A 70700-nucleotide genomic window follows, 5' to 3' on the forward strand; every position below is an offset into this window, starting at 1 on the left:
ATTAATCACACTGAGAAGTTTAATTGGACATGAGAGCAGAGAGAAACAGACTTCTAGCTGGCTGAGAATGTATGCCGAGGAAATACGTGTGCTTGTTAAGAAGGAAAACTCTAACGTATTCTTGAATGCTGAAAGCACTGATCAGGTGAAAAATGGAAAACCATAAAGATGCAGGAAATAAAAGAAAAATGTCAACTATGATTTGAGAAGGCTGGAGGAGATGAAATTATTCAAGGTCAGGACAAAGGTACATAGAACGTTTATGAGGCCAACATTGAAGTGGAGGAAGGACCTTGGTAGAGAGTCAGTGGTGAGTAGGACTAGCTCTCCCCCCTTTCCGGAAGATGGTCCTCTTGATGGCCTTGATGAGTTCCTTGTTACGAAGACTGTAGATGATTGGGTTGACCAGTGGTGTTAGTACAGAGTAGATGACGGCAAGTGTCCGGTCAAGGGTCAGAGAATAGCTTTTCCTTAGGCGCACATACATGAAAATAATGCTGCCAAAAAAGGTGAGAACCACAGTGAGATGTGAGGCACATGTGGAGAAGGCCTTCGTTCTCCCAGCTGCTGTGTTTATCTTCAGTACAGCACTAATGATTCTTCCATAAGAAACCATAATAAAGAGGAAGGTGACAAGGATGATGAACGCATTGATGGCAAAGTCCACGAGGACATTAGTGGATGTGTCCTTGCAGGCCAGGCTCAGGAGAGGTGGAAAGTCACAGAAGATGTGCTGAATTTCATTATAGCCACAGAAGGGGAGCTGGGAGACCAGGATGACTTCCGAAATGGGACACAGGAAGCCACAAGTCCAACAGGCGGCAGCCATCTTGCCACAGACTGTTGGGGTCATAACTGAAGGGTAGTGGAGGGGCCGGCAAATGGCCAGGTATCGGTCATAGGCCATGGCTGTAAGAAGGTAGCATTCAGAGGCCCCTAGGGAGTGGAAGAAGTAGGTCTGAAGCAGGCATCCTGCAAAAGAAATGGTCTTCTTCTCGCTGAGAAGATTGGCCAGCATCTTGGGGATGGTGGTGGCCGTGTACCAGAGCTCCAGGAAGGACAGTGCGCTGACCAGGCGGTACATGGGGGTGTGTAGGGCTGCGTCCAGTTGTATGACTAGGAAGATGAGCATGTTACCGCAGATAGTGAACAGATACGCCAGCAGCAGCAGGGCAAAGAGCCAGCCCTTGATGTGGCCCATTTTGGGGAAACCGAGGAGCACGAACTCAGCCAGGCTCGAGCGGTTGTGTGGTTCCATGGGGGGCCGAGGTGGGGGAGGGAGGGAGACAAAACTGGCTGGAGGCACCTGCCAAACCCAGCTCAAAACTTCATTTCTCTTTATTGTTTTTTTTTTTGTTTTTTTTTTTTTTACTTTCAGGACAGCATTTTATTACTATGACTGCTGCTACTGAGGATGTTGCTGTAAAGATAACAGCCAACGCTCACGACTCATCGAGCGTTTTTACAAGTATTTGGTATTTTAATTTTCATGCAAGTGCTGAGCACCATTGTTATACCCATTTTACAGATGAGAAATTTCAAGAACAGAGAGAAGGGTGAGATTATGGAACTCTTCTATTTCTAATAGACACCATGTCACAGAAACAGGATTTGAACCCCTCCCTCCATGTTGTCTACACTATGTGCCCTTCCCCAAACAGTCTACCCCCTTCCCCAGGTCATAGCATTTCCTTCGGTCAAATTCAAAAGGTGAGTTTTGTATATGAGATGAATGCAGTGGCCAGTCTAATCATTCCATTCACCGACACAAACACTTCGCGAATACCCATGGGTCAGGCATAAGGAATCCGACTTCAGCAGGGCACAGTCCCGCCCCAGGGGGATGACAGCCCCGAAGGGAACGCGGCACACCAGTCAGTCATCCTGGTTTCGCCTGAGAAGTGCGACGGGGTGCTGAGGAAGGGGCTCGTGCCTCCGACCAGGGTGACTGAGAGGCTTCTCAGAGGAAGAAGCTCCTGAACTGAGTTTTCCAGGAACAGTAGCAGTTAATTAGCTAAAAGAAGAAAATAAACATTTCAGACCAAAAGCACACATGTGGGCGCAGAGCAGGAAGCAGCTGGATTTAAGAAAATGCATGTTCTCCTCTGTCGTGACGCAACTGAAAGGTTGGCCCAGGGATGTGGGACTGTGGATTTTTTAAAACATCACTGATATTTAACTACTCTGACCTGCAGCTCAGAGACAAAGGTGTGAATTTGCCTTGTGGGTGTGGCTGCTGGAAAGACAAGCAGGGGGTTCACGACTCAGAAAGATCCGATCAAGTGGCAAGAAGCACACGTCCTGCGTGTTCAGAAAATCTATTGGTACAGCGACTCTGGAAAACAGTGTGGAGGTCCCTTAAAAAGTTAAAAATTGAGCTACCCTATGACCCAGCCACTGCACTACTGGGTATTTACCCCAAAGATACAGACGTAGTGAAGAGAAGGGCCATATGCACCCCAATGTTCACAGCAGCATTGTCCACAATAGCTAAATCGTGGAAGGAGCCGAGATGCCCTTCAGCAGATGACTGGATTAAGAAGCTGTGGTCCATATATACAATGGAATATTACTCAGCTATCAAAAAGAACGATTTCTCAACGTTTGCTGCAACATGGACGGCACTGGAGGAGATAATGCTAAGTGAAATAAGTCAAGCAGAGAAAGACAATTATATGGTTTCTCTCATCTATGGAACATAAGAAGTAGGAAGATCGGTAGGAGAAGAAAGGGATAAAGAAGTGGGGGTAATCAGAAGGAGGAATGAAACATGAGAGACTATGGACTCTGAGAAACAAACTGAGGGCCTCAGAGGGGAGGGGGGTGGGGGAATGGGATAGGCTGGTGATGGGTAGTAAGGAGGGCACGTATTGCATGGTGCACTGGGTGTTATATGCAACTAATGAATCATCGAACTTTAAGTCAAAAACCAGGGACATACTATACGGTGACTAACATAATATAATAAAAAATATTATTATAAAAAAAGAAAAGAAAATCGATTGTTGTCGATAGAGGTGGGGGATGTCTAGCTGGTTGGTGAAATTTCATTCCAAAAAAAGTGTTGCACATTCTAATTGTTTTCAAGCAGAGTGTGAAGCAGAAGCAGAGAGAGAGAGGGAGAGAGAAACTACCAACACAAAACATCGCAGTGTGACTCTAAATGCATAACAATGGGAGCCAGGGACAGCTGCACCACACCCTGTTTATGTCTCCGTGCATCTGGAGACGGCTGTCAGAATTCTAGTTTCCAGGCTGACAATCTGCTGTGTCCTGTTTATTTCATAATCCTAATACTTGGTACAATGGCTTTCACACTCAAAGTATTCAATGAAGCCAATTTTTCAATCAAACTAGTTAATTTAATAATTAATACAGCCCCCACACTTTCCCCGCAGCTCATACCACTCACCCAAACCCCAACATTGCCCCCAAACCCAAGTACCCTGCTGTGCAAATAAACTTCTGAGCTTGATATTTTAAAATGCTCGATTGATTCAAAGCAATTAGTGTGTAAGGCGCTCTTCCTGAACCTCTTGTACGTACAGGGACTGTGCATTCACCTCTCTAATTATTGGAGACAAATGACCTTAAAACAGAAATCGTTGCTTCATTGCAATTGGGCATCTGTGCCCCTCTTAACCCTTTGCTTCTGGTTTTCCCGTCTTTCTTTTTTTCCCTTCTGGCAACTGCTTCTCATCCTTCAAAATTAAGTCAAATATCATCTCTTCAGTGAAGCCTGTCCTGACTCCACTGGAAAAGTGACTGACCCCTTCTTCCAGGTTCACCGTGCCCACTCAGCACACTGCACTACCTTCGGCACAAGTCTGTCTCCCCGGAAACTGGCAAGATCCTTGAGAGTAAATGGAGTACTGGGTTACCTATCGCACATGCCCACCGACGCCCAGAACGGCCAATACCTGCGAGCTCAATGCAAGCTTTGTGAATGTCCTCGAACTTTTCGGTAGCCTGAATTTAAGTTCTATTTTTTGGTTGCACCTGAACACATCCTTCTTGTCGTCCCCTTGGCAATCAAGCTCAATATATCTAAAGGAACTTAGCATGGTAAATTTTGTCTTGCCTCCCTTCCCCTAATCCTNAGAACCCATGACTCTTGCCCACCCAGAAAAATCAAATTCAACAAGTATTTTTGATCATCTTTGGTGTGTAGTAACTGTTACGATCACGTTTTGTCTTTCCACCAGGTAGCTTTTCTGAAGCCAACTGTAGGTGGAGGTCCAGGCAAACACGGACTAATTCCACAAGCACCCACCCTCTGGATCTAAGATGTTAATGTCAGCAAGCGTCTTTAACCCCCAGGTGGAGAGCCTGCGTACGGCCCTCTCTAGGTAAAGGCTTTTCTTTTTTTTTTAGTCATTTATTTTTATTTTATTTATTTTAAAGATCCACTTATTTATTTTAGAGAGAGAGAGAGTACATGCACATGAGTGGGGGGAGGGACAGAGGACAGACAACCTTTAAGCGGACTTCTGGCTGAGCTAAGGCAGGCTCAGTCCCAGGACACTGAGATCTTGACCTGAGCCGAAATCAAGAGCCAGCTGCTTATCTGACTGAGCCACCCAGGTGCCCCCATTCGTTTCTAGACACACGATGTATAAAGATGTAATTTTATGACATCAGCAATTGAAAGGTGTGGGCAAGAGAGCTGTAAAAAAAGCAGTTTTTGTGTTTTCGAAGTTAAGATTATATAAATTCAAACAAGTGTTACAACTTTAGGATGTTAAATGTAATCTCCACGGTAACTCTAAGGAAACTAGTATAGAATATATCCAAAAGGAAATGAGAAGGGCATTGAAATGTTTCACTACCAAAAAAAAAAAAATCATCTACACACAAATGAAGATAGCAATGCAGGAAGAAAGGAATACAAAGGCTATACGCATATAGAAAACAGATAATATGATGACGGAAGTAAGTCCCTCCTTATCACAGTAATTACTTTAAATGCAAATGAATTAAACTCTTCAGTCAAACAACAGAACTTAGCAGAATGGTAAAAACACATTAAGCAGCTATGCACCGGACAAGAGACTGACTTTGCTCCAAAGACACAAATAGACTGAAAATTAAAGGATGGAAAAGATATTTCAAAAGAGAGCAGCTTTGGTTATAATACCAGGTAAAATAGATTTTAAATAAAAAACATTTACAAGAAGCAGGGGCGCCTGGGTGGCACAGCGGTTAAGCGTCTGCCTTCGGCTCAGGGCGTGATCCCGGCGTTATGGGATCGAGCCCCACATCAGGCTCCTCCGCTAGGAGCCTGCTTCTTCCTCTCCCACTCCCCCTGCTTGTGTTCCCTCTCTCGCTGGCTGTCTCTATCCTGTCGAATAAATAAATAAAATCTTTAAAAAAAAAAAAACATTTACAAGAAGCAATGAAGGATATTATATATTAATAAAAAGTTCAACACTGCCAGAATATATAACAATTACAAACATTTATACACCTAATAACAGACCATCAAAATATACGAAGGAAAAATTAAAGGGATTAGGTAAAGGCTTTTCAAAGACAGCTGCCCCCGAGACGATACACCTCATTAGATATTTGCATTCACAGTTCCCGTGTTATGAGTGATTTTCTCAGAAGACCCCGCTTTCTGCCCTCGTGCCAGCACGTAGCCAGTCCGCGGCGGCACATGGGGCAGCTTCCTGCCTCTCAACATCGTCAAAGCAGGTGTTAGCCGCGCTCTCGGCTGTAGAGTGAATTTGAGTGTCAAACGAGGGGATCGGGATCACGGAGAGGATCTTCCAGTCTGGTCGTCTGTGATTCTCAAAGCTAGACACGGCAAGTCCTTATTTAAGTCATCTTCCCACGAAGCCAACTCTCCGATTTCAAAATATTAGCTGTTTTCAAATCCCTTATTACAGGTCCTACCTTTCAGCCTCCAGTCGGCATCGCCAGCGTGGCCCTCAGCTCACCCACGAGCAGGTGCGCGTCGCCTGCATCTGTTTCCGGCTTGCTGGGCTCAGACATACTTGGGAGACCAAGACTGGATCTAGGAGCCTTTTCTCCTCTTCAGAGAGTCCACCCCATGGGGCAGGGTCCCCCGAGCCAACCCTGACTGTTTCAGGCCACGAGGGGCACGAGCAAGGGAGAGACCTCCGCCCCAGGGGCAGGTGAGAATCAGGGCCAGCCTCCTGGGAGGGCACCTGGACGGATGCCATGTCACCTTCCACCACCTGGGCTCCAAGAAGCTCTCCCAAACGCTCCCTGTCCCGTCACCCCTTCCCCGACACCTACCCCCTCCCTACTGCCACAGACTTCTTAACACAGACTCTTGGACTCTGGCTCTGAAAACACACCCCACCCTCCCACCCCTCGTCCCGTAACCACACGCACCCCTGCATTTCCTGCCTGGCCTCACAAGTTCAAAAAGACTTTGTCTTTCCCCACATCTTTCCAACCAATTACTTGCCCTGATCATGTGCCTGATCCAGCCCTACCTCGCTCTTCCTTCAGGAAGCCTCTCTGATGGGAGCTGCCTGTGCTGGGGGTGGAGGGAAAGCAGAGGTCTTGGAGCCTCAGCAGCCTTCATTTCAACCCCGTGTCTACTAAAATACCCATGTACGGAGCCCCTGCAAGGTCACGCGTATCTCCAGGCACAGTGCCTGCACGAATGACACCCTCGCACTTACTCGTGAGGTGGCTGCGATGCTTAGTCCCATTTCCCATGTGGGGAAACCAAGGCACAGAGAGGGTAATGATGTGTCCCCAGGTCACACAGCTGGAGGCGCCCATGCTTTGACCCCAGAACCGTGTTCATCACGTTGGTAGCGGTCGAAGAAACGTAAGCAAGGTCTCAGGTGCTGCCGGTTTCGGGGCCTGTCCCCCCGAGCCCCGCTCATTGCCACATGCCCTCAGGCAGTCCTGTGTGTCTTTGAGTCTATGTCGTCCCTGCGTTAGTGTGTGTGCAGTGAGGGTGAAGTGAGACAAACCCAAAAAGTAACCGCATTTGTTCTAGAATGTGTCTATATACCTTCCTGCTTCCTGCCCTAGATGTAAATGTTTGTTAAACTCTTCAAAATAACTTTGTAACCACAGAGAAGTTACTTCTCTTCCAGCCTTATTTTCTTCACCCTTAGAGCGCGTTGAGGACATGGCAGTGCCTTCCAGCCGAAGGACGGGAATGCACCTGCAGGGTCACTAGATCAGCTCTATGGACTCCCCGCTGTGAGGGGCTCACACATCGTGTGCACCATGCAGGGTTTCAGTAAGGGGGTGTTGGAGCAGAGTTCTAAAAGATTCGTGTTAGGGCGGTCTGGGGGCGGACTCAAGGGAGCAGGACTTGGGCTGAATTGGATTCTATGATCGGGCATCTTAATGAATCTTACCCAGAAGGTAGGTGAAAGCTGTAATTGATAAAGAAGTAATCACTCATATTCGCTAGGAGAGGGAGATTCTTTTCTTAAGGTTTGTATGGTGATGTCATTTTTGTATATGCATATACATGATTATTAAGTGGCCTTTTTCTTTCTCACGTTATCACAATGTTATCACAGTCACAGAGGGACCTAGTCTGATGTTGCTATTCTGTGATAACACCATAGCTGGCTTTGAATGTCTCTCTCCTTCTCAGATAAAATACATAAAAGGGGGCGCCTGGGTGGCTCAGTCATTAAGTGTCTACCTTCAGCTCGGGTCATGATGCCAGGGTCCTGGGATCGATCCCTGCCTCGGGCTCCCTGCTTAGTGGGAAGCCTGCTTCTCCCGCTCCCTCTGCAGCTCCCCCGGATTGTGCTCTCTCGCTCTCTGACAAATAAATAAATAAATAAAATCTTTTTTAAAAAACGCATCATTGAGTGGTATTTCCAGGAATTCTATGCTCTGGAGGGGCTAAACACAGGAGTTACCTTTTTCTTTAATACTTGGTGGATCCCAAGAACCCTCACTTGCTAAGCTATCTGAGCCTGATGCTTTCCTTACAGGAAAACTTTCAACTAATCTGCTGTTAAGATTTTCCACTGCTTCTGAACTTGACACTGAGAATTTTAAATTTCCTGAAAATGAATCTAGCTAACTAAATTTTAATTAATCGGACTATGCTATTTATAGTTCTCATTTTATCATTTTAAACTTTGCAGCTTAAACCGATAGTGTATTTTTCATTCTTCGTATTTCTTACCCCTCTCTTCCTACTGTTGGTTAGTCTTGTCAGGAGTTTTATTTTTTTCATAGAATGACCTCTTTAATTTATATATCCTCTTTGTTGTATTTTTTATTATATTAATTTCTGCTCCCCTATGCATCTTTTTCTTCCTTCAACTTCCTTCGTCTTTTCCTCTGATGTTATTTTTCTAGGTTCTTACCTTAGACTAATTTTGCAATTCCTTCTCTTACAATGTAAACATTTAAGGTTATGAATTTCTCTCTGAGAGGTATTTTCGCTTTACCCAGAAGTTTTGAAATTATGATATTTTTATTATTGTTCAGGTCTGACTGTTTTCTTCTTTCCTTTATAATTTCTTCTTAGATTCATAAGTTGTTTAGAAGTGCTCTTTTATTTTTTTTAATTTTTTTTAAAGATTTTATTTATTTATTCGACAGAGATAGAGACAGCCAGCGAGAGAGGGAACACAAGCAGGGGGAGTGGGAGAGGAAGAAGCAGGCTCATAGCGGAGGAGCCTGATGTGGGGCTCGATCCCATAACGCCGGGATCACGCCCTGAGCCGAAGGCAGACGCTTAACCGCTGTGTCACCCAGGCGCCCCAACATTTTCTTTTCCTCTGGAGATGTATCCTCTTAGCAAATGTCAAATATACAATATCCTATTGTTGACTGTGGCCACCAAGCTCTACATGGGCTCTTCAGGACAGAGGGCACACGTCTTTAGCGTACCCTATTTTACAGCCTAGCATGTGTTTAATTCCAAGCACACTTCAAGTCGATCTGTATTTTATGTGCCTTCAGTGGGTGGGTCATGTCAATTAGTATCTTTAAATGTTTTATATCCTTACTTATGATTTATCTACCTGGTGCATTATTTCCTTGGTGGGGGGAGGGAGTCGGATATCTTACTTTGGCAGTGGGTGTCGTCATTTGCTTACGGTTCCCTCACCTGATTATGGGACTTCCTCCATAGGGATAGCCCCTTTCCAGCCCATGGCAGCGAGCAGAACACGCAAATGGGGTGGGCGGCTTGCCAGCAGGGAAGCAGAGCAGAGGACTGGGCCACACATGTCCCGGTCCTCTTCCAATTTCACCAATCAGATCAAGTCAGTGGTTCTCAGACTTGACCTTGCTCCAGATCATCTGGAAGCTTGTGGAAACACAATTGCCAGGTCCCACCCTCAAGCTTTCTCATTTAGGTAGGTCTTGGGTGCACATTCTCACTAAAAAAAAAAAAAAAAAAAAAAAAAAAATCGTTATTTATGGTTACAGTTTCCCTGAGAAGATTCCAGGTGACTTGTTGGGCCTCATTTACCCCTCGGTGAATCAATGCTCCCTGTGTTTGGGAAAGCTCAAAAGGCTGTCACCTGTTTACTAAGTGAAGCAAAGAACTAGAGAAATTACCTATAATATCTTATTTTCAGATCTTTATGACGGTAGAGAACAAAATACCTTTCCGGTAATGACTCTGTAGGCTCATGTAAATACTGTTTTAAAGGATTTTCTGCATCTGGTCTACATTTAAGTGAAAAGTCACTTCTGAGTTCACACAGGCTCTCAAAAGCCAACAGATGGCAGGAATAGCAGAGAAAGCAAAGTCTCGGGGGGCACAATCAGACTCTGTTTTGTTAAATGCTGTTCTTTCCTCTTGCTCGGGACAGTTAATTAACATTTTTGACCTGAGTCCAGACTCTTCACCCACTAACTGATCTTGGAAAGAAATTCATCCATTTTCCTGCTGTGGGAAATGTAATGAGAAAATGGACACAAAATACTCCAGTATAAATGGCATGTCTGCGTAAGAGATTGTGGGGTTAGACAGGAGCACGATGGTTCCATGGGGGAGGGAACCCACTCCTACCTCTGGAAGACAAAGTAGAAACAGCAGGATGCCCGGGGCCGAAAGCTGGCCAGAGAAAGCTTCGTATGTGCCCATGCATGGCAGGACATGTTCTCTGTAAGTGGGACATTTACTCTGTGGGAGAGATGGGCAGGCCCCCCGAGGACCGCCATGACCTATCGAATTTGCACACCACAGACCACTTCTCCTGCTGTGTGGCACTCGGTCAAGGCCACAGACCTTCTGTTTCAGGTCAACACGGCAACTTAGCGGCCATGTGGCCTGGTGATATGGTGGGAAGGGTTAGAAACCCTTAGTACTGTCCATTCCTAGCCTATTTCTAAATTCCCATGTAACTTGGTCAGGTTATTTCCCACCTACTGACTTCAGTTTTATCTTCTGTAAAAACAGAGGGATTCTGAGCAGATGGCTGCCTAGGCCCTTGCCTAACCCAGAGGTTCACCTACTTCCAGATGGTGTCTGTTCCGAGTCTTCAGATGTTCTATATTGGCTTAACCTAGCTTGAATCTTGTCCCCTTGTCTCACCGGGACACTCCCCTCTGGTCCCGAATCCACTCCCGCAAGAAGGCATCAATTGCTTTGACTGGGGACAGGACAGGGTCACAGGTTCGATTTCTGCTGTTGTTGTGACTTTCCATAAGATTAGCTTTTAGGGTTTAATAATATCAAAACAAGTTTCTTCTTACTTAAGACCCCCCCAAAGGTCAGAGCAGAGAATGTAGTCCAGATCTGGGCTGGATGGTCAGGGAAAACTGACCAGAGACCAAGGCTACATTGTCCTTAGAAAAACCTCAAGCTGGACAGTTGATCTTCATTTAATAAGTGGGAATTCCCAGACATTCTATGTGAGGGTTACTGATTCGGGAGGGAGGTCAGTGCTACTGTATGCCGTCCTCCATACATTTTCCTTCTAGTAAAACAGGTTAAAATGAACACCAAGTCATCCTTGCATTAGAAATAAAGTATCTCAACATCATTAGGGAAAAAGAGGAAACCCAAAACTCATTCACTCTATCATTGTTTAAAATGCTGCCCAGAATTATTTTAAAAATAAGCTTTCTCTTTGTATTTTCAGTAGAGCTGCTGCCATGTTGTCCTGCGACAAGGCGTCCCCTATGAGGATCCTACAGTTCCAAGTCTGGTCTGAAGGGAACTTTCACAGAAGTCCCAACTAGGTCCCCATGAGATTAGGATTCCAAGGTCTGAGGCTTGGGGAAGGATCAGAATCAACGTCTGTGAAGCTACTTTACTTTCCCTCAGTCCCTTTCTGCCAATCGAGCGCTGCTTCCCTCCCTTTCATGACCTTCCGCCACCATCGAGGCACATAGAACAAAAAGGAGATGTTTATTTCTTGATATTAGTCAATATATCACTGGTGGTGATGGAGGTGGTGATGGTGGTGGGGGGGGGGCGGAAGGAGAAGCAGGAGGGTGGGAGCAAGGGAGAGGGACGGAGGACAGAATCTTCAAAACAAAACTGCGAACTCTCTGAAAACAGAAATCATGCCTTCTTTTTATTATCTCCTCTTGGTTCCCGGAGCCAGCACGGTGCTCACGGGACTCCACCGGTGATGTTGCCCGGATGACCAACAGACGATCTCAAACTCACAGAGCAGGGCATATTTCTGTGACTCACGTCTAACCATCAGCACCCCCGGCACCCTCATCTCTAACCCCGATCTTCCCCTTTAGAGAACAAATTCCCAGCTCCAGCTTCACTTTCCTGTACCGCGGGGTTCCGGGGACATGGAGCCGCGCGCAGCTCCGAGCCATCATCCCACGGCTTTCCAATCCACACCTGAACATTCACCTGAGAAGTTCGTTCATTTTTCCTTGCTAACCTTGTTTCCCTCCTTTCTCGGAGCTTCTCCAGGAATCCCATCCTGAGCATAATCCCACAGTCAGCGTTTGTTCTTCCAAATTCTTCCAAACGCAGTTCCATCGCTCAAAGTTCCAAGTTTGCCTACGTATCTGCACCGAAATCCTTATTCTCGGTTATTTTTCCTCAGATGTGTCCTTCCATCCCTACTGGGTAGGTATGCGTTCAGAGGCCACGTCTCTCTGATCTCTACAATGTTCTCAGTTTTCCTCCATCCAAGACTCAGTCCACTTGAATTGGAATATGGAGTGTGTTTGAAAAAATTATTTGATTGGTTTTTTTGATCGACTGACCAACTAAATCCTACAGTCACCAAATGACTCTAGAGATCCTCAGGGTCCCTTCCACATAGCCCTAATCCTCTGGGTGACCCTTCGGACAGCCTCCTTCACCTCCTTGTTGCGAAGGGTATAGATGATGGGGTTGAGGAAAGGGGTGAGAAGGGCATACACCAGGGCCATGTGCGAGTCGGTGCCCTTGGAGCGGCTCTCAGGTGACCCCACATAGACAACAAAGGCAGAGCCAAAGAACAGGGCCACCACGGTCATGTGGGAGGAGCAGGTGGAGAAGGCCTTGGCCCGGCTGGCTGCCGACGGCAGCTTCAGCACGACTCTCAGGATTCCCCCGTAGAGCCCTAAAATGAGCACGAAGTTGCTTGTGTTGAACACGCCAATCACTACAATATATACTCGGGAGTGCCAGCCCGTGTCCACACACGCCAGCCGCATCAGTGGGGCCAGGTCACAGAAGTAGTGGGCCACCTCTCTGAAGCAGAAGGGCGGACGGGCTGTGAGGCTGGCCGGCACCAGGGCCACGGAGAAGCCGGCCACCCACGTGGCCCCCGCCAGCCACAGCCGCACCTCTCTGCTCATGAGCGCGTGGTAGCGGAGCGGGCGGCAGACAGCCAGGTAGCGGTCCAGCGCCATGACCGCCAGCAGGTGGCACTCGGTCACGCCCAGGGAGTGGAAGACGTACAGCTGGGCGAAGCAGCCAGCCGCCGGGATGGGCACGCGCCCCCAGAGCCACGTGCGCAGCAGCGTGGGCACCGTGGTGCTGACGTAGCCGAGCTCCAGGAAGGAGAGGACGCTGATGAAGAAGTACATGGGCGTGGACAGCCCCGCGTCCACCAGCACCAGCACGATGATGAACAGGTTGCCCGCCAGCGTGAGGACATACACGCACAGGGTGCCCAGGAACGCCAGAGGCCGCAGGCTTCCGGGCGCCGTGAAACCCGCAAGAACGAAGCTCTGGGTCCACGTGTGGTTCCGCTGACCCATGACTCCCGGGAACAAGGGGCAAAGACAGAAGATTCCCTCACTTCGGAATTGTCCTTCCTGAAAACTTTCCCCAGAGCTGAAAGTATGGAATGAATAAACCTGAAAACAACTGAAATGTCATCAAGCACACTTTTCTACCTGTCACTTTCCGAGAGGAAATGAAGGCCAGAGGGCAGGAGAGGTGTGCATGTCACACTCTTGCTGACAGAGTGGAGTCCAGGTTCCTGGTGCAGCTGGTGCTTTTCTGGGGGACAGAACGTACCCCTAGATTGGGAACCCAGGGTTTCCTCCCACACTCCCCACAGGGACATAGGAGAGACAGGAAATTCTTGCACTCATCCCCTTAAGGTCCAAATGAGATGTCCCTCGATCCTCTAAACCACCCACAGCTGGATCCCCCGTGCCCAACAGTCAGCTGTGCTAAACCGTGCAAAAGGGGACACACACTTTCTCAAATGTGCCTGCTGGGTCTCCCAGGGGGAGCCCCTCTGGAATTCAGGAATGTTCTCAGTAAAGGCTGGAGGAGGAAGCAGTGGGGGAAGAGAGAGATGTCCTCTGCGAAGTGCCCCCTCACAGCTCAGAACGGAAAGGACAGAAGAGGAACCAGTGAGTAGACTGGGTGCATTCTGAGGAAGGGTTCCCACTAAGAAGTCCCCGAGGCAGGTGCGTGTGAACGGATGAAGTCAGGACGCCATGGTATTGGTCTAGAAGGGCGGTAGCATAAGACGAAACTCACCCTCTGTTGGAACTGGCTTTCTAAACTTGCGTTGCCACTAACTCGAAATGAACATTGACCCTGACCATTTCCTCAACTTCCTCTTCTCTAAAATGAAAAAGTTTAAACAGATGTCTTACAAAGGACTTGCAGCCTGGGTAGTCGGTGGTCCTCTAAAGCTACTGAGAAATGGTTTTGGGGTGAGGGTGGAGCTAGGTGATCTACACTAAGGTCCCAGAGTTCTCCTCCCACACCCCACACCCTAGTGGGGCTCCCCTAGGAAAGATCAGCACCCTCCCCTCGGCCTCAGCTTCCCTGCGCTCACCTCTGCTGCCCCATCCCTGCCCAGTACCTGACTGTTGGGAGGACATTAACTCTCATAGCGTCCTTCTCAGCATCCTTTCCCCCCAACACTCTCTCCCACTTATAACTCATGTTCCCAGACACGCTGGTCTCCCTGGCTCCTTGCTGTGTGCTCCCCCGGGGTTTCTGGGTGTAACTAGCTCTCCCCAGGGGCTCCTCAGAGGCAGGAAGCTGGGCACAGGGAAGTGAAGCACATCTTCTGTATTTCTCAAGTGACTTCTCTCAACCCTGCAACCCTGATTGTTGGGCTCAGAATCCAGTCTCAGGGACGCTGTCTCCTGTGGGCCACACAAGTTTTTGCAAGTTCCATATAGCTTTCTCTGAGAAGAGACAGTCCATCTCACGTAATCTCATGCACACATGGACAGTAAGACCTTGAGTGCCCCAGAAGTTTTGCCTTTTCAGTCTTTTCACAATTCTCCTTGCGACGAGATTCCTCATCCAGCTTCCCTTGCCGACCACCCCTAATCTCAGCACCAAACAAGCACCGTCCTTTCAGGCACTATCACTTCTGTGCCCGACATCACCACCTCCACGTTGTCACGTTTGGTGTGTCCCTCTCATTATTCACTGGGTCAGTCATGGTTTGTCGAACACCTACTCCACTTCTTTAAGAGCGTGTTCTAAGTCTCCGTCTCCAGTATGGCCGCCATTACTTACACCACCTCTGCTATGATTACCAGGACTTCCTCATGAGGCTTATCCACTCTTTCATGATTACTTTTGTTTGTGTTCATATCCTCAATATTCTCATCAAAAGCCTTGAGATTAGCATCTGAGCTCTGACCTCAGCTGAGCACTCTCTGGGAGTATCTATGGAATGAATACGGAATTCAGAACAATCAGAGAAGAAAAACATTTCTCTAATGAAAATAATGCATTTGAATCATTCATAGATGTGAATGTCCTTATTTTTTGGAATCAAAGGTGGGGAGAAGACAGTTGTTAAGTGTAAGGTAAAGAGCTAAGCGTAAAGGGTGAGCCAGTACCTCAACACGGAAGCGGACAGAGTCACTAGCCTTCTAGCTTCCTGCTGGGGCTGAGGACTTTTGAGCAAAAGGAAAAGAAGATATTTGCCTTTGAGAGTGTTGATGCAATTTCAGGATTGGAAGAGTCTCCGGGGGAAAATTCTCACGTGTTCCGACAACCAGCCCGCACGGAGCCTGCGTCCCACCTCATGTGAAGACCTGACCTTTCACCAGGTGGAGAGTTGCAGCTGAACTTCTACTAAATTACTGCATCCCCCGCAGTCCCAAATTCCAAAGTAATCTACACTCTTATCCCCCGTTCATGGGTCCGTATAGGTTCGTCCCCTCTCTAGGCTCTTCAAACAAATCCTCATGCTGTACCCAGAGCGGTCACATTAACACTTACTTGTTGTCTCTATATCACATCGCAGTGGGAACCCCACAGCCCCATCTAGAAAGCCGGACTCTGAAACTGGTGTGCACGGGCATTTCCACAGCCTCGTTGTACACCTGCATGTCTTGGCGTTAACTCAGACGATTAGAAGGCTGTCAGTGGGTTGTAAAGACCCAAGCATAGGACGTGTAGACATTATCTGGAATCGGCAGTACAGAAATAAAATATACAAGAAAGGGCCAAAGGCTTCCACGTACAGGCTTTGCCAAGCCAGAAAGCTGTTTATTCTCCTCTTTGTCACCCCCTTTTAGGAGAGAGTGCTTCCCTGGAATCTAGCCTGCATCAGGACCGGAACGAGAGAAAGACATAGGAATTCATGTTTCCCTCAAGTCATTCATGATTCGGGCAGGAAGATGACATCCCAAGTTATTTGTTCCTAAAACATAAGTGAAAAAAGGATGATTCAATGTGTTCAAAACCTTACAGTACCATTGTTAATATTTGGAAACAGTGTATGTTTCTTAGAAGATAAAAGTGAACAGATGAATCATTATTTTAAGGCAATGGCTTTAAAAGTGATTTTTAAATTTTATTAGTCTAAATATTTGTATGTGCTGTATTTCTGTATAAGGCATTCTTAAAAAGGGTGACTTCAAGGTTAGAAAAATTGTATCAGGTATCACAAAAATAATGTGAGAAATATGGGAAATCATGGTCACTCATTTTATTCCTTTATTTAATATATCTTTCAAACATCTTTAATTCCTAGGCCTTACGTAGGAAGTGGGAAAAATGAGATGCATAAAACACAGTCCTTTCCCTTCTGATGTTTACTGCAGTGTTTGGGAGACAGACCCTCATATCAGCCAATCATATAAAAAAAATATTAGGTTTTGGGACGCCTGGGTGGCTCAGTTGGTTAAGCGTCTGCCTTCAGCTCAGGTCCTGATCTCAGGGTCCTGGGATCGAGCCCCACATTGGGCTCCCTGCTCAGTAAGGGTCTGCTTCTCCCTCTGCCCCTGCTCATACCTCTCTTTCTCTTTCAAATAAATAAATGAATAAAATCTTTAAATATATATATAAGGTTTTTTAAATGTAAGAAAAAATTTAACTTCATACACAATGAGATCAATTTGAAAGTTAAAACTACAATGAGACAATATTTCTACAATTTTCATTTTACTGAGGACCGAGGTTTAGAAATACACTTTATAGACATTGTTGTGGGAAAACAAACTTTGATCCACTGCTGATGGAAGAACTAAATGACATAATCCCGTTCAGGGAAAATTTAGGAATAATTACCCGTATCAGATGCATTTGCACTACAGCCCAGGAGCAGCATTCCGGGAATGTGTGTGCACACGTGGGAAGTGAAGCTTACACAGGTTATCCTTGCAGTTCTGTACTTAACAGGCAAAGTCTGGAACAACCCAAGGGTTCTTCAATGGAAGACCAGTGAGATTAAACACAGGATGGAGTACTATGGGGTTAATTTTAAAATGGGAAAGCAGTCTCCACAAGGAAACGAAAAGAGCTCCATGATTTCTCATTAGGAAAAAGGAAAGCAAAGGAGGAGGAACAGAGCAGAGTATGGGGCTTTATGCTTAAGAATGGGAGATTAAAAAATATTCTCATCTTCTGGGTTTTGCATGCAGAAACACTGTAATCCTACAGGGAGAAGTGTTACAAGTGGTCTACTGGCATGGAAATGAGGAATAGAAAGGAACAGTTGGGTTGGGAAGGTGAGTTAGCAAGACTGCTTTGACCGTTGAACCCTTCAGGAATATTATTTGTTGAAGCAACGAAATTATACGTATATTTTAAAAAACCATGTGGGTTCAGTGATTTGCTATGGTCGTACATCCTTGCTTGCCCCCAGATGACCCCCGTTTATTTTACCTGAACCGCAGAGCAGTCATTAATCACACCCTCTGTGCTCACGGGTGCATTTAGCTGGTATGACAAACCAACCATCTGCTTGATAGAACGTCAGCCCTCATGCCGGTACAGAGCCGATAGCCGGTTTTGGAGTTAGTGCTGGCTTGTTCTCACTGTGTCTCCTGCTAGTCTCACCCAGATGTCACCAGGGGAGAAGTGGACAAAGCCAGGCCTTGCCTTCAGCACTCACCCCAATAAGGCCTTGCTTCTCAACCATTTTTCTCACATTACGGCACACAGAAAAATCAACACCATCTGTAGAAAACCCTTGGGGGAACAGAAAGGCTGCTTCTGCCAGAGGCAACCAGCCCGGGACTCCAGCTCCCTCAAAGGGCATGTATTGGGGGAGGGGGCCAGCCACTCAGCACCCCGGTTATTTGTATCAGTTGGGAAACTGCACTAAGGAGGACCTCAGCTTTCTAGTTTAGAGCGAAGGATCCCAGGAGGTTGCAAGAGGGGAAAGATTGTAAATTGAAGGTGGGGGAATTTGGAGCAGCGAAGAGATCTAAGCAAGAGCCTGTCTCCTGTGGGCTATAAGAGGGGCACTCGATGTCTGACACACGTTTGACTCTCAAGAGTTCGCTCATTATTCATTTATTTGTTCATAAATCAGTGAATGCCAAGCGCCGGGCTAGAAACCAACAGTGCTGCCTTGATTGGTCATTAACTATTTCTGTCACCGTCCTTTCTCTGGGACACCCCTCCCCCCTTAGCTTTAGATTCTCTTCCTACCCCCCAGTGTTGTGCTCTCTCCCCAGCTTAGGAATTCAGCAAAATGATTTGCATTGAGCCCATTTTTTTGTTTTGTTTTGTTTCCTGTTCCCCTTCGTGGTGTTTCTCCCCCCACCCCCCGCTAGATTGGAACAGAATCAAACACACGTTCCTTCCCTCGACATCTGCCAAGTCCGATGAACCCAGACTATGTCCTCCTGGGTGAGCGTTGGCAGCACGTTTGACAAATAAGCGGATGGCTTCGTTCCCTGGTGGTGACTGTCAGTCAGACCAGACGACTGACTGGCCGACCAGTTGGCTCCCACTGTGGCCAAGCAGCTGGGCTGTGACAATAGAGATTGTCAGGGTTCCTTCCACATAGTCCTGATCCTGACGGTGACCCTCTTCACCGCCTCCTTCACCTCCTTGTTGCGAAGGGTATAGATGATGGGGTTGAGGAAAGGGGTGAGAAGGGCATACACCAGGGCTATGTGCGAGTCGGTGCCCTTGGAGTGGCTCTCAGGTGACCCCACATAGACAACAAAGGCAGAGCCAAAGAACAGGGCCACCACGGTCATGTGGGAGGAGCAGGTGGAGAAGGCCTTGGCCCGGCTGGCCGCCGACGGCAGCTTCAGCACGACTCTCAGGATTCCCCCGTAGAGCCCTAAAATGAGCACGAAGTTGCAGCCAGTGGCCACACCGATCACTGCCCCATGGACTCGAGCGTGCCAGCCCGTGTCCACACACGCCAGCCGCATCAGTGGGGCCAGGTCACAGAAGTAGTGGGCCACCTCTCTGAAGCAGAAGGGCAGGCGGGCTGTGAGGCTGGCCGGCACCAGGGCCACGGAGAAGCCGGCCACCCACGTGGCCCCCGCCAGCCACAGCCGCACCTCTCTGCTCATGAGCGCGTGGTAGCGGAGCGGGCGGCAGACAGCCAGGTAGCGGTCCAGCGCCATGACCGCCAGCAGGTGGCACTCGGTCATGCCCAGGGAGTGGAAGACGTACAGCTGGGCGAAGCAGCCAGCCGCCGGGAGGGGCGCGCGCCCCCAGAGCCACGTGCGCAGCAGCGTGGGCACCGTGGTGCTGACGTAGCCGAGCTCCAGGAAGGAGAGGACGCTGATGAAGAAGTACATGGGCGTGGACAGCCCCGCGTCCACCAGCACCAGCACGATGATGAACAGGTTGCCCGCCAGCGTGAGGACATACACGCACAGGGTGCCCAGGAACGCCAGAGGCCACAGGCTTCCGGGCGCCGCGAAACCCGCAAGAACGAAGCTCTGGGTCCACGTGTGGTTCCGCTGACCCATGACTCCCGGGAACTACTTTGGGGTCTTCTTGTCTTTGGAAAACGTTCCTAGTGCCAAGAACTAAGTGTGAGCACCTGGTCGGACCTTGGAGTTCTCTCCCCAGGGCCGCTCCTTTTGCGATGGAGGAGTTTTACTCCTGGGGGCAGATGCGCTCAGACCCACATCACAGAATCTGTGGTCGTCGGGCTGGACTAGAAGCCCAGGCTCCTGATCCCAGTTCAGTCCTTTTCTAATTTATAATATTAGGTTCTAGAGAGTCAGGCACCTGGATTCCACCATCAGGAAATAGGAGACAGGTAAATTCCTACCTCTACCCTTCCTATCCTTTCCAAAGATGAAAAGACCAGCAAACCTGGGGTGTGGAAAAGAAAGGAGTCACCCCCCAAACGTGACTGTCAGGGACTCTTTCTGGAAGGCCCACTGGAGCTTACAGACAGTGCCCACAAGCGCTGGAGGGAGAGGCGGGGAAGGACGGAGGTGCAGGGGCTCGGAGAACAGTCCCCGACCTCTCAGGTCCGTGGTGCCCGATGGTGGCTCCCTCAGCAGACACGCCGCGTCTTTGGAAAGATGATCTCCACTGGAGAAATGCACCAGGAATTCTCATGCAGGAAAACCGCGCGGTCAGAAGTCCGAAGCACGAAGTCCTGTGCGATGGAAAGAAGAGACTTCTCTGAATCAGGGATTTGGCTTGGACATGTGCTGTGTCACTGACCGGCAATGCACGCTGAGCTGAGCAACTTCTCCTTATATACCCTTACATACCCTGCACTTCTTCTCAAAACTAAAAAAAAAAAAAAAAAAAAAAGGGTTTGAACAGATGTTTTCTAAGACTCCACAACACAGAAAATGTATGGTTCCCTAAAGCTACTGAGAAATGGTTTTGGGGTGAGGGTGGAGCTAGGTGATCTACACTAAGGTCCCAGAGTTCTCCTCCCACACCCCACACCCTAGTGGGGCTCCCCTAGGAAAGATCAACACCCTCCCCTCGGCCTCAGCTTCCCTACGCTCACCTCTGCTGCCCCATCCCTGCCCAGTACCTGACTGTTGGGAGGACATTAACTCTCATAGTGTCCTTCTCAGCATCCTTTCCCCCCCAGCACTCTCCCCCACTTATAGCTCATGTTCCCGGACACGCTGGTCTCCCTGGCTCCTTGCTGTGTGCTCCCCCGGGGTTTCTGGGTGTAACTAGCTCTCCCCAGGGGCTCCTCAGAGGCAGGAAGCTGGGCACAGGGAAGTGAAGCACATCTTCTGTATTTCTCAAGTGACTCCTCTCAACCCTGCAGCCCAATTGTTGGGCTCAGAATCCAGTCTCAGGGACCTTGCCTCCTGTGGGCCACACAAGTTTTTGCAAGTTCCGTATAGCTTTCTCCAAGGAGAGACAGCCCATCTCACATAATCTTTTTTTTTTTAATCTTATGTTAGTCACCATACAGTACATCATTAGTTTTTGTTTTTTTGTTTTTTTCAAAGATTTTTTTTTTTAAGATTTGTATTTATTTGACAGAGAGACAGCCAGAGAGAGAGGGAACACAAGCAGGGGGATTGGGAGAGGAAGAAGTAGGCTTCCCAGCAGAGCAGGGAGCCCGATGAAGGGCTCAATCCCAGGACCCTGGGATCACGCCCTGAGCCAAAGGCAGACACTTAACAACTGAGCCACCCAGGCACCCCAATACATCATTAGTTTTTGATGTAGTGTTCCATGCTTCATTGTTTTCATATGACACCCAGTGCTCATTGCAATATGTGTTCTCCTTGTTTCCCATCACCGGGCTAACCCATCCCCCCCACCCCCCCTCCCCTCTAAAACCTTCAGTTTGTTTCCTGGAGTCCATAGTCTCTCATGGTTCATCTCCCCCTTTGTTTCCCCCTCCCCTTCCTCTTTCCCTTCCTTCTCCTAATGGTCTCCCTGCTATTCCCTATGTTACAAATAAGTGAAACCATGTAATTGTCTTTCTCTGCTTGACTTATTTCACTTCTCATAATCTCCTCCAGTTCCATCCATATTGATGCAAATGTTGGGTAATCATTCTTTCTGATGGCTGATTAATAGTCCATTGTATATATGGACCACATCTTCTTTATCCATTGGTCTGTTGAAGGGCATCTCGGCTCCTTCCATCTCACATAATCTCATGCACACATGAACAGTAACAGAAGTGAGCGTCATCTTTCTAAAAATTGCCTTGTAAGACTTCTCAGTCAGCTTCATTTCCACCAAAGACAAGAGCTGGATGACCCAGGAAGACTGAACCAGCTGTTTGCCCACAGCGAGCCTTGCCATGGTTTGAGAAAGTCAGCAGCCCCAACATTATTCTTTGGGTCCCTTCCTGTCCATGACGACCACCACCACTGGCTGCCCACGTCCACTATCACGCATTCACTGATTCACTCGTCATGCATGTCTGCTCGGTGCCAAGCGCTGGCCCAGAGCACCGCCGCCACCTCCACCACCCCCGCCGTCACTCCTTATACCACGACCACCATGACTCCTACGCAGGACACCTGCGTGCTGCTGACCCAGCTGCCTGTCGTCATTCTCAGGTTATGACCATCAGCATCGTCTTCATAAAGGTCCTGCAGTCAGTGTGTGAATGCTGACCTCAACCGGGTACCATACATATGCAGCCACTGGATGGATATACATATTAGACAGAAATCATCAATCCGTTGAAGAATGAGATCTGCCTCACTTGCAGATGCAAATGTGGTTGAACATTTAGCGATCAGAGACACAGGATAAGATAGTAGCAAAACTAAACGGGCTATCAGGACATTAGCCATGAGAGATTTCCCCATAGACCACACACACTTAGAACCAACCATCGTATCTCCTCCGGTCAACCGAGAAAATCTTCCTGAGAGAGCTAGAGTACTTTACATGCTTTTGAGAATTTTACTTAAGAAAACAATGTAACCTCCAGATCAGAAGAATCTCTACTTGAGTAAAAATTTCTCAAACATTTGGGCAATTAGAAGTTCTCGTTCCGTCATTTTTAGCCTTGAGCCTGCACTCCCTGTCCCCGGAACACCTGACCTTCCCCCAGGATGGACGTTCGCAACTGCCATCTGACAAAATTGCTGCGTTCCCCACGGTCCCAGACACCAACCACTCCTAATCTACAGTCATATTTATGGATCTGTAAGGTTCGGAGACAGACGTCCCCCATGCTCTGGAGTGCCCCCGACTGTGCATCCCCGGCTTGGCAATAAGAGCGTATTATAATGACAGCATTCGTCTTCAGAAAGCAATCGATGTGACACATACACACGTCTATAAGAAGCTTATACACAAACCCAGATCTTTGCAATAATCTGTGCTAAAGATTTGGCAGTATATATGAATAAGGGCTGGGGCTTTCGAGTTAAAAGTAGCAAGAAGAGAGAAAATAAGAGTTGGAGCGTTCCAAGCGTACGCTTTGCTTGGCAGAGGAAGACATCTATTTTCCTCACATCATCCTCCAGGGGCCGGCGTGCTCACTCACTACTTATTCTGTACTAGGAAGGGAGCAAAAGCAAGAGGTACCTTCTGATGCCTCCATCAAGTACTTACAGTGTAGCAAAGGAGAACAATGTAGTGAGGACCCTGCCAGGGTGTTAAGTGAAGAAAGCGGGATTTCCAAAGTGTCAACATTTTATAATATGATTGTTAATATGTGAAAAAAAAAGCCTATGTACAGGAAATGATTAGAAATAAGAGATGTGTAATTGTTGAAAACAGTTGCATAAGTGATTTTTCATTTTTAGTCATCTAAATATTCTATATTATGGACATATTTATATATAATATTCTTCAAGAAAGAAAAAGATCCAAAGGTTAGAAAAGGTGTTATCAAAAGCGGCTTAAATAGTATGAGGAGAGGGAAAATCACAATGATTCTGTTCTTCATTCATTAAATATATTTATTAATTTTTTTTTATTTTCCACACTATTAAGGAAAGTATGAGATGGATAAAATATAATCCCTTTCCTCAAGATGCTTAATTTGGAGTGAGGGAGACAGACCCCAAAATAGGCATTTATAAAATAACAGGGGCTCTTAAATGTATGAAGAGACATTCAACCTGACTGATAGTAACATTCACACAATTTTAAATACATTGAGGTACTTTCCTCACCTTCGGATTGACAAAGATCCAGAAGTTTAAACACACCCTTTGTTGGCAAGCCTGCAGGGAAGCATTCTCATGCCTCGTTCATAGGAGTGGAGAAGAGCACGAGACATTTGGAGGACAATGTTGCAATACTTGGGCTCACTGCCCATCCACTTAGCACAGCAATTCTGCTTCCAGGAATCTGTCTTACAGATATGGATGCACGCATATGTGAAATGATGTGTACACGAATTATTCATTGTAATTCTGCTCGTAACTGCAAGGCTGGAAGCAGCCCGTGAACCTTCCTATAGGGGCCCGGTTAAATTAAACACACGGTGCAACACCGTGCGGCCATTGACCAAAAGGCCATTTCTATAGTGATACGGACTGATCTCCACAGCGCATATGAGAATATTCATATTTACTTGTTTTTGCATAAATAAACACTGCAGGGTCGTAGGAAACACTTAGGGAAGTTGTTTCCTACTGTGGGGACGAGCGCTGGCAAGGGATAGCAAGGGGCAGAGGGACATGGGTCAGAGAAATATTCTTCTGCATATACTATTCATAATATTTTTATTTATTTTTTTTAAGATTTTATTTATTTATTTGACAGAGATAGAGACAGCCAGCGAGAGAGGGAACAAAGCAGGGGGAGTGGGAGAGGAAGAAGCAGGCTCATAGCGGAGGAGCCTGATGTGGGGCTCGATCCCGTAACGCCGGGATCACGCCCTGAGCCGAAGGCAGACACTTAACCTCTGTGCCACCCAGGCGCCCCCATAATATTTTTAAATTTTTTAATGTAGATATATTATCTATGAAAACAAATATATGTTTTAAAATACATGTTAATAGAGTGACATGGTACAATCATATATCCTGGTGCCCAAGTGAGTTCTGGTCAGTGCCTGTTTTCTAAGGATAATGATTTGTAGTGCCCTGCTTCATTCTTTAAAATATGTGGGTTTATTTGATAACCTATGTAAGCATCTGGGTGATAGAATGTGAGCTTTAATGCTGCTGCAGAGTTTGTGTTCTGAGTATGTGTGTATCTGTACGCATACGTAATCATTCGCTGGCTCCTTTCTTCTGCCGTGTTGACACCAGCTTTATCACTCCAGAAAGAAATAAGTCAATAAAGTGGGTGTGTGGGTGTGTATATGTATATGTGTATATATATATATATGGATATTATGGATGTAGTGTGTATATATATAGTATATGGAAAGATATATATATGATCTAGTATTAAAAATAATCCTATTACTTATATGTAAATATATAAATGGTATACTTAGTCTATGGAAATAGGTACGCATATACGGTATATATAGAAATAAGGATACATATATAGTATATAGAAATAAGTGTATATGCTTATTCCTCTCTTTCTGGAATAATAGCACGGATGTTAACACGGATGAAGGAACCAAAGAGTTGGCCCTGAGAGTTGGCCCCCAAGAGTCACATGGATGCATTGCTTCTGACTTCTTTCTGCATCATGGCAGAAGAAAAAAAAGTGATATTTGTAAGACACAATAAGGTGAACAAAAAGGCTGCTTGCTGACCCATGCACACGGCCCAAGGGGCTGATTTCCTGGACTCTCGCTTACCACTCAATGGGAGAGGTGTGGGGAGGGGAGTCAGTTGCTCCCCTTGTGTCTGCTCCTGGCGGGAAGCCCTGCCCTAGGGACCACCTGAACGGAAAGACCCCAAAAAGCCCGTGAAGTAAGAGGGAGGGTGAGTCCAGAGCACTGCACTGATGTCCGCGAGGGGAATGATGGGGCGGGGGGGTTGGGAAGGGGACCTTCTCCCCGTCGTCCTCACTAGGACTTCAGGAAGTCCAATCGTTCATTCATTCCTTTTTCATTTACCCGTTAGTGGATGACACACAGGCTCTGTACGAGGAGTCGAGGGTGGGACGTGTGCTTCCTGGAGCTGTTTGGTGAGCACGTCCGTTCCCACAGCGGGACTGCAGGCCCTAGGGCTCACCGCACAGTATTGAAGAGGAGGACCCTAACAATCGCCAGCGATGCTTTTGGCCTGCCCCCCAGGAACGCGCTGGCCCCGTGGTGTTTGCTGTCCCTGGGAGTGCCCCTCAGTAAGAGGAGCTGAGAGACCACAGCGTGGGTGAACAGAAAGACCCCAAAGCTTTGCATAAGGGCAGAGGGTTAATTTTGCAAGGGCAGGGACAAACATACAGGCGGTTCCAGGGGGATTTTGGAAACCTAGACCCAGAGAAGATGCTTGATTTGGAGTCTTACCAATGCCAGTGACCCACACGGGACGGCCATGGGAGATTCACACAAAACGGGGCGCTCAAGGAAAGGAATTCTGGCCACAGAAACCTACATGGCAAATCTGAAATAATAACGACCATCTCTTATGTAGTGTTTACTAGTCTCTACTCTTTCCAAGTATAAACTACTGTAACCCTCACAAGAATTACTTAAATAAGATTCCACCGTCGTCCTCATTTTCCAGATAGGATTGAGTGCCTCGTCCAAGGTCGTGGAACAAGAAAGTGGTAGAGATAATGATTGATCGAATCAGGGACACGGGCTCCAAAGGCCCTTCTGGAACCATGGCACTGCCCCGCCTCCGGGATGGTAAGGCTGCTGTATTATTTATGGACTAGCTCTTCACTCTCAGGATATAGACATGTATAAAATGATGAGAAAAATTGATGTTTGGAGAGAGGTTATGTTTTTTACTGGAATAAATAAGAGTGGCAAACTGGGGTTTGGACCAACACCACAGATCTTAACCCCCAAGGCCCAGTCCAGGCCCTGCTTTCTCTAAGAAGTGTCTCCATCACACAATCAGAGCTCCCTGAGCAGGAGGGAATGTGTGCAGCCCTGCACGGCGGCTGTCATTGGGCAGAGAGGACGAGGCCGCGGCTCTCACCAAGGTCATGCCACCAGACGGGACCCGGACCTGGTGTTGGGTCCATGTCTCTCCACAGCAACTCCAGGAATCCTTGTTTTTGTTTTTGTTTTTGTTTCCATTTTTATAGAAAAACAATTAAAAACAATGTTACGAGGACAGTGGCCTGTCTCTGCCGCGCTCCAGTCCTGTCTTTGTCACCAATGAGCCATGCATCCTCGCTGGCCCACAATTCAGTGGTCTAAAAAGTCAGGAGACTGAACTAAATTATCTCAGCGGAGGACCTAGTTAGGAGCCAGGAGAGGAAAGAGGGTGTAAGGAGTGACCAGGGCTTCCGGCCCCCATTTCTACGTTCTGTTGGAGTCTATTCTCTACTTTGTGCATATCTGCTTCATATATTACAGTTCTAATCTTGTGTGCTTGTTTGTTTGTTTGACAATATGGGAGCAGATGATTTCCCGGGTGTCTCTGCTGACTCTTCAAGGGGGTCTGCTTCTTGCTGGGCGAGGCTGCCGTTGCTGAGCTGACACGAAGAAGGAACGATCGTTCCGCCCCCCGCTGCCTGTCCGCCTGTGGCCGACGCAGACCAGGGTGCATTCTGGACAGGCGATAGGATGCCGCAGCCTCACCACAGCCAGCAAGAGTCGGGCCTCAGGCGTCTGGACCGGGGTCCAGGAACCAAGGGCTGGGTGATAGCCTGACTGCATTAAAAACTCCTACTAATGGCAGGGGGGCAGCAAGGCTGGGGAGACCGGCAGGTCTGAGACCCCTGACATACTAATGACTCTTCCGTTTCTGCCACGTCTCACACAGAACCGGGGGCATGAAGAGACTAAGGACGAGTCTTTTAGTAGATCCGGGGCCACAGGCCAGGGCAGGTGGAATCTCCGTAATGCTGAGCTCTAGCTTTTTCTGAATCCAGTGCCTTTCATTGTGTCTCCCACTTACCCCTGCTTCTGTGCCTTCCTCTCCGTCCATTCTGGGCTGTCCCTAATCAGGGAGCCCGTCCCCTTACCTCCCTATATTGGTCCTTTACCTGAAATGTCCTCCCCACCCCCCACCTGGGCCTGGCCGCCAGACCCATCCTTATAGCATTCTGAGCCTCAGTTTCCTTCTGTACAAGCTTCTATGCCCACTTCAGTGGGCTCTCAAATAGCATGTCTGCTAGTCCTGCTAATTTGTTGGTGGTAGATACATAGGTTTTGTATTTTTGTTTTTTGTTTGTTAGGTTGGTTGGGGTTTTTTTGTTTTTTTTTTTTTACTGTTAGCTATTTTTATTTTTTTTAATTTTTTTATAATATTTTTTATTATATTATGTTAGATATATAGGTTTTGAATAAAATTACTGATGGTTGGTCTGAGGGGCTGAAAGATCAGGCGACTTTGAATGTCATTTCAACTGACCTTCATTAACAAGGGCTATAAACCCCCCCCCGCCCCCTCCCCCACCGCCTAGTCAGTCTCTGTTCTGGTTAAGCTCCCAGAACCTGGGAACTCGGGTTGCTGGATGGGGAGTCAGCTTGTGTCCTGTCCTGCCTTGCTCAGTGCAGAGGCACTCCTGAGATGGGGGAGCGTTTGGTGGGCGGCACAGAGCTGCGAGCACATGTGGGGCCTGAGGGAATCCTTCTGGGGTTGGGGGGGTGAGGGGGGTCACGCCACACAGAGCCTGTCTGAAAGACCTGGATACCTAGATTTCCCATAGGGAAGCAGGATGGCAGACCCATCAGCTAAGGAATCCCTCCCACAAACTTTTCTTCTGAGCAACCCAGGGGACGGAGCAAGGCGCTAACAAGTTTACTAACGAGCAGGCAAACAAGCTGTTTAATTGAGCTGGGGAAGCCGGAGGGTGAGGCAAGGGACCGCTCCCAGGGGCTCCGCAGGCTTAATGAGGCACAGTCTCAACTTTGGTAATTATCAGCATTTTGTCTGCAGAGACCTCCCCTGCCTGAGTTGTGGAGCGGGCACTTCGGGGAGGCCCCCGTCTCCTCTGCTAGCCTCCCTCATTTCATACTAATTGGGAACATGGGAGTGCAGCCCCGGGTGTCAAGACAGCAGCTCTAGGATACTGTGCTTCTGAGAGTCCTTCCCCCAGGCCAAGTCAGGAGACAGTAGGGTCCCAGCTTGGCCTGGCCACACAGAAGAGCATGTGTTTCCGACACTCACCAGGCGCTGTGGACATGCAGGGCAGGGGTGCGGGGTGGCGGGGCCAGCAGGCCTGAGCTTGAATCTAAGTTCTGCCACCGACTAACGAACTCAGAGTCGGGCACACACTTTCCCTGACCCCTGTTTTTGTAGTATTGCAATATGGAGATTGGATTTTATGAATTACATGGTGTCTTTGAACTCTAATTTTTTGAACTATGATAATGGATTCATTCTGATACTCAAGAAAGCAGCATCAAGAATCAAGAGTACTAGACTAACTTATGCTTTAAAAAAAAAAAAAAGTTTCTTGAGCAGGAAGGAAGTGAAAGAGAAACAGGAAATAGGACGATAGACAAAGCTGTGCCCCAACCCCGCGAAGAGGAGCGCACACCCTGAGTTCAGACAAAGGAAGGTATTGCCACATTGTTTGCTCTCTCGGATAATTTTTTAAACTCTCATTTCCTTTTTAAGAAAAAAAAAAAAGATCATTTCCTTCTAGAAAAAAAATAATAAAGTGGTTCTGATCACCCGGCCGTCGGCACAACCCTGCTTGTCTGTGTGTCCATCCGCGCATGCTCGGCGCTGCGGCTCCAGGCTGTCGGGGGGCTGTCAGCAGTGAGTGAGCCCTGCAGCCCGAAAACCTGGCATTCGAATTGCACTTCCGCAAAGTGGCAGTTATGGGATATAATGCAGTTTAGCCAAACCCTTCCTGCCTCATTTTCTTTCTTTTTTTTTTTTTTAAAGATTTTATTTATTTATTCGACAGAGATAGAGACAGCCAGAGAGAGAGGGAACACAAGCAGGGGGAGTGAGAGAGGAAGAAGCAGGCTCATAGCAGAGGAGCCTGATGTGGGGCTCGATCCCAGAACGCCGGGATCACGCCCTGAGCTGAAGGCAGACGCTTAACCGCTGTGCCACCCAGGCGCCCCCCTGCCTCATTTTCAAACCGAGAATGTCAATAACGTCTACTTCTCAGGTCGCTGCAAGAATTGAGGTAATTTGTGTCGGCCTGGAGTGGAAGTGGCAAGAGCGAGCTGTGACTTTGTTGACTGCTGTTCTGACCAGCATCACAGTGACACACCCAATTCCCAATAGAACCGGAGAGATGACCCTTACATCCAAGGGTGTCAGTGCACAGAGGGGGTCCACAAAGGGCATAAACCCAAACGAGTTTTAGGTCTGGGGAGTCTCCGTGTCCCTTCAGAAGCCCTGGGACCATGCCCGCATTCATTAGAAGTGGTCAGAACCGCTTCAGACACTGAGCCAGATTGTTCCCTTCAAGGGTCTGAACGCCTTCTGACAAGGGGCAAAGCACACCAGATGCTTTTTGGGAGATGCCATCTAGAAACGAGGGAGGTCTCAACCAAGGCGTACCAGCCTTCATGAGTTACTGGGGGGAATCAAGGGACAACGCCTGGTACAGAGGCGAAGTTTAGTTAATAAGAAGTCCCTGTCTTCTTCCCTTTTTTTTTTTTAGAGATTTTATTCATTTTTTTGACAGAGAGAGAGACAGCCAGCAAGAGAGGGAACACAAGCAGGGGAAGTGGGAGAGGGAGAAGCAGGCTCCCAGAGGAGCTGGGAGCCCGATACGGGGCTCGAACGCCCTGAGCCGAAGGCAGACGCTTAACAACTGCACCACCCAGGTGCCCCAGTTCAGGTCTTCTTCCCTTTTAGAAGGGCCCCGGCTGCTGAAATCCCCCCACCGTGGGATCACTCATCATCTTGCCCACAGGGTTTCATATTAGCTTTGGTCTTCCTGTGTGTTCTGGTGCAAAGAATTCTTCGGCTGCCTTTAAATACCAAAACACATCCTTCTTCATTTTTTAATTTATTTTTTTAGGGTGGTTTTATGTTCACAGCAAAACTGGGTGGAGATTACAGAGCTCCCCTCTACCTCCTGCCCCACGCATGCACTGCTTCCCCGGCCACCAATGTCCTGCACCAAAGTGGTCCATTTATGACCGTTGATGAACCCACTCTGACCAACGCATCAGTATCACCCAAAGTCCATGGCTGCGTGAGGCTTCCGTCTTGGTGGTGCACATTCTATGGGTTTGGACAAACGTATGACGGCACGTATCCATTGTAGTATCACTCAGTCTAGTTTCCCTGCCCTCAAAATCCCGTGTCCCACCTCTTTCTCCCCTACTCCCTGACAACCACTCTTTTTACTGTGTGCACAGCTTTGCCTTTTCCAGAATGTCAGGTAGTTAGAATTATTCCTTTTGGAGCCTTTTCAGACCGTCTTCTTTCACTTAATAACGTGCAGTTAAGGTCCCTCTGTGTCTTTTCATGGCTTGAAGCTCGTTTCTTTTCGGCATTGAATAATGGTCCGAACATACATATTTTTTATGTTGGTTTGGATTAAGACGATCAGCTTGTTCGTTTCTGTAGACAGCCTCAGAACATTTGCCTGCATTAGCTTTGGGGAAGCCTCACCCTTCTGGCCGATCAGGTGGTGGCTTACCCCAATACTGTCCGCTGACCGCTGCCATTTACTGGACATCTCAGGGTTTCGGGGGCTCCAGAGTGCATCCACAGTGTCGCAGAAAAAACACGCAGAACAAAGGGTTTACCGGGCCCCCTAACCTTCAAGAAGCTCACTGTTCTTCCAGAATTTTCGAGGCTTCAGTCCTGTCCTAATGAGTCCTCTACCCATTTGCATTGACTCATGACTAAGGCAGAAAGCATGTGTAACCATGATTTTGGTCATTGGGGTAATGCAGCCTAACCAAAAGTCAATAGTGCCAAACTCCTTTGATACACTGGAGTAATGACTTATATTTATAACAACCTTCTATCTCTGTGAAGCTGCAGGTTTGCCCATTATTAAAAACTGGGTGAACGCTTAGGAACCATTTAAACAAAAGCAGTGTCATAGAAGGCCCACCCCCATCCCAGAAGATGCAGTCAGGTACTTGTAGAAAGAGAAGCCTCTACCAACCTCTCCTGCCACAGCCCGGCCGTGAACAGGAACGCAGGGGATCGTAGCTAGAGGGCACCTTTGCCATGTGAAACTCCCAACCTCATGCAAGGGCCTATAGGTGTCTAAGGACCCACAAGTATGTGAGCTGAAAAAGAAAATTCTAACGTTCAAACTCCCTTCAGCCACTTTTAAGTGAAAAGAAGCAAAGAGGGATTCCTTAACTATTGTTTCTCCTTGTACAAGATTACTATTTACAGACAGGAAACTTCGGTTTCTCGGGCTGCTGAAATAGAAACCAAGTTTGAGAGGTGGGGCTTCAAAATTACTCCCTAAATATGTACGTCCTCTCTCCTTACATGTGAACACAGTGTGAGATGCACGTCAATAACCACGTCTTTAAGTGACTCTAACCAGTGCCATTTTTCCTTGTTAACTTTCAGAAAACTTCATTTTCTCCACTTCACGAGATTATAACATCGTGAAGCAGCCTTGGCTTTTATGACTTTTTTTTTTCCCGTTCAGACAAGACTGTGATACCTGCATTTCTGAGGACCGCTGTGGAGGACGGATCCAGGAAGGTGAGATCTGTGCGAATTTCTCTAGGAAAGCCCTGGGGACCAAGTGGGTAACCACACGATCACAGTGGAGAATTCATTATAGGATTGTCTGGGAGAAAAAGGGCTGCATCAACCGTATGCAGAAACGTGAAAACTGATTCTAGTCCTTCCCCTATCTGGGTGGAAAAGAGACCTCTCATCCTACCACACTGGGGCCTGACCAAGGGGAAGTGCATTTTGACTTTTGCAGATTTAACATTAATGCTCACAGGTCTCCCGGCACAAATTGGCATTTAGAGGAAAGTTTTGGTTTTGTCCACTGGGGGATGAGCAGGACACTGGGTGACCGGTGTTGGGCCTGGGTAAAAGACAAGGCGGGAGATGAGAGGATCACCATGAGCTAATATTAAGTAAAAGGTAAATCAGGACATAGAGCTGTATTAGGTGTATTAATCCTAAGGGACTATCCCAATTTTAGATTACACACCAGGACATCATCTCTCACTTCTACAAACACCCTTGTGCCAAAATGTAGCTGCTTTACTTTTTCACGGGTCTCTTTAATTTTACTTTGAGTTTCATTCTACGACAAGGGCCAAAGACCTCTGTCAACCCTTTTTGGGATGCGTCGTCCTCCACGTAGTCACAGACAACATTCATTGGTGTCAAGGGGTAGGGAAGAGTTTTAGAGGTATTACCTAGCTGGGGCAGATATTTGACCTCGGCCTGGTACATGATGAATACTTTCTCACTATCTCGTGCGTGCTGGAGAAGAATTTATACGGGTGGGATTCAGCAGCCTGTAAGCTGGGTCCAGTTTCTTAAGCTTCTAATTGTGTTGGTCGAATCTGAATCTAAACCTTAACTATTTTTCACCTTGTTCTTTCAGCAGCTGAGACGTGGTAAAAATCTCCACCTCGGATGCTGATTTTTGTCCATTTCTCATTGTTGTTCTCTCGATTTCAAACGTATGTTTTTATATATAGTTTGCGTAACGATGCAAAAATATATACTATGTGTGAATATGTGAAAAAAAAAGAAAAATTTACTGTATGTTTCCATATCGAGTTATGGAAACTAATAACAAATTATATATTTTTATTATTATGTAAATACATAATTTAGCTTTTATTTTCTTGAGGGTTGAATACTTTGTCATTATGTAGTAAAACTCCATCTGTACTGACATTTTTTCCCCTAAAACTTTATTATCAGCTACGCTACTAAACTGGCTTTCTTCAAGTTAGGCTTTGAATAATATAACTTTTTCTAAGTTTTTGTTAAGTGACTAAACGCTACAGGCGCATTTTGTCAAGGCTGGATGGCTGGGTTTATCTTTAACCCAAGTTGAAAACGCTCGTCTCTGAGCAGCTGAGTTCGGTCTGTTTATGTACATACTTTATAAATATGTTTTAATGGGATTCTGCCATCTTAGTTCATTTCAGTTTGCTTTCTTTTTCTCCCTTCTTGCCAAGTTTCTTTAACAACTTTTTATCTATCTTCTGAAAGACAAATGCCTTAGCAAGCTCTCCTGCCTCTGTCTCCTAGCCTCCCGTTACTACCTTGATACACTTTCTGTTTTCTTCCCTCTGGTTCTGCCTGGGTTTATTTATAAGACTGCTGATGAAGGCATTCATTCAGTCTTACCTCCCCTTCGGCCCCAGCGTCTCTTAGACTTATTCTTTTCTATTGAATAGTTCTTGCCAAAGAGCTGTTGGTGTGGGTCTTTGTGTTGCCACGCTTCCGAAGCTTTGAATCTGAGATTAATTTTCATTGTGGAAAAACACATGTCACATCAAATTTACCGTCTTAACCATGATTAAGTATGCTGTTCAGTAGTGTTGAGGGCATTTACATGGTTGTGTGACCAATCCCCAGACCTCTTTTCATTTTGCACAACTGAAACTCTGTCCCTGATAAACAACAAGGTCCGGTTCTCCCTCCTCCAGCTCCCAGCAAATTCCAGAAGCTGCTTTCTGTCTCTGTGAATTTGAATACTCTTGGTACCGCATATGGTGTCTTTTTGTGACTGTCTTACTTCACTTAGTAATAATGTCCTCAAAGTTTAATCGTGTTGATCAGGTGACAGAATTTCCTTCCTTTCTTTCTTTCTTTCTTTCTCTCTTTCTTTCTTTCTTTCTTTCTTTCTTTCTTTCTTTCTTTCTTTCTTTCTTTTTGCTATAAGTGATCACATTTATTTATTTTAATTCAAGTATCATTAACATACCATGGTACGTTAGTTTCGAATGTGCAATAAAAAAGAGACTCTTAAATATAGAAAACAAACTGTCTTTGCCAGAGGGGAGGTGGGGAAGGGAACCGGGAAAGAGCCGATGGGGATGAAGAGTGCGCGGATTGTGATGAGAGCTTCCTTCCTTTTGAAGGTGGAATGATAGCCCATTGCATCACACACGGCACTGTACTCACCCACTCACCCACTGACTGACGATGCTCGTATTGCTTCAACGTGTTGGTTACTGTGAACGCTGCTGTGATAGACACGGGTGCGTAGACATGTCTTTCAGACCGCGCTTTCCCTTCTCTGTGGGGATATGCCTGGCAGTGGAATCCCTGCATCATAACAATTCTATTTCTAATTTTTTGCAGGGTTCCCCGTATTGTTTGCATAGCTGCTGAGCTATTTTACATTTCCAACCACAGTGCACGGGGCTTGTGACTTCTCTCCATCCTGACTGATTCTTCCTATTTAACGTTTCGTAGCAGCCGGCCTGGTGCTTGTGCTATGCTTTCTCACTGCGCTTTATTTCAATTTCCATAGTGATTATCCTACAATGAGTATTGATTGTTATTGCCCATTTTCTCCTATGCTATGGTCCATTCATATAACATTTTTGAAAAAAAAGTCTATTCAAGTTCTTTGCTCATTTTTTAAATCAGGTCTTTTTTTTTTTTTCTTTTCATTGAGTTGTAGCAGTTTTTATAAGTTAATCCCTTAGCAGGTATATAATTTGCAAATATGTTCTGTCATTCCAAAGGAAAGGGGTTCCTTTTCTGTCTGTTGCTTGTGTGGTTCGATGCACGGAAGTTTTTCATTTTGATGTGCTCAGAGTCACGTGTTTCTCTTTTGTTGACAGTACGCTGGGTGTCACCTTGAAGAGCCCCATTGCCAACCCCAGTGTCATGAACCTTTGTCCTGATGTTTTCTGAGAGTTTAATCATTTTTAGCTCTTATGTTTAGATCGTTAATCCATTAAAGTTAATTTTTGTATATGGGATAAGTCCAGTTTCATTCACTTGCATATGAATATCCTGACTTCCCAACACTATTTTTGAAAAAAAAAAAAAAAGAAAGAAGGAAAGAAAGAAAAAGAAAAGAAAAAGAAACAGTCTCACAGATGTTGAGAACCGATGGTTGCCAGAGGGGAGTCATACTGGCATAAAAATACGCACATAGATCAATGGAACAGAATCGAAGACCCAGAAATAAACCCCTGTTAACTAATATGTGATAAGGGAGGCAAGAATACTCACAGAGGAAAGGCTAGTCTCTTCAATAAATGGTTGCGGGAAAACTGGATCGCCACATGCAGAAGAATACAATTAAACTCCTATATTACTCCACTCATAAAAAGGAACTTGAAAAGGAATATTGGCTTAAACATGAGACCTGAAACCATAAATCTCCAAGAAGAAAACATAGAAAATAAATCCATGACACGGATCTTGGCAACAATTTTTTAGATATAACACCAAAGCATAAGCAACAAAAGCAAAATTCAATAAGTGGGCCTACATCAGATAAAAACTTTTACACGGCGAAAGAAACAACCAACATAATGAAAAAGCAACCTGAGGACTGGGAAGAAATATTTTCATACCATATATCTGATGAGGGATTAATATCCAAAATATATGCAGACTCCCACAACTTAATACCAAAATAACACAAAAACAAAAACCCCACAACAGACAATCCAATTTAAAAACGGGCAGTTGAACTAAACAGACATTGTTCTAAGGAAGACACATGACTAGCCAACAGGGATATGGAAAGAAGCACAACGTCACTGGTCATCAGAGAACCGCAAAGCGAAACTACAATGAGACATCACCTCATACCTGTTAGAATGGCCATTATCAAAAATACAAGAGAGCATCGATGCTGGTGAACATGTAGGGAAAAGAGAACCCTCGTGCACTGTTGGTGGGAATGCAAACTGGGGCAGCCACTGTGGACAACAGGACGCGGTTCCTGAAAAACCTAAAATGGAACTACTGGATGATCCAGCAGCCCGACCACCGGGTGTGTACCCAACGGTGACAGCAGGATATCAGAGAGACATCCCTGCACCTCCACGCTTATCGCCGCATCATTCACAATACATGTCCATCCATGGACGTATGGATAAAGAAAATGTGTATATACACGATAGAATATTAATCGGCCACGAAAAAGAAGGAACTCTTGCTATTCGCGACAACATGGATGGATCCAGAAGGTATTATGCTAAGTGAAATAATTGAGACAGAAGAAGACAAATACTGTATGATCTCACTTATATGTAGAAGCCAAAAAAAGCTGAACTCATTGAAACAGAGTAGAGTGTTGTTTACGGGGGGGGGGGGGAAATGAGGAGGCATGAGTCAAAGTATACAAAGTGCCAGGTATAAACTCAGTAGGTTCTGGGGATGTAATACACAGCAGTGTGATTGCAGTGAACCGTCATTTGTCACGTACTTGAGAGAACAGACCTCGAAGGTTCTCCGCAGAAGAAAGGAATGGCAGTTAGGTGATATGAGGGAGGTTTGGCTCAGGCCCAAGTGTCGGTCATTTTGCAACGTGTAAGTGTATCAAATCAACACACATGCCTTAAATGTACACGGTGTTATATGTTGATGATGTCCCAATAAAGCTGAGAAACAGTAGAGGGACCAGAGAGCAAACAGCGCCGGGCGACTTTGCAGATGGCTGAAGCAGAGATAGAAACCCTTGTCGTCCAGCCTGACAGCAGAAAGACTAAATCTTAGCAAGAAGGTCCAAGCAGCAGACGAGGGACTGTTATAAAACACACGCTAACAAAGCCCAAAACCAATCCCCGACATGAATCCGAGTTTGAGTCACGACAGGTAAGTAGGACCAGGGAAACAGCTTGGTATTTACACGAACCCACCTTAACAATGCCTAAGCCAAGCTCTGCTGTGAGTCAGAGAAAGCCGGCTAGAGACAGGACAAAAAGAGAAGCTTGGGAACTATCTCGGCCAATGTATCAGAAATTCATAGCGATTCAAAAAATACATCTAATTAAAGCTTCAAATTATAAAGCAAACCCTAATAGCATCAATGCAGAAGATAAATCAACAATCACAGATACGTAAAACCTCTGATACGGTAATTGATAGAACAAGAAGAAAAACCCCAGAATGGAGACTGAAAAATTCTAACCCCACGTTCAACCAATATGATCTAATTTTCATTTAAAGAACACCGAATACTCCACATTCTCTTCAAGGGTACCTGGAATGCAGGGACTGACAGTGAGTCTCAGTGAAACTCACCTCGGGATCTTAGGGTGTATTTCACGAGCACCACAGGACTAAACTAGAAGTCAACAATACGATATGCAGAACATTTTCAGCTTGCCTGAAATTATGTAGCACATTATGAAATAAGCCATTACTATATACATGCCAAAGACGATTGGGGACAATAAAATCACACCCCATAAAACCTAGAGAGCCCAGCAAAAGTAGTCCTAAGAGGGAAAAAATGTTACTTTAAGTGTTTTAATTTAGAAGAAGAGAGTACTAATATAACTGATATAAATGTATGCCTTACAACATTAGGGGAAAAAGGAGTAAACAATAAATAGTCTATAGAAATAGCGAAGCTAGGGGGCGCCTGGGTGGCACAGCGGTTAAGCGTCTGCCTTCGGCTCAGGGAGTGATCCCGGTGTTCTGGGATCGAGCCCCACATCAGGCTCCTCCGCTATGAGCCTGCTTCTTCCTCTCCCACTCCCCCTGCTTGTGTTCCCTCTTTCGCTGGCTGTCTCTATCTCTGTCGAATAAATAAAGTCTTTAAAAAAAAAAAAAGAAAGAAATAACGAAGCTATAAACAGAAGTCGATATACAAATTTGATTTTGTATATCGTGAAACACAGGTAAACAGACAAAACAAAAGAGTAACCAGCAAACAGAAACAGTAAAATAGGCAAAAACACATAAAGAAAATTGATACAGCCAAGCGTTGGTTCTTATAAAATATTAATTCACGTGGTTGATAACTTGGTGAATGTGTAAGTCAACTTGGCCCGCTCAGGCTCGCTCAGTAATAGGTTTCGTTCCGACCCTGAAGGGCCAGAGGTGGGGAGTTTTGATTGGACGGTACCCAGCCTGCCGTGCCCCCCATTTTCTTCTCCGAGACTACAAGGCTCTCTACCTTGATCTGGATCCCTACTACGGAATTGAAGGACCTGCCTGTTATTTCTTGGTGTATGCGCTCTTCCACCCGCCCTAGCTCTTCCCCTTAGAAGACCTCTCCTGTCAGGGGGACGGACAAAGGGCATCAACCTGGTGGTGACTCTTGACTGAGGACTTTAAGTGATCTTCTCAAATAGTACTTGGGAAGAGGACTTGAGATGACAGGAGGTCATTTTCCAGACATTCCCCTCCCCCCCTCAATATTACAAGTTCGTTCATTTCCCAGTTGGCCTGTATCTTACAACAAGGAATCCTTGCGAATTCTGGAACACTGATCTTTTAGTGGGTTGAGGGCCTGATAAATCGAGGTGTATCTCGAGAATGGCCCAAGTCACCGATTGCTGGACCACTGACTAAGAGTCAGGGTAGATGCATATTTGTTTTTCATCTCTTTGGTTCAGCTTTTAAAATTCTAAGTGCACAGGTGTGATGAGGGAGCAGAAGGCAAGCCGAGGACAAAACACAAGCTGACACCCCCTAGACCCCCCCCCCCTTGGATCTATGCAACCTTCCTCACGCTCCCTGGGCTGCCCTGAAACTAAGGGAAGGGAAAAAAGCAAACGGTTAACTAACAGAGATCACAGTCTAGCAAGATAGGAGTCTCCCTCAGTTTACCAATGTCTTAATGATTTACACGGAAAAAGCTTTCTTATCAATAGGCGAAGTTTCAGAGACCCGTGACTCAATTTCTTGGAGCCCTAACATCACCCTCCCTTCCATGAGTGATGTGGGAAACTGAGGCAGAAGGGAATGTAAACAAAATTAAATTTCTTTCTCGCCGGCAGCCTACAGACAAGGACTTGAAAAGGAAATGCCCATCTCTTAATGTTAAAGCTTTGCTAGAGAAAAACTATCTTAGCTTTACAATAGCCGGGCCTCGGGTATCCCGACAGTCTTCTTTAGCATATCAAAGTCCTTTTGGATGACTCCCTTTTTCCTTACCTCCCCCAGCTCCCAAGTAGGTAATCAGCCACTCATCACAACCCCAGGGCAGCCGCTCTTTCTGCCCAAGGGTACTGTCCCCGGGCTTTAATAAAATCACCTTTTTGCACCAAAGACGTCTCAAGAATTCGTTCTTGGCGGTCGGCTCCGGACCTCACCAACATTCAAAAACTACATCATAAGGATGTAGGAGCGTGGTTCCGACTTCCCTTTGTTTGGGCCAGTAGCCTGTGTGTTTTGTGCTGGAGAAACAACAGAGGGCATGACCCTACATAAGTAAGTTTCTAGTACAGGGAAAAGAAAACATCCTGAATCACGGATATTCCTGTCCTCGGCCTCCCAGTCTCTGGGTCTCTGGTTTGGGGCCCTCTGACCTCCCGAACGTCCCTCCATTCTCTATGTTAAGAGAGCTCAATGCATCCACACGAGCAGGACTAAAGTCTGTAATAAAGAGTCATGCCAACCTGCTGGTATTTTTGGCACCTGCCAGACCCTCCTTGATTTCGCCTGACTCACTCCTGCATATTCAAAGGTTTTCCAACCCAGACTGCAACTCTCTCCTGCACAAACCCCGTTCCAATGAAGGAAATCAGTTTTCGTCTCCCTTCACATGCCTTGGTCTTTGGGACCCCTTTTCATTTCACGGCCCCTTCCTTCTTGCAAGTCAGGCAGGGGGTTGCCACCACACTAGACGCCGAATGGCCCCATTTATTTGATGTCTCAGGGCTACAATTCTCCAAATGGTATCCGTTGTTCGATACAGAAAAAACATTTTAGACCAAGTATTTATTGGGCCATCTACTCTTCTAGAAGCTTCCTGCTCTGCTAGAATTTGAAGGAGTTACTGCTGTGATATGAGCCTATTAGTCACTGGTGTTTACCCATGAAAAATCCCCCAAGATCTCCTCCGGCCTTGGTTGCCATGTGAACAGAAAGGAAGTTGGGGTTGGTGACTCACTCCTCTTTCACGGTCTCTGAGCCTCCCTGAAGGGGCTCTGGCGTCGACTGACCCACCCTGAAGTCTGCTGCTTAAGAAAGTTCTAATGTTGAAGCTCCTTTCGGGCATTTGTAAAAAATAAAATAAAAGAAGTGATAATTGAGCTCTGATCTTTCATTGTAACTAAGACGTTTCGGAGACAGCGGCTCAGCTCCTCGGACTCGGGAAACGCAAAGCCGGAGACCTGCATGGGAGGAGCCTCAGAATAAGTTTCGTAATCGGCGCCCTGCGATGCTCTCCGCTGCCATCTTCTAGCTCAGAAATCACTTTCTTAGCGTCTCCGGAGTTTGCAGTATTGACGGATTTATCTTCCTGCTCGAACCAAAAAATACCGATCGCGACATTGCCGAAGGAGACCCCGAGATCGGGACCACTGCGGAGCATCCTCGGTGAGGTGAGTCGGTCCGGATTTTCGCAGAGTTGATGCGCGGACTTGGTTGATATCACAGGGTCGCAGGAGGCGGGTGAGTCCTTGAGTCCTTTGGGGAGGGGGGACGGGGGACGGGGGACGGGGGACGGGAGACGCGGGAGGGGTGGGGCGTGAGGCTGGCATCCACTGTATTCTGCAAAGTGAAAATCTCAGTGCCTTCGTCCTAATCCTTCCACTACGTGGACGACTGCAGATTTTAAAATTCATCCTGGGGGTGTTCATAGCATGAGCGGATATTAAGAAGCGGGCCTGGGCTTTCTTGCCTGGAGGGGGCCCAGGGGACTTGCTGGCTGCGGGGGGGAGCCGGGATAGGGGGCAGGATGGTGGGATGAAACAGGTATTATGCAATGGTATTAAGTAAGAAAACACATCTGGACCTAAAACTATATTCTACGGTATTATCCCAATTTCACGAAACATGAGAACACACACCCACAGCGGAACGTTGGTCAGGTTCATGGGCACACTCCACGCAAACACATGGCGCCCTAGCGTTTCCGAATCGCTGTGGGTCCGCGCGCAACCGCGAATGGCGGGACAGCATTTCAGGTCCTGGCGCACCCGCTCCCCGGGTTCCTCAAAGGCAGGCGAAAGGTGGTGGAATTTGTAGAAAAGAGGTGGTCGGAAACAAATCTGTAGCCACATTTTGGAAACGCTTTAGTCTTTCTGTAGAACTTGGTACACAAACATTTCATGTGCATTTGAGAGAAATGAAGCATTTTAAATATTAGTTTGGGAATTTCCTAAGTGTTAGATCAAGCTTTTTATTCGAGCTGAGCAATGTTGGTCCACTTTTCTAAGTATTTTCTGCTTTTTTTTTTTTTCTGGCTTTGTTCAGTAGCTAACATATGCTAGAATCAAACTATGATCATGATTTTGTCCATTTTTTTCCTTGTAGTTCTCTCAATTGTTAACATATATTACATATATATGGATATATAGTGAGAAATATGCCACATAACACTATTTATAATAATATGAATAATACAAGCTCATAATAAATAATATATATTAGTACTCTTAGGCAAATACATAATTAAAACTGTTGCATCTTTCTGGAAGGTAAACCTTTTATCAATTGGCAGTGAAACGCCAGTTCTGATTAAAATCTTGGTGTTAAGGTCTACTTAAAGCTCACTGACACAGCTAGACTGCTGTCTGTAGTGTTTCCATGTACAACTTCTTGCAACAATTTTTTTAAAGACTTCTACTTTTTGTCAATGACACGGAAGTCGATTTTTTAAAATCCAGTTTACAAATGCTGCCTTTTAGTGGGTTTATCACTTTATGTACATGAGGTGAACTGCTGTATTTTGAGTGATTTATAACACTTAGCTATGGTATTTATTCTGTGCTTTCTTCTTCTTCGCCAATAAGTTTAAATTTGTATCTCCAACCCTCCCAACAGGCAAGTGGCTCAGTGAGTACATGTCCTTTTCCGTCTCTAACCACCCCACCATGTTGACCCACTTCCTGTTCTGTTTCTCTTCAGTTGGGGCTTTATTTATTTTTAAAATACTGAGAGAGTCAATCAAGGTCTTGTTCTTTCTTTTTAGTCAGCAGCTTTTTTTCTTCCTGGCCTCATTTATTTTCTTGGGGAATAGTGTTTCCAAAACACTGCTTGGCTGGTGTCTGTGCCGCTGATATTGTTTCTTGCGTTGGTCCAGCTCAGAGATTCGCCTACAGAGCATTGCATTTCAATGCCTTTTGCGCCAGATCCAAAATTCTGGTTTCAAAATTATTTTTTCTTCAATTTTATGTTGGCAACACCTCTCTGAAACACTTGGGCTCGCATGTTTTGAAATTCAGAATTTGAGTGACTTAGGAAAGGCTGTGTCGTGCACACACCACATCTCGCGTACCTTACACAGGGTGGAGATAGGCTTCCTCGCTCTCAGCTCGCGGGCACTCACAGTTGTGTAGCGATGTTGTGGGAAACAAAAGCAAAAGGAAAGGAAATGTGGATACAATTCAGTGTGATTACAACCTGCAGCCCTTTGGCAAACACTTGGGGCAGGCGGAATATAACTGTACTTCCTCCAGGAAGCCCCCCAGCTGTCTTCGTGGTCAGGCTTTGCTAGAGGGAAAAACAACCTTAGTTGGCCTATAGCAAGTCCTCCTGCGTACCTCTTTAGCATATGAAAGTCCTTTTGGAACTTTCCTTATCTTTACTTCCCCCGGCTCCAAAGGATGTGATCCTCACCCCTCACAACCCCGGTGCAGCAGCTCTTTCTGCCCACTGTCCCCCGTGTTTTAATAAGCCACCATTTTGCACCAAAGACGTCTCAAGAATTCTTTCTTGGCCACAAGCTCCCGGGCCCAACAACGCTACTCAAAACCGTATCAGCAAGACCTGTGAGCACTTGCATTAAGGTGGGATTTCAAAAAAAAATTCTCCGTAGGCTCCTGAGATCTCACATCAGCTATTTTCTAACAAATTTTGTCATCAGGTAGACATGTGTATACACACAATCACGCACAGCCACACAACTTCTGTTTTCACAATTTTGGGAGATCCCAAAAGTGCAGATAGGGAATTTGGGTGAAATACGAAGGTAACTCCATGCCGGTTTTGCTGTTGAAAATCTGATTTTGAAACTTTGCAAGTGATCCACACTTTTTCTCTGGAAGTCAAATTTTTCTTGCTGTTTTGGACATTTTTCAGTTTCTCTATATTATGTCCTGATGTGGGTTTTTCCTTTATTCTCCTATTTGGCGCTCTGTTGGCCAATCCCTCTGAGGATGTTCGTGGTATTTTAATTCCAAGAAGTGTATCTCATCACTTCTTTAAGTATTTTCTCCTTTTCATTTTATATTTCATTCTTTTACCAACTAACAGCATGTGGGTGTGGACACTTTGACCTGTGCCCTGAGAGGTCTCACATGCATTTTCCATCTGTGTCTGAATCCACTCTGTCTCCCTGTGGGGCAGCTTTCAATCTTTCAGTCTCATCTCAGAAATCACTCACTTATATTCGAGTTGTATCTGTTGAAATATGTGGTCACGTGATTATATTTTAGGCGCTAAGTCTTATGAATTCCAGAGTGTGAGCTGTTAAAAATCATCTTCCGCTTACTGAGTCGTGTGTTAGGGGAAGATAAGAGAGAGAGAAAAAAATGATTAACGTGGCATTTTTCACAAATAGTGATTTTCATAAGCTGAATTAGATTCGGAGTTTAGAACACTATGTAAAAATACCCAGCAGAAGAATATGATTGGATTCGGGCTGAACATGTCTGCACATGTCATAATCTGGCAGAACTTGAAGTTATATTATACTAGGTCCTGAAGACCATGTATTCTCTAGATTTACTTTTCCAAAAAAAAAAAAAGGGAAGAAGTACATTCCATGCAGCGAGGCTGACATAACATGGTGCAATGTATATTTCTGGAGCTTAAATATGAAAAACGGAAAGGGGGAGAAGTCAGGAAGAGACATTATTCAAGGCCTCCAAGCCGGGCTAAATATCCGGGAGTACTTCCTGAGGAAAACAGGGAACTCCTGAAGGATTTCAAGAAGGCCAGAAGTGCAGTTTATGGAGAGATAACTGAGTAGAGAAACTAGCCTGAAAGGAGGAAATTCAAGCACCTCTTAAGTAATGCTGGCCAATCAGGGCTGTGATTCTGCACGAGAGAGCAGGTGAAAGTCAGCAGGGGGACCAGACACGGAGCACACGGCCCGAGCCCCGGGAGAGAGGACACGAGAAGGGCTGACTAGGGAGGAGTCAGGCGCGCGGGGCAGGTACCCAGCAGGCAACGGTGGGAAGATGGTCACGGGGAGTGAGAGGCAGCAGAGTCAGGAGCCAGCAGGCGGACATCCAGGGGCAGACTGCAGCCCCAACACGGGATGGGAGGACGGAGCGGGGACTCTGACCCCCTACAGCCCACACTCCACACAGGGCAACAGCTGCCTCTTTCCAGACCTCCTGCCACCACCCCACCCCCAACCCAACTCAACTATCATCATTGAAAGGAAAGAAGTCCCAAATACAGCAGTTCTCCACCCATTTTCCACAGTGACATACCTGGAAAGTAAGTTCCTCTTTGTCACACACACTCAAGGATGACACCTCGACATGGGCCGCTCACGCACATAGACACAACCAGACTTTTAAATCGTCCAGAGGAAGGTATACGCCGTATGGTACTTTTCTCTTGCAGGCTCAGCCGCACCTGGAGAGATGGGGAGTGAGTACAAGAGAATTATTCTGCTGAAAGGACTGGAGCTCATCAATGACTACCACTTCAGCATAGTTAAGTCCCTACTGGCCCATGATTTGGGACTGACGACAAACATGCAAGAAGAATATAACAAGGTCAAGATTGCTGACCTGATGGAAAAGAAGTTCCCAGGGGCTGCCTGTGTGGACAAGCTAATAGACCTATTCAAGGACATGCCACCACTTAAGGACATTGTTAAGCAACTTAGAAATGAGAAGATGAAAGGTAATAAGGAAGATTCCCACACTAGACTGCTCCCCCCTTCCCCAAATTGAGTAGAAGAGCCCTTGGTGGGGGCTGGCCTCCCCCTTTGCCAGTGCATGACTCAGCGGCTGTGACCACGCAGGGGCTGCAGAGAGCTGACCGCCCTGGGCATCCCCTTCCCCGGGAAGGGGACCGATGGATTGATCTGTGCTGGAGGTTGTGTTAGGCGCACGTGCCTGTTGTACTGACCTGTCTGCCACATGATCATTTGTCCCTGGTAACAAAGGTGCAGCGTGCTTAACATAAACCTACCTCTTAGGCGAACTGCTTGCCCCCTGGTAAAATCTCCGTGTTAAAACAAACCTTTAAAAAATCCGAAGGCCAATGTCACCATTTTGTCACCTCCCCAATCTGTATCCTCTTTCCTTTCATTGGTTGCTGTTATTTTAACAGATCTTCTGAAGAACATGGCCAAGCGGTCAGTATCATGGCAACCTTGGATTTTTCTAAGGAAATGATGGGAGAACAGGGCTGGGAAAGGGTGTCGTGGAGGCACGTGGGAACTCGGAGGATGGGGAGGATGTGCTCACTGCTTGGGGAGCAGGCCACGGTCTCCCGGCCAGGCCGTGGGTCCCCTTGGGCCAGGCCGGCTCCTGCAGGGCAGGCAGCCGCGAGTGTACCTCGATCCCAGGCAGGAGCTGAGCGGACTTTGCTCTGAAACTGCTTCAGCTCCTGGCTCATTGTGTCCTCCTTGTTCTTGTATTAGTTGCAAAGAAAGTGAGAACAGAAGAAACGCCAAAGAAAAAGAAGCAGCAGGTGGGAGCGGGTCCCGCTGCATGTGCCCCCACCACGAGCAGTGCTGTGATGGGCCAGAGGGCGGAGGGGACCGCTGCGTCGCAGGTAAGCCTGAGGACCGAGAGCGGGCTTCCCGTCCCAGGGAGGAGCTCTGCTGTCGTGCTTGCTTCTTCATCACTATTCTAAGTGCAGAGTTGATAACGGAGGCATTAGGGGTCACCTGCTCTGTGCCAGGCAGAGAGAGAGGCACTCCAGAAACGTGGTAAACGTTTGTGTGACCTAAACATGATGACATCACGTCCGTTATACAGATGCGTTCACAGGTGGGCAGCGCGCCTCGCCCACCCTTCACACCTCGATTTTCCGCAGTCCCGAGCTCGTCCCGTCCCAGTGCAGGGGCGCCTCCAGGACCGGCGTGTCTGCTTCAGGAGCGTCTCCCTCTTCGGCTGTCCTCTGTGCCCGCTCTCACCCACTGCCTGTCTCTGTAGGTGACAGCCGGGGACGCCCTGCCGCTGCTCCGGACGCCACGTGCCCTGCAAGAGCCTGCATCAAAGTAATGAAACTGTCTTGTGCTTCTTTTAATACTGAAAACCGCTAACGGGAACATTCAACTACTTTCAGAAAAGAAGAACTGCCGCCAAAGGAACGGCTGCGACCAAAAAGAATAAGGTGTCGCTGCAGCAGACTGAGCCGGTGTGCCCCCCGGGAGCCAGCACGTCCGCCGCCAGAGGCTTCCTGCCACGGCCCCAGGCGTCCTTGGCAGCTCCGTTCTTCCCTGCCTTCCCTGAGGTTCGCTTCCCCTCTGTGCTTGCCCAGCTTCTCCCCTGTCCTCGTCCAGCTTCCCTCCCATCTGTCCTCGTCCCCACTGCCGTCCGCCCGGGCATCCCGACCTGCTTGTGTGAACGTGGTTCCCTCGTTCGGGGTAAACTGGTCACAGGAGGAGAAGCCGCAGCCCCAGGCAGTACGGTGGCGGTCCCCGGGCCGACGACCCCAGGCCACACCAGTCTAAGCACTCCTGGTCTGCGGGGTCCGTGGCATGGCTCCATGTCCCCCCGTGTTCATGAACGCAAGGCCCATCCCCGCCGGCTGTACTCCCGCAGACCAGGACACAGGGAGAAGGGCATTAGAGGTGAACAGACCTGTGCTCCGTTTTCCTGTTAGCATCCCGGCCATGGAGAGATGCTGTGGGAACAGGTTCCAGGCACACACCCTCTCCTAGGCCCAGTAGAACAGGAACTGGAGCCACTACCAGCACTGTTCCTTGAGCAGAGATGACATGAGCCAGACCCTGGGCATGGCCCCAGTTCACTGAAAACCCTGAATCGCTGCAGCAGTCCCCACCTCCAGTGCTGTCAGCGTTGTTTGTTCCCATTTTTTACTTTCTTCAGTCGTTTAAGACTAAATGGGTGGAGGAGACATTTGAATGAACTGCTTGAATCTGTTCCTTAGGGGCTTCAGGGCGGTGCTCTGGTCATCACGGTTCTGTGGGCTCTGCGGAGGATCAGGCTTGAATTCAGAAAGATTCTGTTGACATGAGGGGCCTTGTACTTTTGCTAGATAAGCTACCGGTCCGTTAGCTTTTCCTTTCTGTTAGCCAGTTCCCTTCCAGCCTGGTTCCAGCTCCAGGTATCTGGGAGGGTCCCTGTGGTCCCAGGGTTATAATTGAGGTTTCACGCGTCAGAGAGTGACCTGGTGTCCCTGCCCAAACTTGTAAGTGTGTTTCCCTGTTTCTGTCCAACACAGAACCAGACGATGAAGGGCCAACATCAGGCTGCTCCTAGAGGACGTGTCCTTCATCAGGGCCCCCTGACTGTCCTGGTACTGAAAGCAACGGAACCATTCGAATACGAATCCCCAGAAGAGGGGAGAAACAGAATGTTTCATGCCACAGTGGCTACTTGCAATCAGTTTTTCCATGTGAAGGTTTTAAACAGCAACCTGAAAGAGAGATTCACAAAAGAAAATATCATTACCGTATTAGATTACTATGAATGCAAAGGAATCCTCGAGATAAACAAAACCTCATCTGTGTTCGAAGCTGATCCTTTCCAAGTGATTGAGGTCCCAAACAGCATCATGAAAAGAGCAAATGAAACTCCCAAGATTGATAATCTTTACAAGCAAGCATCAGGAACATTTGTGTACGGATTATTTCTGTTACATGAGGTAATTTTAAGAAATTGTTTTTATTTTCTCCATCCATCCAGGCTCTGTGCACTGACTCAGGGGTGGAACCCAGCTCCCAGCCCGGTGTCTTCACCACAGATAGGTGGTCAAGCGTGCCATAAAGCAGGAACTGGGACTGGTGACCCACTAGTCTTCCAAGGAGATAGCTTCATGCAAGTTCTTTGAAAAAGAGCCACTAGAAACCTTGCCATTTCACCAGTAATAATTATTTTCAGCCTCCGTGAGCAAGGACAGCACAGGGTATAAATCAGTATGCACGTGCTCATAATTGTACCTCTGAGCTCCTCCACGACTGTATACATCTTTTTTTTTTTTAACCTTGAATAATAGATTGTCCTAACAAAGGTTAATTCTGGCTGTGACACACATTCGGAGTAATAACCATATAGGCTTGTATTCTCCTGAATGTGAAAGCCTTCAACATGTGGGCAAACAGCACCGTCATTCAAGGCTGTCTCCTCTGACCTATTGATCTAATACATTATTTGTGAACGGTTTATTGAAGACTAAGGCTTCCTATTGCATGATACTGAAAGGCATGGCAGTCTCATTCCATTATATCCCAAAAAGGGGATGGGGATGGCATTGGACAGTTTAACTGATACGTCATGATATGTCAGGGTACTAGTTAGCATGATGCATTCGATTTTCCCCAGAATTTACAAACTGTCATGAACTCCCCTGGTATCTCAGAGCATCTCATATGATCTTACATGCTTCATAACCCTATAGGCCTGTCTTCTGGGATAGCCCCTTAATTTACTTCCATTCCCGTCTTACACTGTCTTTAAGAGACCATGGTTAGAAATGCACTTATAGAATTGATGAGTTCTAACTTAAAGTGAGACTGGATAGATTGTGAACTGCAGGATCCTGCAGAGTGGAGATAAGATTTGGAGAAGAGTGGGTAAATGGGGAAGGTTGAAAAAAGAGCGAGTGAGTTCCTGGAACCTTACTTGTTAATATAGATTCTTCATGGTCGACTGACTGAGTAGTCGTGGTCATGTCCATTCCTTTCTGCACAAGGACAGGAGCTAACGGAGTCCACCAGAGCCCCCATTCCTCCGATTCCAGTTGTTTTAAGGAATCAACACTTCGCTTGTGGTGAAGCAGCAGAAAATAGGAAGAAAACTCATTGTTCTAGAAGTGCCAGATAGAAAATATCTAGAACAAGAAGGGGGAAGAAAACGCACAAGCAGGATAATAAAAGGAAAGTTCACTGAGAGGACCGTGCCAGAGCTGTATGTGACCTGTGCCTGTGGTTGGCTTCTTACGTCTTGCATTTCCTGGGCCACCAGGTGCTTCCTCGTGCGGACGAAAGTCACTGCTGTGTCTTCAGAAACTGAATGTTGCGTTTCTTTTGCAGAAAAAAGTGAACAGGAAGACAACAGTGTATGAAATACAGGATAATACAGGAACGATGGAGGTCGTGGGGACCGAGAGATGGCACAACATCAAGTGTGAGAAAGGAGATAAACTTCGACTCTTCTGCTTTCAACTGAAAACAATTGACCAGAAGCTGAAACTGACATGTGGAACTCACAGCTTTATCCAGGTGGGGTCTGGATACAGGAACGTTCGTTTGCCACAAGAGGCAAATGATTTTGTTTAGGTTTTGAGAGCACCAGACTCCTGTTTTTGGACATAGAGTCCAGCGGTGGCAGGAGAACATAGCCGTGCCTTACATTCATTTCTCAGTGGAGGGTTTTTAAAAGGCTATGAGGAAATGACATTCACATAGATTCCAAAGGATATGATACTTACGCTAAATAAGGAAATATTTGAAGACATTAGGAAGGCAAGGAGGCAACTTCTCATAACGGTTGAGAGCAGGGCTGTGCGTAGGACAGACCTGATTAGAACCCTGGCTTCAGCACTCACCACGTGCCTGACGCTGGGGATGTAGCTGGACTGGTCCTCTGAAAGGGTCACAGTGTCTACATCACAGGACTGGTGTAAGACCATACATGGTTAAGTGAGAACATACTCATTACCCAACTGCCCAGCACAAAAACAGAAGTCAGTCTGCACTAGGTACTGTTTTTCTTAGCAGAGTAGACATTGGAAAGAGTTCTAGGCGAAGGAAGTGATGCACGCGTATCCTCGAAAGCGTGAGACAACACGATTTCTGTACAAACGAAATGCCGTAGATGTGGAGACAGTGGGAAGATGAGGCCAGAAAGTAAAAACGGGTCAGGGGGCAGATGGTGTATTTCTTTTGTCCGAAATAAATGGAAATGGAAAATGCATTGTGAAAAGAAGTAACCACTTGAAAAATTTTATGCGGAAGAATGCTTGATGATTTTGACTTTTTAGCAAAAAGCATTCTAGTAACTATCTGGAGAGATGCATTAGGGAGAGGTCAGTTTGGAGACAGGGACAGCAAACAGCAGCTGCACTTGTCAGTTTAAGGATAATTCTTAAAGTCATGGATATGAATGGTCTTGCCCAAGAGAACTTATAACATGATGACAGGTATATTTATACAAATAAGACAACACCTCGCTGAGTGCTTACTGTGTGCTGGGAACTGAGACGGTGACAAAGATACAGTCATTATTCCCATTTCATTCATAGAGATACTGATTATCATTGTCATTGGAAGGTAGGCCATAGCCCTACTTGGCACTGCTCTACGTGCCGCAGCCGAAATTCTAATGCTGGCCCAGGTGCTTGGCCTCCAGGGTCCGATTCTTGGGTTCAGTGGGAAAATCGGACACATAGCATGAAGGTTTGGGAGAACCTGGTCTTTGAGAGTGGCCCGAGGTGGAATGTATCACTCAGGAATGAAAAGAAGTGAGCACAGGGGTCAGAAAGAAAATGGAAAGTCTGTATAATAAGCATCAAAAACAAGCTTAACGAGGAAGAGGGTCGACAGAACTCACGCCAGACACAAAGACCACGGGGTCCCAGGGCCTCGAGTAACTACATCTTAGTGCAGAAGGCACCACACGGTAGGTAGTGCAGTGCACATCCTGGCCCACGTGACACCACGCTCTTTTCTTGTGCACGTAGGAATATACACACACGTACTCAGAGGTCCACCATGGAATTCCTGATGCACTAATTAACATTAAACTGAGTGCAAGTAATTCATCTAGAAATTCTGATCTATGCATGCATGCAGACACGTACGAGCACATCAGTGCCACTCTTCAGATCCCCTAAGGCAAGAATCCCCAACTTCTACCTTTAGTCCGGAGCAGTTGCCCTGGGGAAAACCTTTTGTTGCTTCCTGTCACTTTTCTGCTCCAGGGAGGACTCCCCTCCTTTCCATCCTTGTGGAGCTGCTCACATGGACCCATGGGGATGCCAGGAAGTCTGTCCTTTAGGCTCCAGATGGGGAGGGCTTGCAAGAGGGTGGTGGGGTGCAGGAGGTGGGGGAGGGAGAATGAGCAGCCTCCGGACGACATGGGGTGCTGGCGGAGCAGGAGACACGGTGCGGGCGGAAGGAGGAAGAGCAGCAGACCTGCACTGCAACCCCTAGGATCTCATGGTGTCTTTCTGATCTCTCCTTTAAGGTCATCAAGGCTAGGAAAAACAAGAAGGAACAAGTCGGTTTGAATTTAAAGGCGGAATTTGATGCGATGGACTACCCTCCCGACCAATTCATGGGCTTTAATAGTGATATTAAAACAGAGGATTTCTATTAAAAATAGATGCAGCAGAAATAGCCCAGCACATTAAGGGCTTTTTATATCTGCGTTGTAGATTATTTTTCTTTATTTTATAAAATTTACTTAATTGCATTTTTGTTTATTTTCTAAGAATAGTACATTTTGTATCTACCACATTTATAATGCAAAAAAATAAAACTTCCTTTTAAAGGGCATCTTCTGCTGAAGTGCCAGATGTGGTCTCCTTAGTGCAGGAGTGAGCGTGTGAGGTGGTCCACCTGTGCTCTGTGAGCCACACGGGCTGGGGGTGCGGGGGGGGGGGGACCTCACCAGCATGGAGGTCTGCATGCAGACTGTGACTTCCAAAGGGCAAGGCCCTCACTGGGGTCAGCCTCAGGTGATGCAGGTTGGTCCCACAGCCTATCTGAAAATCAGTGAATCTTATGCCCTGGGGAAAGGTTTACTCGCCCCCCCCCCCAAATAACCCCTTTCTGCAGTTACATCCCTCTGAAGGGGAGCATTCATGTTACTGGTTTCTCTGGAAGGGGCACCATGGGTGATTTATACAGAGAGGCCAGTATTTTCAAGAAGCTTCCCTACTTCTGGCTGCAGTGAAGTACCTAGTTCCATCCCCCGATTGGTAGGCACCCCACATCATTAGTTCTTCAAGGGCAGTTTCCTGTTCTCTTCCTTGTGTGGATTCCAGACCCATGCGACCCAAGGAGGGACATGCAAAGAGCAAAAAGTGACAAGATGGTGAATGATGCCTACTCTAAGTGACAGTATCACCTAAAGAAATTAAATTCCTAAAATCCAAATTTTAAATATACCAGTTGACTGTTTCTGGGGATTGCAGAGTAGCGTCCCCCCAGAAGCAACACCGCGACCCCGACCAAGTCCTAGAACGGGAGGGGACGGTTTCGGCTAGCCCGAGGATGAGATCCCTGAGCGGAAGCAGACTCAGCAGGGAAGTAGTTCAGTAGCCCGGGGGTGGGCTGACCTGGGATCGTTTCCTGACTGCAGCCAGGAAGCAGGGGTCGAAGCGGGGGTCAAAGCAGAGCCTGGCAGCCACCCTGGCCGCAGCGTTCAGTTTGCATGGCACCTGAGTCGCCGGCATCTCGAGAGAGCTCTGCACGGGGGCCTCATTCACCGGCTGAGGCCTGGTCGCACATCCGGGGGCTGGGACCAAGGGAGGCCCCGCAGTGGCTGTGGGGCTGAGCGCAGAGCAGAAGCACGGGCAAGCGCACAGTGCGAGCTAGCGGATGTGACTGAACAGACACTCAACAACCCGGGCCACCAACTAACCCAGCAGGGAGGCTGTACACATCACCCAATGGCCAACCCTAGAGCCACCCCACCAAGACCGAAACCAAGCCTCAGCCCGTGCAGCAGGGTCTTTCACAGGACCCTCTCTGAGGTCCCTAATGTTCCTACATTTTTTTTTTAAAGATGTATTTATTTTAGAGAGTGTGCGGTGGGGTGCAGAGGGGCAGAGGGAGATGGAGAGAGAGTGTCAAGCAGACTGCTCACTGAGTTCAGAGCCCCATCAGGGATCCATCCCACAACCCTGAGATCATGACGTGAGCCGAAATCAAGACTCAGACGCCTCACAGACTGAGTCACCGGGCACCCCTACTCCTCTCTACTCTTAGGACCAGCCCAGTGCATCCTCCTAAGCAGCGCTAAAGTCCGTGGTAAAGAACCATGAAAACCCACAGGTTTTTGTAGGACTCATGCCTGATCTTCCTGGCTTTTCCCTGACTTGGTCATGCTTCGGTGCAGTGAAACAGTTTGGCAAATTCAGACTTCATCTTCTCTTCCACGTCCCTAGTCTGAATTACCTTCAGATGACGGCGGACGGTCTCATGTTTAGCTGTTACTGGGGACCCTGTTTCCAGTAGATGATGGCTCACCACAGTACCTACCCCTGATTGGTTCCATTCACTTGACTTCTTGACACTGCCGTTCACCAGACTGCGTTCCTAATCCCTAACGGAAAAGAGGAGTGTTTGTCAGATCGTCAGCCCTTCCGCAAGCTCCGCACTCTTTGGGAACGTGAAAGGTTTATTGCTGTGGTCCTATGAGCTCACTACTCACTTGTGTTTTCCGTGTGTAACTGACACAAGCGAGGCTAATGATGGAATTCAATCACTGAAATAATGGGTCCTAGGCATAGTCAAGAAGGTAACCAGTGAAAAATTCATTTATAAATATTCCAGGAAGGTTCACAGGTTTATGACGATGCTGTGCCTCTGTTAGTGTCCGGGAATGCCAGCTGTTAATAATTAGGAGAATGTGTCACATGTTACTGACACCTCGAGGAGTTCATGGCAGCCCTTCCCCCACCCAGAAGGTGCAGTCAAGTGTGGGTAATGGCAGGCTTCTCCCAAGGCCTCCTCCTGCCACAGCCACTCTGAGAACAAGGAAGGAGAGACGAGCAGTTGGGTGACTCACCTTCCCATCTGGGTATAAGATAAGGGACTTCGTTTCTACTGACTCACGTTTAAGTTTACTGGGTGAGAAAGGTCTAATGTAACTCTTTTCGGCTATGAATGTGTATCAAGACCAAAAGAGGGTGTTTCTGCTATCATGTTATTCATTTTGAGTAAGATATTTGCAGGAAGGAAACCGGTTTTCCTAACAATATCTAAAGCTGCGAACACTGGTGAGTGGGGTCTCCAAGTCACCTCATACCTTCAAAACTCTTTTTCTGGGAGAAACGCGAAGAGGGGAGAAAAGTATCTCATTACACGCATGACACAGTACTAACCAGCTTGTTGAATCATCCCAACTGGCATGATTTTCCATTGTCATCTTTCAAAATACTTCATTTTCTTAGGCTTTCACAAGATTTTAACATTCCGCACTTCAGTTTCCAGCGATCTTCACTCATTTATCTTTCCACTCCTAAAAACAAACATTGCTTTCTGCCATTTCTAAAGACGATCTCAAGGTCTAGACTACTATAGAGAAGTTCGGTGGAGTAAGACCTTTAAGGATTTTGTAGAGAAAGATCTGGGTTAGTGATCACATGTTCACAAGGGCATTTTCTCTTAAATAAGATATTTTCTTCTCGTCCCTCCTTTGCTCCATTTTCATTAACACACATTATTGTGTTTGAGCCTTAAAATAGCGTCTCATTTCACCTTCCACAAAAATAGCTCAATTGTCATTTATTCAAATGCATATATTGAGTATCCCTTGGTGAATTTGACATTATTTCTGACCTCAGGAAGTTTTCTGTCTTTGGGTTTCCTGGTGGAGGGGAGAACTCTGTAGCACCCACAAGAAAACACGTGAACACTGCAATGGGTTCATTGGCTCCTGAGTCCCTCGAGTGTCTTCCCTTTGCTTTCTACTCAGAGTTTCTTCCATACATCTACCGAAGGACTTTCACAAACCTACCTTCGTCGACCCTTTTCATCCTCTGGTTCCCAGTTTAATGTCTCCGCCTCAGGAAGCCCTCCTTCGGCCCTGCCTTTAGCTGCGATAAGTCTTCTTTGGGTTTATTTGTAAAGGAGCTTGGTTTTTCCTCTTCTATCACTTGCGACAACCATAATTACTAGTCATTTCACCCACACTACAAGCTTCAGGAGTAGGAGGGCCCTGTCTGTCTTTCAAAGTATTTTATCCAAGTTACTAGCTCAGGACCTCCTCAGAGTGTGCTCTCAACAAATACAATTGCCCAAAAAATAACCCCAAGTACCAATACAAGGATTTCACAGCGTCCAGGGGAGCGTGGGGGTCTCAGTAGGTTAAGCGTCTGCCTTTGGCTCAGGTCATGATCTCGGGGTCCTGGGATTGAGCCCTGCATTGGGCTCCCTGCTCAGTGGGGAGCCTGCTTCTCCCTCTCCCACTCCCCCTGCCTTTGTTCTCTCTCAAATAAATAAATAAATAAAATCTGAAAGAAAAAAAAAAGAATTTCGCAGGGTCCAGTGAAGCACACATGAGGGTCGTCCAATCTAGGCGAGCAGTTAATATATAAATTGAGGTCAAAGACTATCCAGCCGCACACACAGAGACACACATGAAAGTACGGGGAAAAGGACGGGAGTTTAAGGATCTAGGGAAATCCAGGCAGAAGCGAAAACCACACACGAACACCTGGAAATGAGATAGAGCAAGCTGCATTTTATATTTGCATGATTTTATTAGTTCTGATTATACTGCCCCGAAACCTGGATTTGCCAGACTATTGCGATGTCCCACAAATACGAGGGCTCGCTAGAAAAAGATTCATTAGGCAAGCCTAGCCTTTAATCAGCTATGATCATTTATTTTTTGCCACAATGATCAATGACAAAAGAACAGTCGACATTTGCGTATGTGAGATGCAATATTTTTAAGCCCAACTGAACCGTATCAATAGTCATTTTATTTTCATTTAAATAATGCATTTCCAATCAAGCTTGGATTCTGGTTGTGACGCGTGGTCGGAATAAGAAATAGATCGGCTGCTGTTGCCTGGGATGGAAATACATTCAACAGTTAAACATACAATTAAACATTCAGGATTGTGGACTCTGCTTAATTATAGTTAGAAGGAGTGTTTCAATTCATAAAACTATTGCTATCGTCTCAACTAACTCTTATATAACCAGCGGCTTCATAACCCCATCATATTTGTCTCCTAGGATAGTCCCTTCACTTCACCTTTATTATTCTGTGTGCATTCTCTTAAAGAGATCATTCTTACAGAGCAATTCTTTAACCGATGGGTAATAACCTCCCTAAGGACCCGCTCTACCCTTTACCTTAAGACCAGCCCGATGAAACCACCCCAGCCGCGTTAAAGTCTGTAACAGAGAATCATGGACACCCACATATGTCTGTGACACCTGGCAGGTCCTCCTTGGTTTTCGCTGACTTACTGCTGCTTTGGTGGAATTATCCAGATGGTTTCCCAATTCAGACTTCAACTTCTCCATCACTCTAGTGCAGATTAATGCAGTAAGGTTTTTCTCCTTTAGATGGCTTCACGTCCTGTGCCAAATTTCGCCGGTCTTTGAGGGTCCCCCCTCCAGTTGTGGCCTCGTCCTTCGTGAACATCGCGTAGCAGGTTACGATACCGCCTGTTGATTCCTTCCATTCATTTGACATCTTCAGAACCTCCAGGGTGTATCCCGTGCCCTTCATAGCATTAAAAAACAAAAAACAAGGAACATCATTTATCCGGCCTTCAACCCTTTTAGGGGCTTAGTGCTTTTTCAAATTCCAAAGAGCGTCGTTATTGTATTTATAGAAGCCAATTACACACTTTACACACTTGTTTTCTCTGTACAACTGAGAACGGCAAGTCACTGAAGGAAAGGATCCCAGGCACGGGGCGGGCAGATAAACAGCCCACAATTCATTTGCAAATACTCTCAGAAGGATTCACGCACTTGCAATGATTTTGTCCCTTTGTCAGGCCCCTCGTATATGTGCATTGAAACCAAAGGATCTGTACAGCAGACCTTCCTCCCTCCAGGGGGTACACTCAAGTGCTGGTATTGACAGACCTCTACCGTCCTCTCCCACAGCCACAGGGGGCTCGGAAGGAGAAAGAAAGCGGGGAGAAGTGGCTGGGTGACTCACTGCTCCCCTTTGAAATTTGAGCCCCGGGTAAGGGTGTTGGTATCTGCTGATCCACGTTTAAGTCAGCCTGCCTGGTAAGAAAATTTCAATGCTGGAACTCCTTGCCGCTACAGACCATTTTTTTGTTGTTGTTGTTAAAGATTTTATTTATTTATTTGACACAGACAGAGACAGCGAGAGAGGGAACACAGGCAGGGGGAGTGGGAGAGGGAGAAGCAGGCTTCCCGCTGAGCAGGGAGCCTGATGCGGGGCTCAATCCCAGGGTCCTGGGATCATGACCTGAGCCAAAGGCAGGCACTTAACGACTGAGCCATCCAGGCGTCCCTACAGACCATTTTTTTAAATAAAAACATTTCAGAAAAACACTTGGCTGCAATTTTTCATTGTGACTAAGATGTTTACAGGAAGGAAACTGTTCAGTTTCTCTGGCTGATGAAACTGAAAGTTATAGACATTGATGGGAGGAGTCTCGAATTATTTCATAAGGACACATTCCTGGCCTGAAGGACACATTCCTGGCCTGAAGGACAGTGGAGCTGGACACGGCTCACCCTTATCAAGTGACTTTAGCCACTGCCTTTGCCTTGTCATCTTTCAAAACACTTCATTTTCTTCTGCCCTTCACAAGACCCTGAAATCTGCAGGTCCGAGTCTGAGATCTTTGCTGATTCCTCTTCCTGCTGGTACAAGCAGGGATTATTTCCCAGGAAGGTCTCAGGATCTAGACACCAGGCTAGGAAAGTCGCGTTGGACCGGTCCTGCGATGTTCTCCGTACGGACGGATCCCAGGGCTTAGCTTGTCACCCCAAGTTCACAAGGGGAAGAATTCAGTCCGGTTCTTGGGGTGGGGGCAGGGGATCAACTGTGTTCTGCAAAGTGAAAACTGCTGTGACTTCATCCTAATCCTGCATTTACCTGGGAATAGAAGAGACATCCTGTGTTCCGCCACCACTGAGGCCTAAACACGGAATTCAACGACTGCAGATTTTAAAATTCATCCTGGGGGTGTTCATAGCATGAGTGGATATTAAGAAGCGGGCCTGGGCTTTCTTGCCTGGAGGGGGCCCAGGGAACTTGCTGGCTGTGGGGGGAGCTGGGGTAAGAGGCAGGATGGTGGGATGAAACAGGTATTATGCAATGATATTAAGGAAGAAAACATATCTGGACACAAAACTGTATTCTATGGTATTATCCCAGTTTCACAAAACATGAGAACACACACCCACACAGCAGAATGCTTGTGGTCATGGTTCATGGGCGCTCTCACTCAAGCACCTGGCGCCCTAGCGTTTTCCTAAACGCTGTGGGTCCGCACAACCCCAGGCAGCTGGACGGCATTTCAGGTCGAGGCAGACGTGCTCCCCATGTTCCTCGAAGGCAGAGGCAAATCTGGTGATGCAAGTTTATAGGAAGGAAGTGGCTGGAGTCAAATCCGACACCTACCTTGTGAAACGCTGTAGTCTGTCTGTAGAGCCGGGTACACAACCATTCCAGGTGTGCTCGAGAGGAATGTCACATTAAATGCAGGCTTGAGAATTTCCTGAGTAGTACGTCAAGTTTTTTATTTAACCTTATTAACTCGGGCGGTCAACTTAAAAGAATATTTTCTGAATTTTTTCTTTATTTTGTCTGTTTAATAAGTGAAAAATGCTAAAATCTTGAAACATAAGGAGGAATTTCTCAAATTTTCCGTGCAGTTTTCCCAATTTCTAATATAAATATTGCAAGTATATCTATGTGTGTATTTATCTATATGTGTGCGGTTATATATATAAATATATATAAATAAAGAGAGAAATAAGCTACCTAATACGTCATACTATTTTTAGTAATACAAAGGAATATAAAATGATAACAAATAACGTATTTTTATTACTATTAGGAAATACCTAGGCTGAGAATCCCCTGTAATAAAAGGACAGGTTAACAGGAACAAAAAAAGAAATAATTTCATAGTAGGAGGACCCCGCAAAGAAGCGAGCCGCGGAGGCAGCCCGAGGCGTGAAGGCGATTCTGAGCGGAGCGGCGGGGCAGGTCTGAGGCTCCAAAGGGCCGGCGGTGACTCACAGAGGACGGGAAGAGCCGCGGCTCGACCGCAGGGTTTGCGCTGTCAGGCGATGAGTCTCCGGTTATCCCTGGTAATCCCTCTCCTCCTGGTGCAGGCCCCCTTTCTAAATTCTTTCAGGCAGGTAGAAGGGAGGGGAAAAACTTGTCTGGAGTGGGCTCCAGCTCCACCCGTGCCCAAGGTCCCCCCGGGGGGTGGGGGGGGAGGCATCCTGCTGTCCTTCGTAAGGAAATCCCAGCCCTCGGGTGCTCTTCGTCTCACAGTCTAATTAACTGACGGCGATCAAATTGTCTGATTACAGTTTGCATGACGAAATTGTCCCGATTTTTTCCCAACACTCAAACGACCTTTTGTCAACAACATACAGGTGGGTTAAAAGAAGACACTTGTGTCTCCTGGGTTTGCCCTTTATGTGTTTTCTTTGAATGCTTTATTTTGGCTGACTTATGCCATCTTTATTTCAATTTTTTATTTTTATTTATTTTTTTTAAAATATTTTATTTATTTATTCGACAGAGAGAGAGACAGCCAGCGAGAGAGGGAACACAAGCAGGGGGAGTGGGAGAGGAAGAAGCAGGCTCATAGCGGAGGAGCCTGATGTGGGGCTCGATCCCATAACGCCAGGATCATGCCCTGAGCCGAAGGCAGACGCTTAACCGCTGTGCCACCCAGGCGCCCCTATTTCAATTTTTTAATTAAGTTTTATTATTTTATTTTATTGATTGATTGATTTTTTTGAGAGAGAGAAAGAGAGAGAGCATGAGCAGGGGAGGCACAGAGGGAGGGAGAGAATCTCAACAGACTCCATGCCCGGTGTGGAGCCTGACGCAGGGCTGGGTCGCACAACCCTGAGATCATGACCTGAGCCGAAATCTAGAGTCAGACACTCAACCAACTGAGCCACCCAGGCGTCCCTTATTAAGTTTTAATTTTAATTCCAGTTAGTTAATGACACAGTCTCTGTGGAAATCATTATTTCAGTTTGTAACCCTTACCCTATGCTTCCTCCTCTCTGTCCTTGTCAATATTTTAACATGAGTATTGCCATGGTCCCCTTAAGGACAAGTAACTCCGTGAGCTCGTCTGCACTCTCTCCTCACTACTCCTTAGCCCCGGTGCTAATCTACTCTCCATTTTGTTTCTCTTTCACCAAGACTTCCTGTATTTTTGACTCAGTGACAAACCTAATTAAGGTTGTTGTTCATTCTTACTTACCCTTTGTCCTGAACCACTTCCTGGCTTTATTAAATACTATTTCCAAAATAGCGTTTTGGTGGGTGTCTTTGTTTTGCAAATCTGGTTGGTAATTGTGCTGATTAATACCAGACCATCACTTTACAGGTCCTTACGTTAAAGTACGATTTTGACTAGATATCAAACCCTAGTTTCAAAATGATTTTTCCTTTGACATAGGTTGGTGATACCTCCCTGAAGCCATTAGGGTTCCCTAGGGTTTGGAATTCATATTTTGAGTACCTTAAGAAAGGGTATTTAATTCATACACTATACACAGTGTATTACATAGATGGCTCCGTGGGGTCTAGGTAACGACTCCCAAGTCAAACCTGCTGATACTTCTACAGCAAAACATGCCAAGCCACTATTAAAGTCATCCCATTCCATCAATGCTGTGATCTTGCTCTTGGGAGCAATGGTGTGAGCACAGGGACACAGAGAACGTGGTCCGACAGCAAGTTTATTGCTCTGGTAGGGTTGCCAGAGCAACCCACAGCCTAGTTCAGTGCCCGCCTCATAGGGGCTCTCGATAAATGTATTTACTCCATGAAGAAAGAAAAATCAAGTACTAAGAGATGAATCAGCACAGCTAATAAAGGACAAATAAGGGTCATATATGTATGTGAGTGTGTGTGTGTGTGTGTGTGTGTGTGTCTGTGTATAAATACTTCATTTCATATTGAAAACCAATAAGCAGAGGGAAAACATCTACTTTCCTTCAAACAGTGGAAGACACAATCCTACGAACGTGACATCAGAATAATGGAGCCCATCCCAGGAGCAGAGTCAGCCTCTGGGGATTGTCGCCATCAGTGCGTTCTCGGCTAGGTCATCCCCCATATTTTCAGATATTTACCCAAACCCCACACATCAGTCGCTTCAGCAAAGTGCCCTCTTTCTGTCCCCGTTCCTTACACCTCCCTGAAATCTAATTACAGGTGTGATCAAATCCTGAAAGAGCTACTCATCTAATCTTTTTTTTTAAAATGAAGCAACTAGTACTTTACAATCTTTTTTTTTTTTTAATATTTTATTTATTTATTCGACAGAGATAGAGACAGCCAGCGAGAGAGGGAACACAAGCGGGGGGAGTGGGAGAGGAAGAAGCAGGCTCATTTCGGAGGAGCCTGATGTGGGGCTCGATCCCATAATGCCTGGATCAGGCCCTGAGCCGAAGGCAGACGCTTAACCGCTGTGCCACCCAGGCGCCCCTACTCATCTAATCTTGGACTGACTACAATTCCTTTGCCACATCTCCCGTTCCGTTATCATGCATACAATTGGACACACCACCAGATTCCACGTCTTTCGCTATTTATAAGGTATATGTTCATTAAATGATTCCTGACCTCAAGAGGATTCTTGTCTTGGGTTGGTCCAAGTTCAGAGGGACGGCGTGGGGAGATGGCCAGACACGTAGAGGTGGCCACAGACGTTGGTTCATCCTTTGCGCTCCAGTTCCCATTCCCGCCTCTCACTTCTGCCACTCACACACTTCCTGCTTAGGCTGCACCTTTCATGCTCCTTCCCAGGCCATGGATTTGACATGTGCTACTTTGCTACTCTTCTTTTGCTTGGAATCCGTTTCTCCTGTCTGTTCTTCATCCCAGTCTTTTCTAATGCTGACCCAATCCATTTTGGGGTAAGTCCTCCCTGACGCCCCACCCAGAATAGCTCAGATCTTCTTTTCTATTCTTTCTTTCTTTTTTTTAAATTTATTTATTTTAGAGAGAGAGTGTGACTGCAAGGGGCAGAGGGTCAGAGGAAGAGAAAATCCCCAAGCAGACCCTCCAGAGCGTGGAGCCTGACTCAGTACTGAGATCATGACCTGAGCCGAAATCAAGAGTCAGACACTTGACCAACTGAGCCACCCAGGCTCCCCAGCTCAGATCCTCGTATTGCCTCCTTTCACAGGCCTCTTTATTTTCTGTTAGGGAATTTGTCACAACTACTAAAGCTATGGTTTTCTTTCCTACTAGAAATAAATTTAGATTCTAGATACCCTGTTCAAAGGAAACAGAAGACACGTTGGAGTAGTGAGTTCACTCCTGTGTGCATTAAATCCTGTCCCAGCCCGTATTTTACTGGGCGATGCAATCAGCTTTGCAGTGCTCTCCATTCGGGTCACAGAAGCCTGTATCCGAAGTAAACTGGCAGGTGGCTTGATAGACAGGCAGGAGGAGCGCCAAGTCACTGTTCATTAGCTAGTGTCTAACCAAGCACAAGCTGCTCTCTGACCCAGGCTACCAGCCTCTAACCACCACCCCATACACACCAGTTGAAGACAGGCTGCTTATATACTGGCTTTCTCGATTAAAAATTATGTATTTTTATTTCGTTGTTAGTGCCAAGAATCGGTATTTCTCTTAGTAGTTTTAAAGGTTTACTTGTGGGTCAGAGCAAGCACCCTGTGTCTTTTTGCCATCCCGGTACAGGTAGCCATAGATGGAGCCCATGGCCGGCCATTACCAGTGCACACGCAACTTTAATGACTTTTGTGAGTACCTAGGACAACTCAGCCTGTCTCATGCATACTGGCTTGGAAGAGTCCACGTCTCCTCGCTAGGATCCCACCTGCCTAAGTGGGTGACACAGGAACATGTCTGTTTTCCTCGAACCACTTGAGCACCGAAAGGAAGAGTGATGTGCCTCCACGACACACCATAGATGTATATCTGAACACACCACACCGCCATTTCTTCTTAAGTGTCCCTCCACTTTCAGAGGAGGCCTGCAAAATAATTCCAGAACACTTTCTGTGCGATCCACTAGGTGAACGGGAAATCCTCGCTCTTATTCGGCTAAAGATTTTGTCTACGATAGGGGTTCTTGATGCTTTCGGATTCAGAACTAGTAGCAGGCCACCTGTACCTTTTATTTCTTCTGTCGTGTCTCCCTTCAAACCAAGAGCACAGAATGGCATGAATGAACGCCGAATGAGGGATGGTAGGTCCATAAGGCATTACACTGAAAGGAAAAATAATCAGTTGCCATTTTGAAATATTATGGAACCAAACTTTATCTTTGAGGTCTCTAAATTCTATTGTTGTGATGGAACCATTTTATTTAACTGATTTTTAAAACGTAATAGTCAAGCCACTCCTGTTGATGGGATTGCATTACTACAGATGGCAAATGAGAATAGAGAGGCTTTTTTTTATAAGGTGCTTCCCCTAACTCCTTTTTAAAAAAAATAATATTAATCTTTTATTTATTTTTGTTATTATGATATGTTAGTCACCATACTGTATATCATTAGTTCTTGATTAGTGACTCCTTAATCTGGGTTTTCTGTCACCTGGGTCATCATAAACCGTAAAACAATTGTACATCAGAGAAGACACGCAAGCCCCCAGGACTGTAAAATGACAATGACACTAATGCTATTTGCATTTATTGAGCATGTTACAGCAGGGGGAGGGGTAGAACACAAGACCAGTGTTCTTCCTTTACACACCTAAATTTTTTTCTTTATTACATGCCCCCATGAGCGCTCGATTGTAGCTGCCATTTCACACCTGAGAATACCAAGGCTCACAGAATTTAAAAGTCTCCCTCAAGACCACAAACTTAGTGAGAGAGCCAGAATTCAAACCCAGCCTTGAGCTCTAAAACGTGAGCATTTGGTGGGCACGTCATGCTTCCAGCATCTAAGTACAATTGTTACCTTGGCTGCAATTTATTTTGAAAAATTTCTCAGTACGAAGACCTGCTCGTTTCTTTTTGTTAGCTCAGCTGCTTCGAGTCCAATGAGGAAGGCGGTGCTTGGTGTGGCAACGGACATGTTCCTCATTCCACCTGCAGGAACTTCCAGGAGCTGTCTCCTACCTCTCCATCAACAGGTGGCATCATACGAATTAGATTTCTGAATGTCAGATGGTAATGCAGTGGCAAAGTAACCTCAAGATACCAATATTATAAAAGGGCTTTCATCGTGCATAGGATTTTGCATACACGTGGTATGACAGAATCCGTATGCCTAGTGGAATCTTGAATTGTCCTGAATATAGTTGACGTGGCTAAAGGATGAGACTGTGGGATGTACACTGCAAGGGCTGCAGAGTCTTGCCTCTGGAGTTGTGGCTTGGAGAGAATTCCTCCCACAAGGTGATGATAAGAGCACACCAAAGAATGGAGAGCTATTATTTCCTGAAGCCTGAAGATTAAAGGACAGAACTAATTTGGAGGGGTTGGTTAATGTGAAAGATACAGTTGAAAAACGTCCAGAAATGTGGAAGACTCCGTTCTAAGACTAGTTTCCTTGTCACTTGGGAAGATTATCAACTAATGGATAACCTTGAGAATTCTGTGGGAGACAGTGGCTCAGGCCAGTTTGCTGCTTAGGTCGAACAGGACCCATCTCAGAACGAAGAAATTTCCATCATGTGGTCTTACGGTGAGTGCTCAATACTAGTTGCAGTGGGAGAGGAGGAGGTGGTGAGGTCATCTGAAAATGGGTTATTCTTGCTGAGAAAACGGCAGAGTGAAGATTCTATTTCAAAAAGCAAGAATGAAATTAAAATATACTGTATTTCATCTGCTTTTAAAAACAATGACCCAGGAAAAACTCAAAAACTCTTTTTCTCCAGATGTTCTCCTTATTTGCATATGGAAAACTCACTAGAATGTCCTTCTAAAACCTGGATGCCATTAACAATATGCCAATGGAGATAAAATTTAAGTACAGGAAAAGATGTATACATGACTATGAGAAACTCAGCTATAGACGCACCAGCTACCAATGCTGGCGAATAGAGTGGTAATAGGTATTTTTTATTTTCCTTTTTATACTTTTCTGTGACAGCATAATGCCGTATTTTACATGTATAATTTTTATAATTTGGAAAAATAATTAACTTTTTTTTCTGGGGGAGTGCTATAGCAGGAGTCTAATTCATGGGTGTCCTGCTTAAAAGCAATCGTCTGTGGCCTGCAGATCAGGGTGGGGCCCCAGGTCCCAAGAGGTACTTGCATTTATACTTTGGGTGTGATCTTGCCACGGTAAGGCTGGGCTCAAGAATAGACATGCTGCACGGCTGTGCCCTGCTCCGAGAAAGGCAGCCGAGGGCACGTGTCAGCACAGAAACCCTCTGTGCTTCAGTTGCCAAGTGCTGTGTCTTAGGGAAGGATTGCTTTCGCACGGAACAATCTGTTCACGATTGGTGTCCCTGCGGGGGTATGGTGGCTCACTGGTCTGTCCAAGGAGGTACCCTCTGCCGGTTCCCAGAAGGCACTCCCGTGTTGCCCGAGATTCTAGGCCCGTGTGACGTGGGGTAACTGGCTCCGTTCCTGTAGTCAAGCACCACCCGCCCAGTAGCTGTGCAACCCTGTTTCCTGGTTCTCAGGCTGCACAAAGGCGGGTTCCATCAGGAAGTTGCCCCAGGCGGAGATCTGCGGCAGGCCGGCACTGAAGACTCCTTCTTTCACTGTCCAGCACAATGGCAGAGCAGGGATCCCAGACCCGGCATTTCCAGTCTATTTCTTGATCCCGTATTGACTGCCTGGTGTTTTGCAACTATGTTGTGTCACTTGGTCTCTAGCCTGGCTGTAGATGGTTGATCGTTTTCTCCGTCTCACTCTCCTCATATGAGAAAAGCAAGGAACAGAAAGGTGAAATCACTTTCCCAATGATACTCAGAGGGTCCCTCCCAGCCCTCGGTTGGGAATCAGGCTGTGGTCCTGCTTTGGGGAAGGTGTGTGAGGGGGAGGGAAGGAGGATGAGGTGGAAGCTGGGAAGGATGCAATGGGGTGTCTCCCTCTGGGAAGGTCCAAGGCTCTGTATGTGCAACTAATCTGACGAAAAGAGGCTTTACAGATCTGCCCGTGTGGTTTGGGGCCAAGGTCTGTGGAAAAACAGTGAGCTGTTCTTGCTTGTACTGCCTTCTCTCTGATGGTGTGTCTTGTATTCCGAGGCTTAGATGCCAAGAGTAAAATATAGACTTATTTTAATCTCCTTGCCCGATATCATTCTAATAACATTCATATTATTTTGGTCATTTTGGGAAACCAGAGTTTGAAGGAACTTAGAAGTTACAGAATCCGATTTTGTCATCTGTGATGTGGAAACTGAAGTTTAGGGAGATTGAGGGAAGTCGTCAAGATCTTAACATCCCTCAGCTAGTTAGGAAACGGATTTCATGCTGAGATGTCACCGACTGCTAAAGCTTCCTCCAAATCAGACTTGATTTTTGGACCCTGAGGATTCAGATGGCTTTCGTACAGAAAAGACGTATGTACTCTGAGCTATTCTAATACCTCAAAGTCATATTACTTTATACAAACTTTCGGTAATGGACCGTTCTAGAGTATGTATGTGATGGGCGAGGAGTAAGAGAGTACGGCTTCCTGGTGACCTGCCCGATCAATGTCTTTGCTTCCCTGATTGTCACGTGGACTCCCCTTTGAACTTGTAACTTCCAAGCACATTGAGTCTGTAAAGGAGAGAAGCAAAAAATAACCCTCCACCCAAAAGAATTTTCCTCCTTGCTTCTGTTTTCACCTAAATAACTTCATTCTCTAATGCTGTGGCCCAATGTTATCTTCTATTTTTGCACTTGGCCACATATTGCAACTCCTCCTTGGGACCAGCATAAAGCAGGGGAGAAGCTGGAACTTCCCCCTAGAGTTGAAGGATCATCTTTCAGCAGATCATGTATCTCAAATTATTAATTTATTAATTTGCTGTCAAGAAAAATGTCTACTGCCCTCATTAGAGTGTAAGCTCTCCGAACTTGGATTTGTTTTCAGCTTCCTGGTTTATCACCAGACCCTGGAGGAGTTCCTGTTGCTTATTAGGTGCTCAATGCATATTTACTGAAAGGACACGTGGATGGATGGGTGGATGACATGTGGTTCCTCGCCAAGGCCACCATAATGCAGCTGTATAATCTGGCGGGGGCGCCCCAGGTCGATGGCCCAGTTATATTTCATCACGAAAAGCCAAATTCCAGTCATGGTCAAGTATTTGAGTATTTGCCCAAGAGTTTGGGCAAAAGAAGGGATGAAAAGTTATTGGATGTAGTTTCTGATAGAAATGAGCAGTTCTGGCCTAAAAATAACAAGACAATCTATGAATTCAAACTTTGAATGTACTGGAAAGAAGAATGATGTAGTTATCCAAGCTGTTCAAGAGTAGAATGAGCTGTCTTAGGAGGGGTGGGTTCTCTGTCACTACCTCCCAGAGTAGAGAGCAGTCGGCTCTTGTCAGGGCTAATACGGAGAGAACTCTGCCCTCGGAAGAAGAGAAACCAGCCCTCCACAGGTAAGCTAATTCCAGGAAACAGGTGTCTCAGGAGGGGTGTCGATCAAGTTGAGAGCACAGGAGAGACAGAGACTCCAGAGAGAGGAGGGCATCACCACAGCGTGGCCCCCAGCACACAGCCATGGTACCTCACACACAGAGGTACCAGGGAAGCAGCGGTGGTACCAGATCTCCCTTTCCTTAACAAGCAGGTGCACATTTCTGTGTGTCACCTCATTTATCGTCTTCAACCTTCTGCTTTAATCTTACAGAGCTTTCACAGACCCTGATCACCTCTCCTCCGAGCTCAGCGTCCTGCTGTTCTTCATCTCTCTTCCTGTAGCGGCCTGTCCCACCTCTTGACTGTTGACTCCGTCTCCACTCCCAGTCTGTCCAGGTCTCCTCGACCTTCCACGAGGTGAGGTCATGGGCAGAACAGCACACAGCACTGAGTGTGAACAGGCAGCGGTTATGCAGAGAGAACATTCCACAAGGGAAAAGTGAAACCCACAGGAAACAGAACAAAGCCTGGTTTCCCACCAGAATAGTTCAGCGCAGCCCGGATAAACGTTCCCATCCAACGTAGGCCTAAGAATAACCTCGGAAGGCATTTTAGAGCCATACAGAGATGTAATTGACTTCCTGTAAGGGCCGCTGGTAACTTCGTGCAATTACGTGTAGTTACTGTCACCCTGAGAGCATCTCTAAGAGCTACAACTACTAACTTCAGATGGAAAATACAACACAAAACACAACTGGTCCCTTCTCTAACGTGCCTTAGAGACTGCGTGGCAGGTCTACACGTACACAGCACTACGGGCTTGTCTCATTATGTATGTGGTTTCATTTCCCCTTCATAGAAATCATCAGAGAGAAGCCATGTTATTCAAGCTGTACACACACACGCCCACACACACACACGCACTCACGCACACACACACGCACGCCCACATGCACTCACGCACGCACACACACGCACTCACGCACACACACACGCACGCACGCACGCACACACACGCCCACGCCCACAGTACTATATAAAAGCGGGTACAGTTTTTGCTGTAATTAGAATTGAACTCAGAATCTTAAATTTGTTACATTTGTTGTTGGGCGGGGAGGGAGAGAGACCGTGCTAGGAAGTATGTCTTCCACAAACTTTCTACCATTTTGCATGTCAGTCATGTTTGTTTGTTTCTTTTCCTTCTGATGCTCATGAGGTGGTATCTTAAACATTCCAAGGATCCAGAAACATTTATTTGGATGCATAAGAGCTTCTTGTCTTGGGCCAAAGGTTCTTAAGCCCTAACCTGAAACCAAAAGGAAACACAACTCTGAAGTCAAACATTTCTATCATTTGTGAATTATTTTCCTCTCCTCAAAGTTCCAATTCATTTTGTCCTTATTGCTGAGTAAATGTGAGTAAATTATGGTTTTACTAATTTGTGGTAAGAATCCCCCAAATTAGCTATTTATGGTGGGTTGGAAGTTCAATATTAGCCACAGTAAAGAATCTCGTCTCCAGTTTTAGAATGGATAATATCAGGGAAAGTCTTGAGAGCAAAAAGAAGTCTGAAAATAAAGCAGAATAAAGAAAGTCTCGTTCCAGCAAGGATCATCAGAGACGCCTTCCTGGAGGACGGTCTATCTTAGATGAAGTGATCAAATGAAGAATGGGAACAGCAGAGATAGAGGCAGAGAGGTGGGAAAACACGCCTTGTGCCTTAGATTGAGGGTGAGAGAACAGGAGCTCGGTGAGACAGAAGCTGACACATTCATGTGCTTTTCCCTGCGTCGTGCTATGGAAATGAGATTCAAGGAGCCAGTTTCAAGCACGTCCAGGACAGAACTGGTCACTCTCTTCTCCTGCCCCAACACTGAGTCTCATTTCTATTCCACTCAAAGTAGAGAGATCGCCCACAGGGCCACGGATGCCCTTTCTGCCACCAGAATTTTCTGCATGTTACGGTATTGTTTGGGGGCAAAAGGAAAAATATAAGAAGTTAAAACTGAGCCACACATTGCAAATGCCAGGGAAGAAGAGCTAAGTGGGAGAAGCCTTCAAGTTGGAGAGGAAAGACCGTCACCTTACAATTTAAATGAATTCCTACGTGGTGCTAGTCCCCCCAATGTCCCCTCATCCTGATGCGTCTACAGCATTTCATCTTCCTGTAGCCGTATTATATAACAATATAGTCACATTTTTTAGAGGAATAAGAACTCTATGAAATACAGAATAATACAGAAAAGATAGAAGGAGTGGGGGAAGGAAAGTGCTACAATATCGAGGGCGAAGCAGTAGACCATCAACCCCTCTTCTGCTTTCGACTGAGAGTAACAAGCTTATATATGAAATTCATGGTTTCATACGGGTGGGAGCTGTAGAGACAAACCTTAGTTTTTCAAAGAGGCCAAGAAAATGGTGTAGGCTTTGGGAAAACTATATTCCTGTGGTTTTACATGTAAAGTTCAGCTGACACCAGAAGTACGAGCATCTCAACAATGTGCTAATATTTTAGATGAAGAATTTTATTAGGAGATATTAAGGACATGGAAGCTTACCTTCATATAGGCTTTATTTCTTTTTCTTTGAAGATTT

The 70700-nt window shown here is 46.5% G+C and overlaps 4 protein-coding genes and 1 long non-coding RNA gene across 10 annotated transcripts in view; 2 read left to right on the forward strand and 3 right to left on the reverse strand.

Annotated features, from left to right (window-relative positions):
• LOC103672070 (olfactory receptor 6N2) overlaps nt 1–6795 on the reverse strand; it is a 10661-nt gene extending 3866 nt beyond the window's left edge. For 2 of the 4 annotated variants that reach the window (XR_005836255.1, XR_005836254.1), the window contains exons 1-2: nt 5899–6036; nt 293–2014 (exon numbers count right to left, since the gene is read on the reverse strand). Coding sequence is in view for 2 of the 4 variants with exons in the window: in XM_040635887.1 (XP_040491821.1) it covers nt 305–1258 (954 nt within the window). In the remaining 2 variants the exon portion in view is untranslated. Of the gene's footprint in view, nt 2015–5898; nt 6037–6659 lie in introns of those variants that run through there. The other 2 variants (XM_040635887.1, XM_040635888.1) reach the window with 2 other exon arrangements.
• A 4275-nt stretch (nt 6796–11070) lies between these two features.
• On the reverse strand, nt 11071–13268 carry LOC103672068 (olfactory receptor 6N1-like). The gene has a single exon (XM_008700724.2). It carries the CDS (start codon nt 13144–13146, stop codon nt 12202–12204), a length of 945 nt encoding a protein of 314 aa, XP_008698946.2. The 5' UTR covers nt 13147–13268; the 3' UTR covers nt 11071–12201.
• A 4634-nt stretch (nt 13269–17902) lies between these two features.
• On the reverse strand, nt 17903–20784 carry LOC103672067 (olfactory receptor 6N1-like). Of its 2 annotated transcripts, none has more exons than XM_008700723.2 (2): nt 20583–20784; nt 17903–20189 (listed from the first exon to the last, which is right to left on the reverse strand). In XM_008700723.2, the coding sequence occupies exon 2, from the start codon at nt 19543–19545 to the stop codon at nt 18601–18603; it is 945 nt and encodes a 314-aa protein (XP_008698945.2). In that variant the 5' UTR covers nt 19546–20189; nt 20583–20784; the 3' UTR covers nt 17903–18600. The 2 variants fall into 2 exon arrangements, with proteins under 2 accessions (XP_008698945.2, XP_040490508.1); XM_040634574.1 differs by having other exon boundaries at nt 17903–20326.
• An 11137-nt stretch (nt 20785–31921) lies between these two features.
• On the forward strand, nt 31922–35385 carry LOC103672066. 2 transcript variants are annotated; one of them, XR_571063.2, is made up of 4 exons: nt 31922–32175; nt 33044–33122; nt 34539–34658; nt 34762–35385. It is a non-coding gene; the product is annotated as an uncharacterized LOC103672066 (long non-coding RNA). The 2 variants fall into 2 exon arrangements; XR_005836256.1 differs by having other exon boundaries at nt 31922–33122.
• Nucleotides 35386–40479: 5094 nt separating this feature from the next.
• LOC103672065 (myeloid cell nuclear differentiation antigen-like) lies at nt 40480–52201 on the forward strand. Its single transcript, XM_008700722.2, has 7 exons — nt 40480–40925; nt 45124–45408; nt 46154–46287; nt 46804–46971; nt 47926–48348; nt 49736–49924; nt 51891–52201. Exons 2-7 carry the CDS (start codon nt 45144–45146, stop codon nt 52020–52022), a joined length of 1311 nt encoding a protein of 436 aa, XP_008698944.2. The 5' UTR covers nt 40480–40925; nt 45124–45143; the 3' UTR covers nt 52023–52201.
• Nucleotides 52202–70700: the final 18499 nt, after the last annotated feature.

The sequence above is a fragment of the Ursus maritimus genome, unplaced genomic scaffold, assembly GCF_017311325.1.
Source record: "Ursus maritimus isolate PB19 unplaced genomic scaffold, ASM1731132v1 scaffold_2, whole genome shotgun sequence".
In the NCBI taxonomy this organism is placed as follows: Eukaryota; Metazoa; Chordata; class Mammalia; order Carnivora; family Ursidae; genus Ursus; species Ursus maritimus.

Coding starts and splice junctions, on each gene's coding strand:
- LOC103672067 (XM_008700723.2), bottom strand. CDS start 19,545: ATGGGTCAGCGGAACCACACGTGGACCCAGAGCTTCGTTCTTGCGGGT.
- LOC103672065 (XM_008700722.2), top strand. CDS start 45,144: ATGGGGAGTGAGTACAAGAGAATTATTCTGCTGAAAGGACTGGAGCTC. Junction 45,409..46,153: donor TAGAAATGAGAAGATGAAAG/GTAATAAGGAAG, acceptor TTCTTGTATTAG/TTGCAAAGAAAGTGAGAACA. Junction 46,288..46,803: donor AGGGGACCGCTGCGTCGCAG/GTAAGCCTGAGG, acceptor AACTACTTTCAG/AAAAGAAGAACTGCCGCCAA.
- LOC103672068 (XM_008700724.2), bottom strand. CDS start 13,146: ATGGGTCAGCGGAACCACACGTGGACCCAGAGCTTCGTTCTTGCGGGT.